The sequence below is a fragment of the Eriocheir sinensis genome, unplaced genomic scaffold (assembly GCF_024679095.1).
Source record: "Eriocheir sinensis breed Jianghai 21 unplaced genomic scaffold, ASM2467909v1 Scaffold1275, whole genome shotgun sequence".
NCBI lineage: Eukaryota > Metazoa > Arthropoda > Malacostraca > Decapoda > Varunidae > Eriocheir > Eriocheir sinensis.
Genome location: NW_026110601.1, coordinates 42,501 through 95,078, shown reverse-complemented (window position 1 = coordinate 95,078; position 52,578 = coordinate 42,501). Strand labels below are relative to the sequence as shown.

General features: G+C 42.2%; 1 protein-coding gene across 1 annotated transcript; it reads right to left on the bottom strand.

Annotated features, from left to right (window-relative positions):
* Positions 1 to 22,604: 22,604 nt before the first annotated feature.
* Positions 22,605 to 42,271, bottom strand: LOC126989728 (uncharacterized; the record flags this gene model as incomplete). Its single annotated transcript, XM_050848341.1, has 3 exons — positions 42,137 to 42,271; positions 27,117 to 27,330; positions 22,605 to 22,801 (listed from the first exon to the last, which is right to left on the bottom strand). Coding segments are annotated over exons 1-3 (546 nt in total), but the record flags the coding sequence as incomplete, so codon positions are not given.
* Between the last annotated feature and the right edge of the window lie 10,307 nt (positions 42,272 to 52,578).

Below are 52,578 nucleotides of genomic sequence, written 5' to 3'. Positions count from 1 at the left end.
CAAGTTTTTTACCTTCATCCTCACTTGTTTATTAATGTGTCTCACAACCCTTCCGTTGGTTATAGAGATCAAGGCCATACGTGCAACCAAGCAACCTCAGCCTCCCCTAAGATTGTCTGGGAAAGAAAACGACACACAAAGTCCTTTTCCTTCACTCATACTAGTTTGATGTAGTGGTTCATAGTCATTACGTTGTTTTAAGAAGTCAAGGTCACAGTCACAAGTAAAAGACTTCAGCCATTAAGCTTGTTGGGTAAAGGAAACGACACACTAAGTTAGTTTCCTTCTCTTTCTTTCGCACTCTGGTTTTATTAATGAAGGCAGTGTCTCATAACCCTCGCGTTGGTTTAGGAAGTCAAGGTCACTCTCAGCCAAGCGACCTCAGCCTCCACTCAAGCTTGTCGGGGCAAGAAAACGACACACCAAGTTCTTTTCCTTTACTTCCACAGGTTTAATAATGAGGAGTTAGTGGCTCATAATCGTCACGTTTGCTTGAGAAGTCAAGGTCACACTCACACATCCAAGCAACCTCAGACTTGTCGGGGGAAGAAAATGTCACACCAAGTTCGTTTCCCTCACTCCCACTGGAGAGGTCAGTGTCTCGTAGCCAAACTAGAAGCACCATTTTTTTTGTTTCTTTTACGCCTGTTACAAAAGTTGTCAGTCTTTCTCTTTGCTCTGCTCTACACTTGTGACTATCCGTTGGAACCATGAAGAAAAGGAATCAAAGAGAACGAAAAGAAAGGGAAAGAAAGGCTTATTTTATATTATGAAGGAAGGGAAGGTAAAAAGGAGGATGAGAAGGGAAGGAATGTAAATTGACGGAAGGAGTGTGACGGGAAGGAGTAGGACGGGGACGAGGAAATAAACGAGGAATGGTGGAGAAGGAAACCGAGGTGTTGGGTGGGGGACGAGGGGGGGAGGAGGGATTAAAAAAAAAAAAAAAAGGTTGATGTCCGACCTCGTACAGTGATCTTGCTGATTGTCTCTGCTCGTCTCAATATGATTTGCTTTGTAACGTCTTTTCCTTACTCAGTATAACTTATTGATCATCCATGTTTTGGTTTATAATGACGCGTAGTACTGTTTTGAAGATAAAAAAACGTATGTTGGGTCCTGGTGTTCGAGCAGCCCCGCCTGTCGCTCAGGGATCCCGAATGGGGTTCGAAGTGACTCGACAGGTGCTGTTCACTCTCAAGGGAGACTGAATTATGTAATTTATTGATTTTCATTAAGTTTAAGATAGGTAAGTTCCGACTCACTGGGGCAGGTGTGTGTACAGTGGTGGGTAATATGACTTGTTGGTAAAGCTTCACGCCTCGCAATAGCGTCTGGTCAACCACTCAGCCTAGCCTCGCCCCGCCGCCCGCCACGCACCCGTCGCGTCTGCGTACACCGTCACGGCGACGTTGAGCTGTCTCGCTGATTTTCTCAAAACTCTGCCTCTAATGACAACCTCATCATCTTTTCTCATTCATACTTTTATTCAATGTTTGATAATGTCTCCACATATACCGTTCTTTATTATGTTTATGCATTGACCGGGAAGGGAGAGGTGGCATAATAATTTGTTTAGTCAAGTTAACCAGTACAAGCGAGCGTTTTCTATCACTAAGCCTCGCGTCACCCCGCCTCGTTGATTTTCCTCCGCCTTCCAGTGACCAGTCAATCAGTCAAGTGTGTCCGTGTTAGTCTGTGGCGAGTAATCCGGCGAAAATGGAGCGGCGAGTGTCGGCGGCGTGAGGTAAGCCAGCCAGTTAAGTGTCATGAGAGCCATCAGCGTCACGAGCTGCTTGGCGGCGTGCAGTGTGTGTTTGTGATTTATTTGTCCACCGTGTAAAGATATTTATAACACAACTGACGGTGATGGCATGCTGGGCGGAGGCTGTGCCTGGCGCGAGGTAAACAGACAAGATGGAGAACACTGCCTCTTCTGGCGCTTCTGCAGTCGTAGCACATGCTTCATTATGTGCAATGCAGCAGCACAATCTTCTAAAACCTCAATATCCTTCCGATTCATGGTAAAGTGGCTGGAGAGATCCTGGCGTGGTGTTTGTTGTTGTTGAAGCGCGGCGTCAACACAACAGTTCAGGGTCAGTACAGTGTGATGCACAACATTGTTGTTTGGTGATTTCACCAGCGAAAACAAGCAACACGTTGGGAGAAATGTGCCCTGTGTGACGCCGCCTTAACGGTAATTCGCATACTATCCCCACAAACAAGTTTTCCGACACGACTCGAATCCTCTCGAGACACCTCGCAAACCTGAACTGATTCGGTGAATCGAACTGTTTTTCCATCATTATCTTTTTCCTCCTCTTTATTTCTTTATATTATTCTCTTTCTTCCCCTTTTCTTTTCCCAACCGTTTGTTTTACCTTCTTAATTTAATTTCTTACTTATATTCCTTCATTTTTTCCTTATATCTTGATTTCATTTTCTTTCTTTCCTTTTTTCAATACTTTTTTTTGCTCTATGTCTATCCTTTTCCCCTTTTCTTTTCCCTTTATACTGTTGTTCCACCTTCATTCTTTTTCCCTTTCTCTTCCTTTACGTGTCCTTTCCGCTCCTTTCCTAATCGTATTCACTCCCTCCTCCCTCCTTTTTCCTACTTCTCCTCCTTTATTCCTCCTCCTCTTTCCTTTTCACTTCTAGTTTCTTTCTAATCCTTTTATTTCTCTTCATTTCTTCTCAGCCTACCTTTACTCCTTCCGTATACACCGCATCGTTAATTTTCCTTTTCTTTTATTCCTCCTTTTTCCCCTTTCTCCTCTCCCTTTTTCTCTTTCCTTATCACTCCTTCCTACTTCGTCTGTTTCGTCCATCCTCCCTTCAGTATTTTTCATTTTCTCTTTTCCCTCCTTTTTTATATAATCAACTTTTCCCTTTTCTATCGTCTTTTCTCTTTCGTCTCTTTTTCCTCCTCATTCTTTCTTTCTCCTCTTTTCTCCCTCTCATTGCACTAAATCGTTTGCACCACTTCCGTTATTTGCTAAGCTCAATTCCCCTTCCCTCATTTATCGTAACCCTCCCCTTCCCATGCGCCTCCCCCCTTTCCTCCCCTCTCTCCATTTCCTCTTCCCAAAACAATCCACTATCTCCCCCCCCCCCCCTCCTCCCCCCCAGCCTCTCTCTTCGTCCACAAAGCTAAGAACCGTAGGAAAATAAGGCAACAAAAAGAGGAAGGAAACGTATTGGAGAGAGAGAGAGAGAGAGAGAGAGAGAGAGAGAGAGAGAGAGAGATGTATCGCTTTTCATCAGACTGAATGTTTTATGACTTGCTGATGTTGTTGATGTATTTTGGTGTCGTCTGTTTGCTGTTGTTTTTATTTCGTTATCGTTAATTTTTCTTTCCTTTTAATTTTCTCTTATTTCTCTTCATTTCCATTATCTCTTCCTGTGTTCGTTCTTCCTCTCATTTTTTTCTTCCATCCTCTGTATATCACTTCCTTTCTGTTTTCCATTTCTTTCTATCCACCTTCATTCCCTCCTTCCTTATTTCATCTTATTTCGTTCCCACTACAAATATTTTCTTCCTTCGCTTTCTTTCCTTATTATAATTGTTTGTTTCCCTTCATTCACTCATTCTCATCATTCCTTGTATTCACCCATCCATTCATCCTTTCTTTCCTACCATCTTCCTTTTTACTATCCTTTCCTTCCTTCATTTTTTTCCTCCTTCCTTCCTTCCTTCTTTCCTTCCTTCCTTCTTTTCTTCAATGACTATGTTACTACTACTACTACTACTATTACTACTACTACTACTACTACTACTACTAATAATAATAATAATAATAATAATAATCATAATAATGATAATAATATTAGTAATAATGACGGTAAAAATGCTGAAAATATAGATAATAATAATAATCTCTAAACTCCGGTGATTGCCATGGGCTCATTGGCATCATTCTTTTCCTAATTAATTAGGGAGCCATGCTGAAAATGCGCCCGAGCGAGAGAGAGAGAGAGAGAGAGAGAGACCAAATAATACCTAAAAAAATTCATTCCTCTATTTAGTTTTCATATATTCGCATTTTTATTGCCCTGACCCGAAATTCTAATATGTAAAAAAATATGATGTAATTGAATCTCCTGTACCATTTGTTTTCCGGCCCAAGACTACCGTGTGTGTGTGTGTGTGTGTGTGTGTGTGTGTGTGTGTGTGTGTGTAGCACAGCTCTCTCTCTCTCTCTCTCTCTCTCTCTCTCTCTCTCTCTCTCTCTCTCTCTCTCTCTCTCTCTCTCTCTCTCTCTCTATATATATATATATATATATATATATATATATATATATATAAATATATATATATATATATATATATATATATATATATATATATATATATATATATATATATATATATATATATATATATATATATATATATATATATATATATATATATATATATATTTTTTTTTTTTTACAGCAAAGGGAGACAGCTCAAGGGCACAAAAAGTAAACATTAATAAAAAAAAAGCCCGCTACTCGCTGCTCCTAAAAGAATCCAAAGAGGTGGCCGAAAGATAAGTCAGTTTCGGGAGGAGGTGTCCTGATACCCTCCTCTTGAAGAGTTCAAGTCGTAGGCAGGAGGAAATACAGATGAAGGAAGATTGTTCAGAGTTTACCAGCATGAGGGATGAAAGAGTGAAGATGCTGGTTAACTCTGCATAAGGAGTTTTGGACAGTATAGGGATGAGCATAAGTAGAAAGTCGAGTGCAGCGGGGCCGCGGGAGGGGAGGCATGCAGTTAGCAAGTTCAGAAGAGCAGTCAGCGTGGAAATATCGATAGAAGATAGAAAGAGGCAACATTGCGGCGGAATTTAAGAGGTAGAAGACTATCAGTATGAGGAGGAGAGCTGATGAGACGAAGAGCCTTTGCCTCCACTCTGTCCAGAAGAGCTGTGTGGTGGAGCCCCCCACATGAGATGCATACTCCATACGAGGGCGGACAAGGCCCCTGTATATGGACAGCAACTGTGCAGGGGAGAAGAACTGGCGGAGACGGTACAGAACGCCCAGCCTCGAGGAAGCTGATTTAGTAAGAGATGAGATATGAAGTTTCAGTTGAGATTTTGAGTTAAGGATAGACCGAGGATGTTTAGTGTTGAGGAAGGTGATAGCTGGGTGTTGTCAAAGAATAGGGGATAGTTGTTTGGAAGATTGTGTCGAGTGGATAGGTGGAGAAACTGTGTTTTTGAGGCGTTGAAGGACACCAGGTTCTTCTTGCCCCAATCGGAAATAATAGTAAGGTCTGAGGCTAAGCGTTCAGCAGCCTCCAGCCTTGAGTCGTTAAGTTCCTGAAGGGTGGGTCTTCTATTAAAAAAAGTTGAATAATGCAGAGTGGAATCATCGGCGTAGGAATGGATAGGACAGTTCGTTTTGGAGAGAAGATCATCAATGAACAACAGAAAAAGAGTGGGAGATAGGACACAACCCTGTGGGACACCACTGTTAATAGATTTAGGGGAAGAACAGTGACCGTCTACCACGGCAGAAAAAGAACGGTCAGAAAGGAAACTGGAGATAAAGGTACAGAGAGAAGGATAGAAACCGTAGGAGGGTAGTTTAGAAAGCAAAGATTTGTGCCAGACCCTATCAAAAGCTTTTGATATGTCCAGCGCAATAGCAAAAGTTTCAGCGAAACGGCTAAGAGAGGATGACCAAGAGTCAGTTAAGAAGGCTAGGAGATCACCAGTAGAACGCCCCTTGCGGAACCCATACTGGCGATCAGATAGAAGGTCAGAAGTGGAAAGGTGCTTTTGAATCTTACGGTTAAGGATTGATTCAAAGCTTTAGATGAACAAGAAAGTAAAGCAATAGGACGGTAGTTTGAGGGATTGGAGCGGTCACCCTTCTTAGGTACAGGCTGTGTGAAGGCATACTTCCAGCAAGAAGGAAAGGTAGATGTTGACAGGCAGAGGCGAAAGAGTTTGACCAGGCAGGGTGACAGCACGGAGGCACAGTTTTAAGGACAATAGGAGGCACTCCATCAGGTCCATAAGCCTTCTGAGGATTGAGGCCAGAGGGCATAGAAAACATCATTTGAAGAATCTTTATAACAGGCATAAAGGAGTCAGAGGGGGATGAGTAGGAGGAATATGCCCAGAATCGTCCAGAGTGGAGTTTTAGAAAAAGTTTGAGAGAAGAGTTCAGCCTTAGAGATAGATGAGACGGCAGTGTTGCCGTCAGGACTGAGAGTTGAGGGAAAGATGAAGAAGTGAAGTTGGAGGAGATGTTTTGGCTAGATGCCAGAAGTCACGGGAAGAGTTAGAGAAAGCAAGGTTTTGACATTTTCTATTAATGAAACAATTTTTGGTTAGTCGGAGAATAGATTTGGCACGATTTCGGGCAGAAATGTAAAGTTCATAATTAGCATTAGTTTGAAGGCTCTGGAATCTTTTGTGAGCTACCTCTCTATCATTGACAGCACGAGAACAAGCGTGATTAAACCAAGGCTTTTTAGCGTAACGTATATATATATATATATATATAGTGTAACGAGGAATGTATGCCTCCATTCCAGAGACAATCACCTCTGTGATGCGCTGAGCACACACAGAGGGGTCTCTATCCTGGAAGCAATAATCATTCCACGGGAAATCGGAAAAGTACATCCTCAGGTCGTCCCACCGAGCTGAAGTAAAATGCCAGAAGCATCGCCTCTTCGGTGGGTCCAGAGGATGTACAGGAGCGATAGGGCAGGATGCAGAAATAAGATTGCGATCGGAGGAGCCCAACGGAGAGAACAGTTTGACAGAATAAGCAGAAGGGTTTGAGGTAAGGAAGAGGTCTAGAATGTTGGGCCGATCTCCAAGACGGTCAGGAATACGTGTAGGGTGCTGGACCAACTGCTCTAGGTCGTTGAGGATAGCAAAGTTGTGAAAGTTCACCAGGATGGTCAGTGAAAGAGGATGAAAGCCAAAGCTGGTGGTGAACATTGAAATCTCCTAGGATGGAGATTTCAGCGAAGGGAGAGTGGGTCAAGATGTGCTCCACTTTAGAATTCAAATAGTCAAAGAATTTTACATAGTTGGTAGAGTTAGGTGAGAGGTAAACAGCACAGATGTATTTAGTAATAGAATGACAGTGAAGTCTTAACCAGATGGTGGAAAATTCAGAAGAGTCAAGGTCGTGGGCACGAGAGCAAGTGATGTCGTTGCGCACGTAGGCACAACATCCAGCTTTGGATTGAAATTTAGGATAGAGATAGTAGGAGGGGGAACAGAGTAGAGATTGCTGTCAGTAGCCTCAAGAAACCTGTGTTTTCAGTAGGGAAGAAAGAGTGGGGTTTAGGAGGAGAGATGATGTTCCACAGAATGAAAATTAGAGCGAAGACCGCAGATGTTGCAGAAATTGTGAGAAGAAGAGGTTGAGGTTATCAAGACACCTCTCGGGTCCAGCAGCCAGAAGGGAGTCCTCCCTGGGGGAATTTGTAGTAGGTGAGGGCCATGAATTTTGATTTTGGAAAAGGTGTATATGTTAATGGTGGATAAAGAGAGGATCTGTCTTGCTGAACGTTTTGTTTAGATGATAGTAGCATATAATAAGCTATTAACAATAATAATAACACAATAAAAAAATAATAATCATAATGATAATTACAATCCTATTCCTAAATAATAATAATAATAGCAGTGGCAATAATAATAGTAATAATAGTAATAACAATAAATATGATAATAATATTAATAAAAAAATAAAGATGATGATGATGATAATAAATAATAATAATAATATCAAAAATCACTTTGAAATCAAAACAATAGCATTAGTAATAGTATTAAAAGGGTAACAGTAGTAATTATTCTAAGAAGTCATAAATTGACAGAAAATATACATTTAGGAGTGAAAAACATACCAGTAGTAAATAACTGGAGCGTAATACGAATAAATACAATCAAGATTAGTGGTAAAGTAGTAGGTTACATTTATGTATAGAAGTAATGGTAATGGTAGTAGTATATTACTAGTAGGAGGTTAACAATATAAAAGTAGGATAACAGCAATGGTAACAACAACAATAAGTAAAGTGGTAAATAAAATTAGTACCTCAAATATCAATAATGATAATAATAACAACGATAATAATAATAATAGTAGTAATCATAATGATATTGATAATAATAGCAATAATAATATTAGTACAGATAAACTACTACTAATAAGAATGAGTAATAATGTATATCTCGTTGATAACACTTACAATGAAAATACTTGCAATAATGTTAATAATAGGTTTAATAATCATATTAGTGAAGATGATAATAGTAATAATAATAATAATAATAATAATAATAATAATAATAATAATAATAATAATAATAATAATAATAATAATAATAATAATAATATTGATAATAATTATAATGATGATAATAATAATAACAATGATACTAAATAATTTAGGATGAATGTTTGGTAGTTCTTAGTTGCACTACTATTAGTTATTACTGCTTTAATATTAATGGCCTGTAGCTGTGTAGCGGTCGTGGATGTTTTAACAATGGTTACAGTTTTAAATTGTACTAGCAGTTATAGTTTTCAATTATAAATGGAGAAAGAAGTAGTAGTAGTAGTAGTAGTAGTAGTAGTAGTAGTAGTAGTAGTAGTAGTAGTAGTAGCAGTAGTAGTAGTAGTAGTAGGAGTAGGAGTGGAGGTTATAGTAGACATAGTAATAGTAGTAGTGGTAGTAGAATAAGTTTTTTTTGTTGCTACTGGCAGTGTTGGTGTAAGTGGTGGTCAGAGAGTACTTATTGATATTGTAGTTGTTGTGGTAGTTGTGGCTGAAGTAGTAGCAGCAGTCGAAGTGGTAGCAGCCGTAGGTTGATTGTAGTCTAGTCGGAGGAGGCGATTTCCAAGTACGCGTCCAGCATCACGGGTACTTCTCAAGGAAAGCCACCAAGGTTTGTTCGTCGACAATTGTGTGCCGTACTGTGGAGTTTTTGAGTTTTATGGTGATCTTTCCATCCTTTGTATGGCACTGTTGGAATTTTTGTCTGTGGACTTTCCTCACTGCTAGCACCTTTTTCAGGATGTTGTATCTTTTTGGGGTCAAGCTCTCGTTGATGTAGAGATTCGGTTTTAGGTTTATGCAGGCCCCCACAAGATCATATTTCAGGGACCTGTTCACCAATTTGACGATGATGGGCCTGTTTCTGTTTTGTTGAACGGGCCCGAGCCTGTGTGCCACACTTATGTCTTCTTCTTTGACATTTATTTTCAGCTGGTCTTTGAAGGTGGACACCAAGAGACTTTTGGCGTTTTCAGGTGCCGTTTCTGGGGGAAGTGCGGGACAACTAACAACCACTGTGTCGTTTCGCTCATATTGTTCGATGCCGTCAATGTGTGTTTCAAAGCTGTTTAGTTTGTGTTTCAGGTCATTCACTTCAGTTTCCAGGTTGGAGATTACTGTGTCTCTCTTTACCATTTCTTCTTTTATTATTTCTAATTCTGTTTTGAATTGCTTTGTGATGATCACTTTTAGAATTTTGACCAGCGCCTTTGATTCTTCCGAGAGGCCAATCATCATGTCACCTAGTTCACTGTCCACAAGGTTGGGTTGGGCACCAGCGGCAGATGCTGTAGCGGAACGGCTCGTTGGGGTTTGATTCGGTGTTGTTTGTGAGTTGGCCCGTAGTTGTCTGAGACCTTGAGCCGCTCCTCGTCTGGTATTGGCCATGGTAGTGGAATACACACACACTGCTTATGATGGAGTTGCTGTAGTGTTTCACTGGTGTTGTTTGTGTGTTCACTCAACTGTTTTTTTCTTGTTACTGCTTAGTTTGTTGACCTCACTACAATGACATTCAGGCACTTGGTACTTTGTATATGATGACCTCTGGCAACATTCAGTTAATCACTGCAATAGGCACTGTCTATATCATATTTCTGTGTTCACTATAAAATAGTCTTGTGCTAGATCATTGTTCTGTTCACCCGGTGCAGCTGTCCAGAGCAGCCAACACGGGAATGAAGGAAGCTAGGTAGGAGCGAGGGGTCTCGTTTCGATCAAGGAGGGGAACGAAGAAGACGAAGAAGAGGAAGAGGAAGAAGAAGAGGAAGAAGAGGAAGAAGCAGAGGAAGAAGGGGAAGAATAAGAATAAGAAGAAGAAGAGGAGGGAGAGGAGGAAGAGGAGGAAGAGGAGGAAAAAGAGGAAGAGGAGGAAGAAGAGGAAGAGGAGGAAGAAGAAGAGGAAGAGGAAGAGGAGGAAGAAGAGGAGGAAGAGGAGGATGAAGAGGAAGAGGAAGAAGAAGAGGAAGAGGAGGAAGAGGAGGAAGAAGAGGAGGAGGAGGAAGAAGAAGAAGAAGAGGAAGAAAAAGAAGAGAAAGAGGAAGAGGAAGAGGAAGAAGAAGAAGACGAAGAGGAAGAAGAAGAAGAGGAAGAAGAAGAAGAAGAAGAGGAAGAGGAAAAGGAAGAAGAAGAGGAAGAAGAAGAAGAAGAGGAAGAGGAAGAAGAAAAGGAAGAGGAAGAAGAAGAGGAAGAAAATTAACAGCGAGGTATACATAAATGATGCGTGTGTACGACATTTGTTTTGCGAGTGGAGATGTCTACATTCTTCCTCCACCACCTGAGACAAGCGACATAGGGAGGGAGGGTAGGAGGGAGGAAGGAAGGTAGGGAGGGAGAGAGGGAGGGAGGGAGGGAAGGAGGGAAAGAGAGTTGCCTCCGTTTTTTATACCCTTTTTTACTTTCCACTAGTTTCTTTTCACTCATTATTCACTATTGTTTTACACTATTGATTCTGTACCAGTACTTACTGTTCATGAGCGTTAGCGTTGTTCAGAAAAATGAGTACGATACTAGGTGTTACGAGCGCGAAAATTTGAAAACGTCGGAGCTTATAGGGTTAAGTCAGGAGAATCACTGATTGATAGAGATGAAGAAATGAGCGAGGCGTTAAATAGATATTTCTTAACTGTATTTACCAAAGAAAGATTAGATGATATACCTCAGGGAGAACAGATCTACAGGGGAGAAGATATGGAAGGGTTAACCGACATCAAAATAAGTAGGGAGCTCATGATTAGACAGATATATAGACTTAAAGTCACCAAGGAACCAGGGCCAGATGAACTTTTTCCCAGGGTAATAAAGGAATGTAAAACTGAAATCAGTGGGCAGTTAACATAAGTATTTAGGAAGTCACTAGACACAGGGGTGGTGCCTGTTTCATGGAGGCAGGCACACTTTATTCCAGTATTTAAGAAGAGTGACAAATCTTCTACGGAAAACTATAGGCCGATTAGTTTGACGTCAGTTATCGGTAAAATGATTGAGTCAATAATAGCTGATAGTATTAGGGACCATATTGACAGACATAATCTAATTCACGACTCACAGCATGAGTTTATTAAAGGAAAGTCGTGCCTCATTAATCTTAATCTTTTATCCTTTTAAAATAGAGCATACGAGACAGCTGACAATGCTGAGAACCATGATGTAGTTTATCTTGATTTCAGTAAGGCCTTCGATAAGGTACCTCACCAGAGACTGTTAAATAAAGTCAGGGCTCATGGAATAAGAGGGAAGGTATTTGATTGGATTAAGGCGTGGATTAGCGACAGGAAACAGAGGGTTACCATTAACGATAAAAAATCTGAATGGGGTAATGTTACCAGTGAGGTTACTGCGCTTTTATTCATTATCTACATCAATGACATAGACAATGAAATAACTAGTGACATAGGTAAATTTGCAGATGACACCAAAATAGGATGCACTATTAGGACAGGGAAGGATGCTAGAGCACTGTAGGAGGATCTCAACAAACTGTCAGCTTGGTCTGAGAAATGGCAGATGAGCTTTAGCATCACCAAGTGTAGCGTACTTAGTGTAGGAACACGCAACCCATTACACGGGTATAGTTTAGACTTCACAACAATAGGCAGATCAGAGTGTGAAAGGGATTTGGGAGTGTTAGTGAACTCTGACCTAAAACTAAGGAAGCAATGCATTATTGCGAGGAATAGGGCTAACAGGTTATTAGGCTTTATTAACAGGACGGTAACCAACAGGAGTGAAGAGGTCATCCTCAGACTCTATTTAGCGCTAGTTAGGGCACACTTAGATTATGCTGTCCAGTTTTGGTGCCCACACTACAGAATGGACATCATCTTGCTAGAATCAGTTCAGAGGAGGATGACCAAGATGATTCAGGGGCTGAGGAACCCCCATATCAAAATACGCTGAAACATCTAAACTAACTTTTTTTTTTTTACAACAAAGGAGGCAGCTCAAGGGCACAAAAAAAAGAAAACAATAATAAAAAAAGCCCGCTAATCGCTGCTCCCATAAAAGAATCAGAAGAGGTGGCCAAAAGCAAGGTCAAATTCGGGAGGAGAGGTGTCCTGATACCCTCCTCTTGAAAGAGTTCAAGTCATAGGCAGAAGGAAATACAGATGAAGGAAGATTGTTCCAGAGTTTACCAGCGTGAGGGATGAAAGAGTGAAGATGCTGGTTAACTCTTGCATAAGGGTTTGGACATTATAGGGATGAGCATGAGTAGAAAGTCGTGTGCAGCGGGGCCGCGGGAGGGGGGGAGGCATGCAGTTAGTAAGTTCAGAAGAGCAGTCAGCGTGGAAATATCGATAAAAGATAGAAAGAGAGGCAGCATTCACTAGAAAGACGAAGAGTGCGGGGAGATTTGATATGAGTATTCAAATGGGTCAAGGATTACAACAAAGGAGATATAAATAAAGTACTGAGAATTAGCCAGCTGGATAGAAGACGCAGTAATGGATTTAAATTAGAAAAGTATAGATTTAGGAGAGATATAGGCAAGCATTGGTTTAGTAATAGGGTGGTGGGAGAATGGAATAGACTCAGCAATCACATAGTTAGTGCAGAGACGATAGCTTGTTTTAAGAGTAGACTGGATAGCTACATGGACGAGGATGACAGGTGGCAGTGAGGTGTTGGTGCAGTAAGGGAACAGGGTACTGGAGCGTACGCCCGTACTGAAGGTAAACGAGGATCAAGCCTCTATACCTGTAACCCCTGAAACTACACCTCCCCCATTGTGAGTAGTGTGGGGGGGGATTCTGGAGCTGCCCCGTGTAGGCCACTCGGCCTCTTGCAGTTTCCCTATGTTCTTATGTTCTTATGTTATCTTTTCTAACGGCTTTTTGCTTGACGGGATGGTAGCGAAGGGCAGAGAAGCGGTAGCACGCAGCGGACACGTGTGGCTCCCTGGTTCATGGCCTGCGTGGAGGGGTGGAAACACGGGCCGCCAGGGATGCCAACCGTAGCACTCACGCTATGAACGCAATTATACCTATATATTTACCATTTAATCGACCATTTTATTTGTGATTCTACATCGAAAAATATGTATAGTCACACTAATGCGTGTAAAATGCTTCAGTTACCAAGATTTCCATGTTGAGGTGTTTGCAAAACCCATCAACGCAACCCCTAGGAAGGGAAGGGGCCGGGGTCAACTTATAGTGCCCAACAGAAAGGGGACACCGCGTAAGAGGAAGGTGGTGGGAGAGATGTATGGTATAGCTGTCTGACTCGACTTTGCCCAACAAAGCTGTGCCTATCAACAAGTTTTTGTTTGTAGACATTCGCTTCTGAGCATACGCCGTTAGCGCGAGGGCAGCTCCATACAAAGGGACAGCTTCGTACACAATACCGGTATGTACTCATATTTTTCCCATATTTCCCTTCATCCCTCCCTACCTTCTGTACCTCTTTCCAATCCTCCTCCGTTGCCCCGCCTACATATTGTTATCCTTGCCGCGCCCTAATCCATATTACTCTTCCTACTTTTTTACACACCGTACTGGTGCTCCTCTTCCTCTTCCTCCTCCTCCTCCCACTCATCCTCCTGCTTCTTCTTCGCCCATCACAAAGAAAAGCACATCACATCACAGGAAAACTAGCTCCTTTCTCGTTTAGCTGTTTGCTCAGGCTACATACAGATGGCGCTTTTGTTCCTACCAACCAAGGACGTCTGAGTCGAGTCGAGTTAGTCGTTAGCCTTAGTTGAGCTGTCTGCTGGTGAGGGTCCACTGTCACAAGTGTTTCGTTCTTCACCATCTTTTTTATATATTTTTTTTAACTAAACCAATTGTTCTTGTTATATATTCTTAAACTAAAAAAATCTTACAACCATATGATGGATGAGGAGGTATTAACGAAACGTGGTAGAGAAAATAAATGCTCATAACGGATTCTTTAACGTCTTTGACAATAAAAAGTAAAGATGGCAGCAAGGTGAAATTTTGGCGTTGTGAGCAAAAACACCGATGCAAAGCATGGCTCCATACTAAAGCTGGAAACGTAGTGAGGGAGCTGAACAGCCATTCGCATGATGCTTCTGCAGGTCACGACCAGATATTAATCTTCGGAAGACAGAGCTGGCTACAGCACTTAGTAACATCTGAAATGTGGTTTGCAGATGGTACATTCAGTATTGCTCCCAGTCTCATTTCTCAGATTTATATAATTATGGTAAAAAATAAAAAAACATGGAGTTACTCCTACGGTTTATGTTCTTTTGCCTAACAAGCAACGCACCACATTCGTGAGAATGTTCGAGTTATTGAAAGAAATGGAACCCATCTTGAAATCCAATTCAATCGTCTGTGATTTTGAACAAGCTGCGCACAGTGCTATGAAAGACACATTCTCTGATGCTCATATAAACGGATGTTTTTTTTTTCATTTAGTTCTAAATAGGCAAAAACATCTAGCTATTTTGGGGTTCACAAATTTGTATTAACACTAATCCAGATCTCGCGTTAAAAGTCAAAAGGATTATTGTCATTTCCTTTGTACCTCTGAACGAGATCGATGAATATGTGGATGCTCTAGCGACCGAACTGCCGCAAGAATTTGATGATTTACTAAACTGGTTTGAGGATACATATGTTGGTCGTTCGAAGAGACGAGGAAATGGAAGACGAACTCCTTTATTTCGCCCTGAGATTTGGAACCTCCATCAAAGAACATTACACGGGGAAGACCTCACAAACAATAATGCGGAGGCAGCCCACCGTCGATTGAAATACGAACTTGGCATGCAGCATCCCGCCTGAGTCAGCGCGCGACCTTCCTCAGTCAGCGCGCGACCTTCCTTGGGTTCACACGTGACTTTGCCCCGCTGCTGTGTGGTGCCAACTCGCTCTTTCCTCTGTTTTCCTCTGCTTTCGCGGTGTGAGGCGTTCTGTGCTTCTGTGAACTGCTGCTGTACTGGAGGACTACAAAACCAGGAGGATTACCCTGCCTTCTACTACAGACCGCTAAGTGTTCTGATTAAGTATTTACTTAGTTAGATAGTGATCCACAGTTACTCATAGGACAAGTGTATTAAGCTTCCCACATCTACACTAAATTCAACATTCTTTAACGCCAACCCAGTGCTACACGGTTTTATATTGCTTTTGTGTTTTTTATATTGCTTTTGTGTTTTCTTCTCCTTCTATTATTAGGATACTTTACTGTGCTGTGATAATAGGACTACGTGAATCAGGCGCGCCAAGCTACGTTAATTTCTAAGTCCACACAAAACACTAGATAATCCACTTTCCGCGCAAACCTAGTGAACACAGTTATTATCTTCTTTACATAAGTGATTTCTCAGTATATTAACATTGGCCTATGTTTTGTCTTGGTGGGTAGAAATAACCGCGCCTTTTTACCCGAGACACACCCTTTTACCAGTGTAATTGACCTGACTGCGACCTCACAGCAGCTGTTGGTTTGTTTTCCTAGATACACATTTTTGACCTGACGACCTCACCGCAGCTGCGTACTTTGTTATCGTCTTAACGCGCCTAATTGTTTCCGTCTTGCCTCGCCCATATCTTCACCATGACGTCCCTCAAGCGTTCTTCTGGGTGTGGCCTTCGCATGGCCAAGCAGTACTTTCTTTCCAAGGACGTTTGTAGGTTCTGCGTTAAGACTCAGAAGGATGATCAGAGGATCATAGAGTTAGAGAACAGGGCTACGACTCTCGCCGCCCAGGTACACTTACTGGTTAGTGCAGCAGCAACAAGCCCCGCCTCCTCCTCCTCCCCTTCCTCTTCCTCTTCTTCCTCGTCCTCCTCCCCTCTAGTATTGTCTTCACCCACACAGCAGCCCCTCCCATCCTCCTCCTCCTCCTCCTCGACCATCTCCGATCTCCCCGGTTCCCACCCCTCCTTCTCCTCTTCTTCCTCCTCTCCCCGCCCACCCTCCTCCTCCTCCTCCTCCTCTCCCTCTTTCTCCTCCTTGTCCTCCGCCTCTTCGCTCGTCCCTCCCTCCCACACCTGTCCTTCACCTTCCCCCTCTTCCTCCTCCCTCTCCTCGTCCGTCCCTCCTCCCCACCTCCTCTCCCTTTCACCTACTCCTCCTTCCTCCTCCTCCTCCTCCTCCCCCTCCCTCCTCCTCCTCCGCCTCCAATTCCTCGCCTTCCTCTTCCGTCCCCCCTCTCCCCTCGTCCCGCCCACGTTCCTCCTCCTCCTCCTCCTCTCCCTCTTTCTCCTCCTTGTCTTCCGCCTCCTCGCTCGTCCCTCCCTCCAACACCTGTCCCTTACCTTCCCTTTCCCCTCTTCCTCCTCCCTCTCCTCCGTTCCTCCCTCCACCACCTCACCCTCCCTTTCTCCTTCTTCCTCTTCCTCCTCCTCCTCCCCCTTTCCACCCACCTCTTCCACAATTTCTCCTCGTTCTTCACAGCAGGCCCCTCCCTCCCTTCCTGCTCTCCCTCCCCTTCACCCACCCCTCCTGGCCCCCTTCCGACCGTCGGGTTCTTGTTGTTGGTGATAGTCAGGTTCGTTATGTTGACAGGTATTTTGCTCCAAGGATAAGAACAGGACGAGGGTGCGTTTCCCAGGGGCAGGGGTGGGCCATATATCAGACAGGATTGAGGCGTGTATGGCAAGCGAGGGATCGAACCCCATTGTCTTTCTCAGCTGTGGCGGAAACGACGTTTCTCGTGTGCCAAGCGAGGACCTTCTCAGGCGTTTTAGATAATTGTTAGGCAGGATACGTGACGCTGGTGGGTCGCCAGTAGTGTGTGGCGTCCTGCCAAGGAGGGGCGTTGGCGATGGATGGCTGTCCAGGGCGATAGCAGTGAACAGCAGACTTGCTGAGCTCTGCGAGCGCAATGGGTGGCTGTTCGTCGACAATTGGGACCTCTTCTTTGGCAACGACGCCCTCTACGCCCGTGACGGGATACACTTGACGTTCAAGGATGTTGAGGCTCTCTCAGACTCCCTTGAGCGAGCACTTGGTACCCTGAGGTATTTTTTAGTATAGGCGAGGGGGGGAGGAGCAATGGGAGGAGTAATGGGAGGGGACATCTAGCTCATAATATAACCAGGCAGCTTAAAAGTAATTCTAGAGGAGTAACAGAGGACGGGCTAAGAATCTTCTATACTAACAGCAGGAGCCTCAGAAACAAGATTTTGACATAATAGCGATCACTGAGACATGGATAGACACTGCTAATAGAAATCTTAGATCAGAATTTGAAATAACGGGTTATCAGATGTTTCACAAAGACAGAAGGGACAGAAAGGGAGGTGGAGTTGCGCTATATGTTAAAGACTCACTTAAATGTTTAGTTAACAACTCAGTCAAAACTAACATGGATTCAGAATCAGCTTGGGTGGACGTTTACAAAGGGAAAGAAAAACTAACTCTAGGAGTTATATACAGGCCACCCAACCTTAACAGGCAGGACACGAGTATATTACTACAGGAGATTGGCAGGGCGAGTATGAGTAGAAATGTCTGCGTATTGGGGGACTTTAATTATAGGAATATAGACTGGAAAGATCTAGTGGGTGACCTGGAAGCCAAGGACTTTCTTGAAGTTATACAAGATAATTTCCTTAAGCAGGTAGTTACTGAGCCTACCAGAGGAGATAACATATTAGACTTAGTCCTAACCAATAATGGGAACTTGCTACGTGAGTTGGAGGTGGGCGGAGAGTTAGGAAATAGTGATCACAGAACGGTTCGTTTTAGCTTAGACTGGGCGGTAACCCAGACCAAACCCAGTGTTAGTGCCAGATTTTAGAAGAGCAAACTACGAGGGGCTTCGAAGACATCTTGAAGGGGTAAACTGGGATAATTTAGGGATTCATGAGGGCCAGAACTGCGGATTGGAGAGCCAGGAGAACCAGGTAGAAATGTCTTACAATAATTTAGTTAGAGTAATAGTAGAGGGGCAAGAACAGCATATACCACAGCGAACACTTAAAAAAGAAAACAATGATCCTAAGTGGATGACTCGTGGACTAAAACACGAGATTGGGTTAAAGAAGGGAATTTATCAGAAAATAAAGAATGGTGAAACACATCTCAGGGCTGGTACGTCGAACTATCTAGATTAGTTAAGAAAAACACCAGGATAGCAAAAAAGAACTATGAGATCAAAGTAGCAAATGAGGCGAAAAGTAATCCTAAGGGCTTCTTTCAGATGTATAGAACAAAAACACGGGAGAAAATTGGACCGCTGAAAACAAACACAGGGTAGCTAGTAGAAAATTACGAAAATATGAGCACATTGTTGAACGACTACTTCCTTTCAGTATTCACACAGGAGGATCGAACGACTATACCGGAAAGAGTTCAGGTGTACGAGGGCGGGGATGGCGATAAATTGAGGGATATAATCATTACCAGGCAAGTAGTTCAGGATGAGATAGATAAGCTTAAGAAGAACAAGTCGCCAGGTCCTGACGGGATATTTCCGAGGGTATTAAAGGAGTTAGGTGATATAATCAGTGACCCACTAACCGACATCTTTAAGATGTCGGTAAATACTAACTATGTGCCGAGCCTATGGAAAGTAGCTAATGTGACGCCGATTTTAAAAAGGGGACAGGTCAGTTGCTTCAAACTATCGCCCAATTAGCTTAACATCGGTTACAGGGAAGATGCTGGAGTCCATAATAGCCAGGAACATTCGGGAGCATTTAGAGAAACATAGCTTAATTCACGACTCGCAGCATGGGTTCACAAAAGGTAGGTCATGCCTCACCAATCTCTTGTCCTTCTACAATAAAGTATTTGAGGCGGTTGACAGAGATGAAAATTATGATGTAATCTATCTTGATTTTAGTAAAGCGTTTGACAAAGTTCCTCACCAACGACTGTTGCTTAAATTACAGGCTCACGGAGTAGAGGGTAAAGTTTTGAACTGGGTCAATGCGTGGCTTAGCAATAGGAAGCAAAGAGTGCAAATCAATGGTAAAAGATCTGACTGGGGATGTGTTACGAGTGGGGTCCCAAGGTTCGGTATTAGGTCCACTTTTGTTTATTATTTATATCAATGACTTAGACACAGGAATTAGTAGTGATGTTAGTAAATTTGCAGATGATACCAAGATCGGTAGAGTAATTGAGTCGGATCAGGACGCTAGTATTCTCCAAGGTGAACTCAACATATTATATGACTGGGCGGATAAATGGCAGATGGAGTTCAATGTAGGGAAGTGTAGTATTCTGAGTGTAGGTAGGAACAACCCCTCACATAACTATTGCTTAAATGACACTCTCATAAGTAGGTCTGGGTGCGAGAGGGATTTAGGGGTCTTAGTGAGCTATGATCTCCGTCCAAGGGCACAATGCATTCAAGCTAGAAATCGAGCTAATAGGGTACTGGGATTTATTTCAAGGCGTAAGCAACAGAAGCCCAAGTCTTCCTCAAACTATATTTAGCATTAGTTAGACCTCATCTTGACTATGCGGTTCAGTTCTGGTCACCCTACTATAGAATGGATATCAAAATGTTAGAATCGGTGCAGAGGAGGATGACTAAGATGATTCAGGGGTTGAGAAACTTGCCATACGAGGAAAGACTCAAACAGTTAAACTTGCATTCTCTAGAAAGGCGAAGGGTGCGTGGAGACATGATCGAGGTTTATAAATGGATGAAGGGCTTTAATAAGGGAGACATTCATAAGGTTTTGTTGGTAAGAGAACCGGGAAGGACACGAAGTAACGGGTTTAAACTGGATAAATTCAGATTCAACAGGGACATAGGCAAAAATTGGTTTACTAACAGGGTGGTGGATGAGTGGAATAGGCTTAGCAGTCATGTGGTGAGTGCCAATACAATTGTCACATTCAAAAATAGACTAGATAAATTCATGGACAGCGATATTAGGTGGGGTTAGATACACGGGAGCTTTGGGTCAAAGGAGCTGCCTCGTACAGGCCTACCGGCCTCTTGCAGACTCCTGCGTTCTTATATTCTTATGTTCTTATATGAAAATTAATTGATGGATGCTATCGAACACTTGAGGAGCCTTGCTCATAATTACCAAATTAACTAAACGGTGCGTAACAATTTTTAGTGTTTAAAACTATTTAATGTTTTTAATTTTTAATAAAGTTAGTTTTAAAACTTTCTAAAGCTTGTTTTTAAGTTCTTACTAAAACTTTTAAAAGTTCTGTTTTTAATTTAGCAGTTTTAAGCTTCTTTTTACGTTTTTACTTTGAACAATACTGAATTTAGCCCAATTGCCCCATGACGCCCAAACGGCCGCGCCAAAATGGCTGAGCCCAATTGTCCCATTCCGGTCTATAGCAGGGGTTCGCGAACCCCTGATGGGTTGTGGAGGATTGAGGGGGTGGGGTCGTAAAGCCTTGCTAGAAACGGCTTGGCAAAATATTTTTTTTGCTTATCGTTTCGAAATAGTTTTCTGTTTTAATTTTGTTGGTGCTGTTTATTTCTGCCGGTGTTTTTTTTTGGGGGGGGGGTATTTCGTTGAGGATATACCCCAAGGGAGGAAGGCGGTGCATGCCGCGCAACCACCCAGACGGATGGTAGAGAGATACCCAATTCTTTCAAGGATGAGGCCCAATAACAGGGCTGAGGGTGTCGGAAAGAGCCCACCTTTCCACCCCCGTGGCACCAGGTAGGTCTCGAACCTACGCCCTAGCACCCTGCCGATGCGCAAGGCGGAGACTCTACCACTGGTGTGTTGAGAGGGAACATCGGGGTATCTTTCAGGGACATGTCAGGACCGGTTTTGTTTAAAAATTGATGTGTAATAAAATTATAAAACAAATTGCTGATATCAGGGGCGCGTGGGTTTCAATTTTTTTTCAAAGGGTCGTGAGTGTAAAGACGTTTGGAGACATAGCACTATAGAATGACACACACACACACACAGAGGGGGGTAGAATTGCTGGCGATGACGAGTCCAGCCTGTGATCAGGCCATGGTGAATTGCACACAAAGGGAAGGAGACAGGGAGGAAGAGAAGAACAGAGAGCAAGTGATAAGAAAATACAGATAGAGGCTGTGAGAAGGAAGAGAACAAGGAAAAGGAGTGAGGAAAACATATGGAGAGATTGAGAGGAGAAAATGAAAGGGAAAAGGATACGGTGAGAAGGGAGAGGAAGGTAGAGGATGCGGAATGATCGTGTGTGTGTGTGTGTGTGTGTGTGTGTTAATCTAATGTAAAAGGGTAGGAACAAGAGAGGGAGAGAGGAAGAGTGAATGAGAAGGAAATGGACTGAGGTGTGAGAGAGAGAGAGAGAGAGAGAGAGAGAGAGAGAGAGAGAGGGTTAATAGAAGGAAAGGAAAAGGGTATGAGAAAGGAAGGGGAGGAAAGGAGGGGCATGTAAAGAATGAGGATAGAGAGAGAAAAGGTGTGTGAGTGGGAGGAAAATAAATACATAAATAAAAATGTTGGGGTGAGGGAAAAACAAATAGAAAACTAAGGGAGGGGGAAAAGGAGGAAGGTAGCAGGTGAGAAACCTGGGAGATCTCTCTCTCTCTCTCTCTCTCTCTCTCTCTCTCTCTCTCTCTCTTAATTCACTTTTTCGAAAAAAAATCAGCATATATAGTTATTATTAAGGGCCTCATAGTCGAATATCAACAACAGATGGTATTAGCAAACTTATAACAAAGAAGAATGACATGAAAAGATGCATAAATAATTAAGCTAATAAAATTATGGAATTGGAAGGGAGGCTGCAACAACGTCGAGTAAGATAACAACGTGGCGGGAAGATGGGAGTGAGGCCAAATGGTACTGGCAGCGCTAACAATATCGGAACCTAAGCGGTACTGGTACCCGGTACCGGAACTGTGTACCGGTGCCATTAGTGCCCCTGAAGAACCGGTTCCGCTTCGGTTTAAGTATCGCTCGTGCCGCTAAGGAGCGGGAATCGCTTAGTTTCTTGGACTTGGGCCTCTCCTACTCAAGATCACGCCAATCATACGTTTGCCTATCACTCAACCAGGAGACCTCACCAACAGGCATATACATCGGTGGTGCACGACTGGTTGAGCACGACACTTTACCGCCTGCCTATTGCTGGACGAGTTTTCTCCATGAGAAGGCACGAAACATTTACTTGAGGCATCGCTTCGTAGGCCGTCAAGCCAGTAATCGCAGACCTCGATGGATGGCACTGCCTCGAGTGTCTTAGCGCTTCATTTGGAGTGTTTTTTTCTGTCAGTGACTTTCGTGACTGTTGCTAATATACAACTTCTGGCAGTAAGTAGTGATAGTGTTTCTTGCACAGAAAATAATGCATGGTGCGTTGATCTCTACACAGTACTTAAAAACTATACATACACGCACAGATATCTGAAACACTAGCAAACAGACGCACGATGACGGATGGGCTACATCCCTACCTGGGTCACGGGTGGCAAAGGATCGTGGGCCGCCAAATCGTCGATGGCTGACGTTCCAGCAGCGCCACCGATCACCCAAATCTTCTTGAGAGTGTCAGGGGGCAGCAGTGAGAAGGCAGCTTCCGCAGTGGATAGCAGGTCGACATGTATTACAGCCCACTGAGCACCAACCAGCCGCGTGCAGTGCACCAGGTCATCTAGGGAACATTTAACTATTAACAAAACGTCGCTAGATCACAGCAACGTGATCAATCCAGAAATTTTACTCTAGAAAAAAATGGCTGAATATTTGTTTTCGGACAATGTTTTGCCAACCTTTTGTTTTCATTAAACAAAGCGATATGAATATCTGCAATATGTTATTAATTTCAATAAATAATAAATAGGCATTTCGCGCAGGTTTTGGGGAAAGGAAAGAAAATACTGAGGCCTTTGAATCAACACGCATAAGATTTTCTGAAGATGCCAAACAATAAGGACGTGTGCAAAATTAGTTTGTACTGTAATGGTAAAATAGACAAGAATAATAATAGAAGACATATACGAAACTACTGAGACCAAGGTCAATGTCGTTGATGTAAATGACGAAGAGAACGGGTTCCAGGACAGAGCCTTGGGGGACACCACTAGTGACTAGCATCCACTCAGGGGTCATTTCATTTATTACAACTCTTTGCTTTCTAATGCTTAGCCAGTGCTTGATTCATTCGTGAAGCTTACCCCGATATCTATTTCCTTGATTTTTTTAAGCAACTTGTAGTGTGGAACTTTATCAAACGCCTTCTGGAGGTCCAAATAAATAATATCAAGTGATTTAGAAACATCATAGACTGAAAAATGATCGTTATAGAACGTTAATAGATTCGACAAACAAGATCTGTTGTTACGGGAACCATGTTGCGAGTCCAGGATTAGTGAATTACAATCTGGGTAGTTAACTGCTTTATCTCGAATGATTGTTTCAAATAATTTACCAATAACTGAAGTATCTCTGTTGATATTTCTTTAAGTAATTTTGGATATATTTTATCAGGTCCTGGACTTTTGTTAGTTTTGAGTGACTGCAGCGCTTTGAGAACCTCAGCTGTGCTGATTTCAAAGTCAGGGAGGGAATGACTGGGATTTTCAATAGTGTTAGGAACAGCAGCAGTATTGGTAGAATTACATATAAAAACCGGTAGAATTACTATTAAAAACCGTAGAATCAATATTAACAACCGATATATGTATATATATATATATATATATATATATATATATATATATATATATATATATATATATATATATATATATATATATATATATATATATATATATATATATATATATATATATATATATATATATATATATATATATATATATATATATATATATATATATATATATATATATATATATATATATATATATATATATATATATATATATACATATATATATATATATATATATATATATATATATATATATATATATATATATATATATATATATATATATATATATGCTCATTCCAGAGGGTGGGGAGGCAGTGGCTGGAGTCGTCAAAGTAACGGCCTCGTGTTCAGGAGGACGCAGAGTTCAATCCTGCCTGGTGCCACTAAGCTGGGATTTTCAGCCGCCGAGTGGCTTAAACTACCCACATGCTGTCCAGAAGACCACCTATCAACCCGACTCTAGATTCAAGGATCAAATATGAGCTCTGGGAGGCAGCATGAGCCAATGCAAGATGGCGCCACTATAAACACTCGCCTGCGCCAGAACGGGCTGGGCCGACCATCAGGACCTACCGGAAAGAAGCCTTGGACCGACCATCAGGATCCACCGGAAGAAGCCTACCGGCGCAATAGGCTGCAATGTAAAAAAAAAAAAAAAAAAAATACATTCCTCGTTCTTTCTCTACTCCTCACGCTAAAAAGCCTTGGTTTAATCACGCTTGTTCTCGTGCTGTCAATGATAGAGAGGTAGCTCACAAAAGGTACCAGAGCCTTCAAACTAATGCTAATTATGAACTTTACATTTCTGCCATAAATCGTGCCAAATCTATTATCCGACTAACCAAAAATTCTTTCATTAATAGAAAATGCCAAAACCTTGCTTTCTCTAACTCTTCCCGTGACTTCTGGCATCTAGCCAAAAACATTTCCTCCAGCTTCACTTCTTCATCTTTCCCTCCACTCCTCAGTCCTGACGGCAACACTGCCGTCTCATCTATCTCTAAGGCTGAACTCTTCTCTCAAACTTTTTCTAAAAACTCCAATCTGGATGATTCTGGGCATATTCCTTCTACTCATCCCCCCTCTGACTCCTTTATGCCTGTTATAAAGATTCTTCAAAATGATGTTTTCTATGCCCTCTCTGGCGTCAATCCTCAGAAGGCTTATAGACCTGATGGAGTGCCTCCTAGTGTCCTTAAAAACTGTGCCTCAGTGCTGTCACCCTGCCTGGTGAAACTCTTTCGCCTCTGCCTGTCAACATCTAGCTTTCCTTCCTGCTGGAAGTATGCCTTCATACAGCCTGTGCCTAAGAAGGGTGACCGCTCCAATCCCTCAGACTACCGTCCAATAGCTTTACTTTCTTATCTATCTAAAGCTTTTGAATGAATCCTTAACCGGAAGATTCAAAAGCACCTCCCCACCTCTGAATTTCTATCTGATAAGGGGCGTTCTACTGGTGATCTCCTAGCCTTCTTAACTGACTCTTGGTCATCCTCTCTTAGCCGTTTCCGTGAAACTTTTGCTGTTGCGCTGGACATATCAAAAGCTTTTGATAGGGTCTGGCACAAATCTTTGCTCTCCAAACTACCCTCCTACGGTTTCTATCCTTGTCTCTGTACCTTTATCTCCAGTTTCATTTCTGACCGTTCTATTTCTGCCGTGGTAGACGGTCACTGTTCTTCCCCTAAATCTATTAACAGTCGTGTCCCACAGGGTTCTGTCCTATCTCCCACTCTTTTTCTGTTGTTCATTGATGATCTTCTTTCCAAAACGAACTGTCCTATCCATTCCTACGCCGATGATTCCACTCTGCATTACTCAACTTCTTTTAATAGAAGACCCACCCTACAGGAACTTAACGACTCAAGGCTGGAGGCTGCAGAACGCTTAGCCTCAGTCCTTACTATTATTTCCGATTGGGGCAAGAAGAACCTGGTGTCCTTCAACGCCTCAAAAACACAGTATCTCCACCTATCCACTCGACACAATCTTCCAAACAACTATCCCCTATTCTTTGACAACACCCAGCTATCACCTTCCTCAACACTTAACATCCTCGGTCTATCCTTAACTCAAAATCTCAACTGGAAACTTCATATCTCATCTCTAACTAAATCAGCTTCCTCGAGGCTGGGCGTTCTGTACCGTCTCCGCCAGTTCTTCTCCCCTGCACAGTTGCTGTCCATATACAGGGGCCTTGTCCGCCCTCGTAAGGCTCTTCGTCTCATCAGCTCTCCTCCACATACTGATAGTCTTCTACCTCTTAAATTCCGCCGCAATGTTGCTTCTCCTTCTATCTTCTATCGATATTTCCACGCTGACTGCTCTTCTGAACTTGCTAACTGCATGCCTCCCCCCCTTCCCGCGGCCCCGCTGCACTCGACTTTCTACTCAAGCTCATCCCTATACTGTCCAAACCCCTTATGCAAGAATTAACCAGCATCTTCACTCTTTTATCCCTCACGCTGGTAAACTCTGGAACAATCTTCCATCATCTGTATTTCCTCCTGCCTACGACTTGAACTCTTTCAAGAGGAGGGTATCAGGACACCTCTCCTCCCGTATTTGATCTTACTTTCGGCTACCTCTTTTTTTTTGGGGGGGGAGCAGCGAGTAGCGGGCTTTTTTTTTATTATTGTTTTCTTTTTTGTGTGCCCTTGAGCTGCCTTTATATATATATATATATATATATATATATATATATATATATATATATATATATATATATATATATATATATATATATATATATATATATATATATATATATATATATATATATATATATATATATATATATATATATATATATATATATATATATATATATATATATATATATATATATATATATATATATATATATATATATATATATATATATATATATATATATATATATATATATATATATATATATATTTAATTTATATATATATATATATATATATATATATATAGATATATGGATATAGATATAATCTAGAGTATATTATATTGGCAGGCGATTCTTTCTTAAGCATAGCTTATTGCTTATTTTGCATTTTTTTTTAAGAAATTTTCCTTACATCTTAAAAATGTTTTAAATGGATGTAAGACTTCGCCATAGCTAGTCATGTTGCACTTGATCGCGATTTCGAATCCGTGAGTAGTGTCTCGGACCAAGATATATTTCTCAATGGGACATACGATGGAACTTAAGTTTTTCGAGGTTTATTAAGCAACTCTCGGGCGTGGTTTGCAGCCTCTCTATCGAGACGACAGGGCAGTGACTTGCTTTTATGCATACCTTTCGTGTTTTCATAAGTCGGGGATGGCCGCACAAACGCGGCTCCGCGATGCATGAAAGCGAGAAGCCATAGCGGGTAGTCTATGTCGTTGTGGGAATAGTAGATCATCCGGTCACCTGCGCCCACTCCTGCTGCCGCTAGGCCAGCCGACAATCGCGGTACCAGATCACACATCTCTGAGTAAGTCCTTTGTTGCCTGGTCTCTGCGTCTATCTAGAAACGCAAACATAAAAGAAAAGTAAAATAATTAGACTTAGCAGTGGAACTGCAGTTGTCAAAGCAAGTTACAGCAAATAACGCATCTGTTCTAACGCCAACATTATTTTTTTTTATTTTTTTATTGAGATTGGTGCTGTGTCCAGTCTATGTAAATTTAAAATTACACCTGAAGAAAACGCTTCATATGACAGAGAAACCGAAAATGAAGTTACACACTATCTCAGAACAAACGAGAGCGCGGGCAGACCACACCACCTGTCCGACATAGGCAGACTGAGGGGGAGGGATCTAACATACACCCTCGCATCACTTGACGAAGTTATGAGAACCATAAAAGCATTTAAAAATAACAATCCAGGGGAGACAAATATAAACAAGATCATACTTACTAACCTTCCAGAAGACATAACTTCAGTAGGTTTTCAACCACACTATATCTATGGGTTACTCCCCTGATAAGTTTAAAATAGCAATCATCAAATTAATCCCTAAGGAAAAGACAGATAACACAAACCCAATCAATTAAAGACCTATTTCACTACTGGAAGTAACTGGCAAGGTTCTAGAAAAAATCAACACCAGGTTATTAAGGAAGGTACAGAAATCAAAGAACATCTTAAAATATTTTCACCACGGTTTTAGGAACAACAGAGGTACAGACACAGCACTAACGGCAATCCATGAGGCAGCAGCTCACCACACGGCCCGGAATAATCAATGTTTCCTTGTTTTAAGAGATGTGAGTAAAGCATTTGATAAAGTATGAATAGAAGGACTGCAATTCAAGATAGCCCACTTGGAGCTCCCTGATATCTCTAAGATTGTCATCAACAAATTTGTAATCAACAGAAAAGCTAAAATTAAAGTAAATAACTACACAGGCCCTCCATTTCCACTAACGGTTGGTGTGCCTCAGGGAATCGGGCTCTCACCAACATTGTATACCATATAAACTGATGACCCCTCCGAACCGTCCGTTGACTGCACCACGATCCAATACGCAGACGACATCACCAAGATAATCTGCTATGCAGGCAAATCTAGAACACTGATGGCAAGCAGAACGAAGAATGAAATCGAAAAAATTAATAATTACGAGAGGAAATGGAAAATAAAAACGAGCAAGATCAATTTAAAATAGTACCACTAGCAGTAAAGAAGAAAATAACATAATAGAAGGAACACCGATAGAATACACAGAAAAAGGCAAAGTTCTTGGACTAACAATAAACCGAACAGAAACTGACCAGCACATTATAAAGGAAATAAATAACAAAGCAATGGGAGCATTATCAGAACTATACAAATTCAAAAACGTGCCAACAAAAATCAAGCTACACCTTGTCAAAGTCCTCATACTTCCTACACTACAATACCCACCTATACCATTAATAACAATAAGTGATACAAGCAAAATGAAACTCTAAAAAGTTCTAAACCAGGCCTTACGGTTCGCAAACAACGAAAGATTTCCCTATACTAAAACCACCAAAACTCTGCATGAGGAGGCAAAAATTGAACCCATAAACTACTACTTTTACAAGCCAGCAGAGAAAACATGCACCAAAAATTATATCTCTACGAAGTCTACAGTTCACTGACCTTTTAGATAACTATGAAAGTCACAAAAACCGCACATGGTTCCAAAAGACAAGAAACATTCTTGACAGAAGACCACCACTAAAGAAATACACGTCCTAAAACACATTGAAAAGCACAGAACAAATAAATAAACACAAAAAAGTAACAAAAAGAGGAGAGCGGAAAAAAACTTAACAACTGAATTTATAACTGACCAAGCAAGGCGGACAGCCCGCCAATTTTTCACTTCTTACTTTACTTCGTATAACTTACATAACTTACATTACTCTTAACCCAACTTCTTTCACCCCCCACCCCTATTTTATCTTACATTCAGTTAGTTAGTTAGTTCCTCACTATTCCTCTCTTCATCCTCTCTTAGCCGTTTCAGTGAAACTTTCTCAGTTGTGCTAGACATATCGAAAGCTTTCGATAGAGTCTGGCACAAGTCTTTGCTTTATAAACTGCCATCTTTCGGATTATATCCTTCTCTGTGTTCCTTTATCTCCAGTTTCCTTTTCGGTCGTTCTATCTCTGCTGTGGTAGACAGTCACTGTTCTTCCCCTATACCTATCAACAGTGGTGTTCCACAGCGCTCTGTCCTATCACCCACTCTCTTCCTGTTATTAATCAGTGATCTTTCTATAACAAACTGTCTTATCCACTCATACGCTGACGACTCAGGTCTGCATTATTCAACTTTTTTCAACAGAAGGCCCTCTCAACATGACACATACATGACTCCAGAATGGAGACTGCAGAACGCCTAGCCTCAGACCATGCTATCATTTCCGATTGGGGTAAAAGTAACCTTGTATCCTTCCTTCAATGCCTCAAAAACCCAATTTCTCCACCTATCAACTCGACACAATCTTCCAAATACCTATCCCCTATTCTTCGACAACACTAAGCTGTCATCTTCTTCAACGCTAAATACCCTCGGTCTATCCATAGCTCAAAATTTCACATATCCTCACTTATAAAATCAGCTCCCTCGAGGTTGGGCGTTCTGTATCGTCTCTGCCAGCCAGTTCTTCTCCCCCGCACAGATGCTTTCCATATATATGAGCCTTGTCCGCAATCATGTGGAGTATTCATCTCACGTGTAAGGGGGATCCACTCAAACAGCTCGTCTGGACAGAGTGGAGCCAAAGGCTCTACGTCTCATCAGCTCTCCTCCTCTTAATGACAGACTTCTATCTCTTAAATTCCGCCGCCATGTTGCATCTCTTTCTAACTTCTATCGATATTTTCATGCTGAATGCTCTTCTCAACTTGCTAACTGTATGCCTCCCCCCCTCCCGCGCCCCCGTTGCACGTGACTTTCTATTCATGCTCATCCCTATAATCCCTATAATCCCTATAATGCTCATCCCTTGCACTGGTAAAATCTGGAACCGTCTTCCTTCGTCTGCATTTCCTACTGCCTATGACATAACCTCTTTCAAGAAGAGTGTATCAAGACACTTCTCAATCCGAGATTGACCTCTCTTTTGGCCACTCTATTGTTATCACTATATGGGACCAAGGGTTGGCGGGCTTTTTTTTTTATTTATATCTTTTGTTCTTCTGAGTTACTGTGTATATATATACATATATATATATATATATATATATATATATATATATATATATATATATATATATATATATATATATATATATATATATATATATATATATATATATATATATATATATATATATATATATATATATATATATATATATATATATATATATATATATATATATATATATATATATATATATATACTTACCCTTTTCTGATTTATATAAACTCCTGAATAATAATATCGCAATATGTTTTTTACAGCAGAGGAATCAGTTCAAGGGCATAACAAAAAGATAACAAATGTAAAAAAAAATCCCGCTACTCACTGCTCCTAAAAAGAGTTAGAGGAGTGGCCGAAAGATAGGTCAATTTCGGGAGGAGAGGTGTCCTGATACCCTCCTCATGAAAGAGTTCAAGTCGTAGGCAGGAGGAAATACAGATTTACATAGATTTACATAGAAAATCAGACCACACAGACCCCATGGTCCAGACTTGGTGGTCTGTCCTTAAACCTAAGTGATTTTACATTAATCAGAAGACTCCAAAACGTTGCATTTCTACTCTAGTTGATATTAAGTTGAAAGAAGTGACGGTCGAGCTTATTTTTGAAGGAGTCAATCGTGTTACACTGGACCACTGACGGTGGAAGCTTATTCCATTCTCGCACTACAACGTTGGTGAATAAAAATTTGGTGCAGTCTAAATTTACTTGTCTACATCTGAGTTTTACGCCATTGTTCCTCGTGCGCAAAGTGTCATCGATCATAAACAATGTTGATCTGTCTACATTCGTGAAACCATTAAGTATTTTAAAACATTCGATCAGTTTTCCTCGGAGGCGACGTTTCTCAAGAGCGACCATGTTAAGGGTAGAAAGCCTTTCTTCGTAGGATTTGTTGCGCAAGGAAGGGATCATTTTCGTTGCCCGACGCTGAACACCTTCTAATTTAGCAATATCCTTTGCATGGTGGGGAGACCAAAACTGTACCGCATATTCCAAGTGGGGTCTGACTAAACTGTTGTAGAGCGGGAGTATTACATCTTTATTCTTGAATACAAAGTTTCTTTTAATGAAGCCCAACATTCTGTTCGCTTTATTTGCTGCATCGATGCATTGCTGTGAGAATTTGAGGTTTGACGCGATTTTGACCCCCAAGTCTTTGACGCATTGAACGCTTTGAGTTTAACGCCGCGCATTTCGTAATCGAACTTCTTATTCCTCTTTCCAACTTGAAGGACCTGGCACTTGTCTACGTTAAAGGGCATCTCCCATCTATCCGACCAAGTTGAAATTTTGTGCAAATCCTCTTGGAGGCTTTGCCTCTCTTCGTCAGTGAGAACCGAGTTGCCAATCTTGTGTCGTCTGCAAATTTACTAATGCGGTTATTGAGTCCAACATCCACGTCGTTGATGTAAATAATGAAGAGCACTGGGCCAAGGACTGAGCCCTGAGGACGCCACTAGTGACAGGCGCCCACTCTGAGTTAAATCCGTCAATCACTACTCTTTGTTGTCTGTTGCCCAACCAATTCGCGATCCATTGGTTTACTTGACCGTCAATACCTATTTGCTTTAATTTGTAAAGTAAATTATGATGCGGGACTTTATCAAACGCTTTCTGGAAATCAAGATAGACTACGTCCAGTGATTTGGTTACGTCATAAACAGTGAAGAGGTCGTTATAAAAGGTTAATAGGTTTGATAGGCAGGATCTTTTGTTTCGGAAGCCATGTTGTGAGTCCCCAATCAATGAGTGGCTTTCAAGGTAATTCACAATTTTGTCTCTAATTATGCCCTCAAGTAGCTTACCTACAACCGAAGTTAGACTAATGGGCCTGTAATTACCTGGTACTTTTTTGTCTCCTTTCTTGAAAATCGGTGTCACGTTAGCCTTTTTCCAATCTGAAGGGACGATGCCTTGTCGCAAGGACATATTGAATACGGTTGTGAGGGAGGAGAGTATTTCGCTCTTTGTTTCTTTCAGCAAAGTTGGATATACTTTGTCAGGTCCAGGACTTTTATTTGTTTTAAGTGAATGGAGAGCCTTAAGGACTTCATCGGTTGTTATTTCAAAATTAGGCAATGCATGCTCGAGATTTACAATAGTACTGGTGTTGGTGGTAGCGAGAGGAAGACTGTTAGTATTAAACACCGAGGAAAAGTAATTGTTTAAGAGGTTTGCAATGTGTTGGCTGTCAGTCACTAGTGCACCGTCGCTGTTTGTTAAAGGTCCAATACCACTTTTGATCGCCTTTCTGTTGTTTATGTAACTGAAGAAAGATTTCGGATTATTTTTACAGTTGGCTGCAATATTTTCTTCGTATCTACGCTTTGCCTGACCTACTAGTATTTTTACTCGTCGCCTGGCATCATTATAAAGTCTAATGTTTTCGGGCGTGCTTTGTTCTTTCTTTAACCTGTAAAACAATTTTCTCTCATTGACTGATTGTTTAATTTCGCTATTAAACCACGGTGGGCTTGTATTAGTGTTAATTCGCTTCTCGCACAAGGGGACGAATGTGTTCTGCTGAGTGATTAAGTGATTTTTAAGGCTTAGCCAGGCTTCCTCTACGTTGCCGTCATCAGATAGTTGTATTTCTGTTAGTTTTTGTCGGATTTCTACGAAGTTAGCTCTTTTGAAATTGGGCACCTTTACTTTATTTTCAGTCACTGATGATTGAGCTTTAATGTCGACGCGCACTAATTTATGATCGCAAGAACCGAGGTGTTCTACTACCGTGACACTACTGATTAGGTTATCTTGGTTCGTTATAACAAGGTCGAGTATATTATTTTGTCGAGTTGGCTCAGAAACCATTTGGCTTAGATAATTTTCTTCTAGAAATTCGATCATTCTATGTGACTCGCCTTCTGTACCTGACAGTGTCGCCCAGTCGATATGGGGGAGGTTAAAGTCTCCTAATATCAGTGAGTCGCTGTTATTAAGTGACTGCCTTAAGACGCTGTACATTTCAAGGTCGTCATCGAGTGATTGCCCGGGAGGTCTGTAGGTGACAGATATATTTAAGTTGACTTTTGCAATGTTTACTCGCACGCACAAATGTTCAACGTTACTGTTTCCCGGTGTTTTGTCAGTGGGTTGCAAATAGCTTTTGACATAAAGGGCGACGCCACCGCCTCTACGGTTTACACGATCTTTGTTGAAGAGTCTGTAGCCATCTATGTTGTATTCGGAACTTAAATCAATATTTGTGGTGTCGATAAATGTTTCTGTTATAGCAATTATGTCAAAATTTTCTGTTAAAGCAAGACATCTCAGTTCATCAAATTTGTTTCTTAGGCTACGCGCATTGAAACTAAGGATTTTTAAGTTATCTAGAGGCTTAGTAATAGAGGTGGTGGTACTTGCGGGATCACGGTTACGGGTTTGTCGCGATGCACGGCGTCTATTTACACGGTGGGGTGGAGGACGTGACCGTGACTATTTTTTTGTTCTGATGACACGCAATGCTTCGTTTAGGAGCGTTCCGAGTCTGGCTGCCCCGATGGGAGAAAGGTGCAATCCGTCCCTGTGGAAGAGCTCATTTTGTCCATAGAAATTGTCCCATGCGTTTAGGAACTCCACGTCAAGCTCCCTACAAAGAGTCTGTAAGCTGTTGTTTAGGCTGAAGGCCTTACTGAAAAAGTCGCTCTCCGCCCAAGTCCGTGGTAGAACTCCTGAAATCAAAATGTTATGGTATTTAGTCTTATACTGCTGGATGAGCCACGGTACTTCTCCAGAGTTCCTCAGACCGGGTCGTGGTGACGTCGTTCGTACCTGTGTGAATAACAAACAGTGAATCATTAGTAGCCTGGGGGGAGATCTCCTCAAGAGCAGCAGTTATGTCGTCGATCCCAGCACCAGGATAGCAATAGTTCCGTCTTCGACGAGGAACTCTGCCGCAGAACTCAACGACCTGCTGGCGAATCATGGAGTCACCCACCAGGAAGGTGCTCTCCTGCTCGTCCTCCTCCTCCAGAATGGCAAACCTGTTGAAGCAATGAACAGGATAAATCGCTTGTCTGGCTGGTTTGGCTCCTCCATTCACGACGGTGAAGCCATCATGGGCGGTGCCACTAGCATCCTCCCGTTGCGTGGTGTTGTCCGCTGGTGTCGACGGTACCGCTGAGGGCAAGGGGGCGGTTGGAGAAGGGTTTGGCACCACAGCAACGTTAGCCTGGATGAATTCCTGCAAGGAGGCAACAGTGCGAGAAAGCTCTATTATTTTATTCTGACCTGCTTCCATCTTCTCTTCTTTCTCCTGCAGTCTGGTCTCGAGATGCTGCCTGGTGAGAGAAAGCTCTATTATTTTATTCTGGCCTTCTTCCATCTTCTCTTCCTGCTCCTGCAGTCTTGTCTCGAGATGCTGCCTGGACAGACACAGTCGACAGACAGCAGAACGCCCTGTAAAAAGTGAGCTGAGAAGCTACTGTTACAAGTACTGCACTCTTAGGCGCCATCTTAGCTGAAATGAAAGAGATAAAACACAGAGTGAAGGGGATTAGGAAAGGGGTGAGGTGTGAGGTAGTTTAGTAATGGAGGAAAAGTGAGAGAGAGGAGGAGTAGGAAGGGATGTGAGGTGAGTAAAGAGGGGAAAGAGGTGTGTGAGATCAAGGAGGGTTAGGAAATAGGTGAGGTGGGAGAGGAGGAGTAGGAAGGGATGTGAGGTGAGTAAGAGGGGAAAGGAGGCGGTGAGTGAGGTGTGTGAGATCAAGGAGGGTTAGGAAATAGGTGAGGTGGGAGAGAGGAGGAGTAGGAAGAGATGGAGGTGAGTAAAGAGGGGGAAAGAGAGGCGGTGAGTGAGGTGTGTGAGATCAAGTAGGGTTAGGAAATAGGTGAGGTGGGAGAGAGGAGGAGAAGGAAGGGATGTGAGGTGAGTAAAGAGGGGGAAAGGGAGGCGGTGAGTGAGGTGTGTGCGATCAGGGAGGGTTAGGAAATAGGTGAGAGGAGTGAGAGGAGTTTGGGAAAGGAGGTAAGTGGGAGAGGAGGAGTAGGAAGGGATGTGTGGTGTGTGAGGTGTGTGAGAACAAGAAAGGTGAAGAAAGAGGGGTGGTTTGGTGGGAGAAGGGATGGGTAAATCGGAGGTTAGGTAAGGTGAGTGAGGGGGGGAGGGCTTAGAAATATGTGGAGGTGAGGGAGGAGTAGGAAGGGCTAATCCTCTAGGGGATGAGGAGGAGCAAAGGGATGTGAGGTGAGCGAGGGTGGGGGGCTTAGGTGAGGTGAGGGAAAGGGGTGTAGGAAGTGTTAATCCTCTAGGGATTTAAAGAGGGTGTAATGAGGAGGAGCAGATTGAATCCTCAGGGAATTCAAAGGTGGGTTGTCGACATCCAAATCACGCGTGAGACACTCTGGAACACAAAGTCACACTCGGGACACACGAAACACTCAGAAACCCAAGCACAAGCACGACTAAACACCCTCAAGTCACTCGCAAAAAACACCGGAAGTACAACAGCACACTCAAAACACTCTGAAACCCACGCAGAGCACTATAAACATCCAAATCACACGTAAAAGCACTGAAAACACACACACTCGAAACGCAGAACACTCGAAAACAGCCAAATCACACGCAGAAACACCGGAAACAAAACAGTACACTCAAAACGCTCTGAAACCCACGCAGTACACTTAGAAGCAGCCAAATCACACGCAAAAACACCGGAAACACAACACACTTGAATCACTCTGAAACCCACGCAGAACACCCGGAAACAGCCAGATCACACGCAAAAACACCGGAAACACAACACACTTGAATCACTTTGAAACCCACGCAGAACACCCGGAAACAGCCAGATCACACGCAAAAACACCGGAAACACAACACACTTGAATCACTCTGAAACCCACGCAGAACACCCGGAAACAGCCAGATCACACGCAAAAACAGCGGAAACACAACACACTTGAATCACTCTGAAACCCACGCAGAACACCCGGAAACAGCCAGATCACACGCAAAAACACCGGAAACACAACACACTTGAATCACTCTGAAACCCACGCAGAACACCCGGACACAGCCAGATCACACGCACAAACACCGGAAACACAACACACTTGCAGCACTCGGACACCCACTCAGAACACCTGAGACAGCCAGATCACACGCAAAACACTGAAACACAAATCACAGAGGCAACCACAGGCAGAAACCACAAGCGAACACACACCAAACACGTGTCGGGAAATCACAGGCAACACACAAGGTCCACAAGCGAGAACACACAAACGCCCAAGAGCACGACGAAAACACAGGGCAAGCGATGTTGTGGGGCGCAGCGGGGTGAGGTCACGACCTTCTCTCAGCAGAGGTCGGGTGTGAATGAAGGAAGATTGTTCCAGAGTTTACCAGCGTGAGGGATGAAAGAGTGAAGATGCTGGTTAACTCTTGCGTAAGGGATTTGGTCAGTAAATGGATGAGCTTGAGTAGAAAGTCGTGTGTTGCGAGGCCGCGGGAGGGGGGGAGGCATGCAGTTAGCAAGTTCAGAAGAGCAGTCAGCATGAAAGTATCGATAGAAGATAGAAAGAGAAGCAATATGGCGGCGAAATTTAAGAGATAGAAGACTATCAGTATGAGGAGGAGAGCTAACGAGATGAAGAGCCTTTGACTCCACTCTGTCCAAGCTGTGTGAGTGGAACCCTCCACACGTGAGATGCTTACTTCATACGAGGGCGGACAAGGCCCCTGTAAATGGATATTAACTTTGCGGAGGAGAAGAACTGGCGGAGACGGTACAGAACGCCCAGCCTCGAGGAAGCTGATCTAGTAAGAGAAGAGATATAAAGTTTCCAGTTAAGATTTTGAGTTAAGGATAGACCGAGGATGTTTATTGTTGAAGAAGTTGACACCTGAGTGTTTTCAAAGAATAGGGGATAGTTGTTTGGAAGATTGTGTCGAGTGGATAGGTGGATAAACTGTGTTTTTGAGGCGTTGAAGGACACCAGGTTCCTCCTGCCCCAATCGGAAATAATAGTAAGGGCTGATGCTAAGCGTTCTGTTGCCTCCAGCCTTGAATCGTTCAGTTCCTGTTGGGTGGGTCTTCTATTAAAAGAAGTTGAGTAATGCAGAGTGGAGTCATCGGCGTAAGAATGGATAGGACAGTTCGTTTTGGAAAGAAGATCATCAATGAACAACAGAAAAAGAGTGGGAGATAGGACAGAGCCCTGTGGGACACCACTGTTAATAGGTTTGGGGGAAGAACAGTGACCGTCTACCACAGCAGAAATAAAACGGTCAGAAAGGAAACTGGAGATAAAGATACAGAGAGAAGGATATAAACCGTAGGAGGGTAGTTTGAAAAGCAAAGATATGTGCCAGACCCCATCAAAGGCTTTTGATATGTCCAGCGCAATAGCAAAGGTTTCACCGAAACGGCTAAGAGAGGATGTCCAAGAGTCAGTTAAGAAGGCTAGGAGATCACCAGTAGAACGCTCCTTGCGGATAGATAGAAGGTCAGAAGTGGAAAGGTGCTTTTAAATCTTCCGGTTAAGGATTGATTCAAAATATTTAGATAGACATGAAAGCAAAGCTATAGGACGGTAGTTTGAGGGATTGGAACGGTCACCCTTCTTAGGCACAGGCTGTATGAAGGCATACTTCCAGCAGGAAGGAAAGGTAGATGTTGACAGGCAGAGGCAAAATAATTTGACCAGGCAGGGTGTCAGCACGGAAGCACAGTTTTTAAGGACAATAGAAGGCACTCCATCCGGTCCATAAGCCTTCTGAGAGATAAGGCCAGAGAGGGCATAGAAAACATCATTAGGAAGAATCGCTATTATAGGCACAAAGAAGTCAGAGCGGAGATGAGTAGGAGGAATATGCCCAGAATCGTCCAGGGTGGAGTTCTTACAGATAGTTTGAGCGAAGAGTTCAGCATTAGAGACAGATGAGACGGCAGTGCTGCCGTCAAGATTAAGGAGTGGAGGGAAAGAGGAAGAAGTGAAATTGGAGGAGATATTTTTGGCTATATGCCAGAAGTCACGAGAAGAATTAGAGAAAGCAAGGTTTTGGCATTTTCAATTAATGAAGGAGTTTTTGGTTAGTCGGAGAATAGATTTGGCACGATTCCGGGCAGAAATGTAAATTTCATGATTAGCGGGAGTTTGAAGGCTCTGGTACCTTTTGTGAGCTGCCTCTCTGTCTTTGATAGCATGATAACAAGCGTGATTAAACCAAGGTTTTTAGCATGAGGAGTAGAGAAAGTACGTGGAATGTATGCCTCCATTACAGAGACAATCACTTCTGTGATGCGGTGGGCACACACAGAGGGGTCTATATCTTGGAAGCAGTAATCATTCCACGGGAAATCGGAAAAGTACATCCCCAAGTCGTCCCACCGAGCTGAAGCAAAATGCTAGAAGCATCGCCTCTGCGGTGGGTCCAGAGAGTGTACAGAAGCGATAGGACAGGATACAGAAATAAGTTTGTGATCGGAGGAGCCCAACGGAGAGAACAGTTTGACAGAGTAAGCAGAAGGGTTAGAGGTAAGGAAGAGATCTAGTATGTTGGGCCGGTCTCCAAGACGGTCGGGAATACGTGTAGGGTGCTGAACCAACTGCTCTAGGTCATTGAGGACAGTAAAGTTGTAGGCTTGTTCACCAGGCTGGTCTGTGAAAGAGGATGAAAGCCAAAGCTGGTGGTGAACATTGAAATCTCCCAAGATGGAGATTTCAGCGAAGGGAGAGTGGGTCCAGATGTGCTCCGCTTTAGAGTTCAAGTAGTCACAGAATTTTACATAGTTAGTAAAGTTAGGTGAGAGATAAACAGCACAGATGTATTTAGTAGTAGAATGACAATGAAGTCTCAGCCAGATGGTGGAAAATTCAGAAGAGTCAAGGTCGTGGGCACGAGAGCAAGTGATGTCGTTGCGCACGTAGACCCAACAGCCAGCAGTGGATTAAAATTTAGGACAGAGATAGTAGGAGGGAATAGAGTAGAGGTTGCTGTCAGTAGCCTCAAGAACCTGTGTTTCGGTGAGGAAGAGAAGGTGAGGTTTAGAGTAGGAGAGATGGTGTTCCACAGAATGAAAATTAGAACGAAGAACGCGAATGTTGCAGAAATTTATGAGAAAAAGGCTCGATGAGTCATTAAGACACCTCTCAGGTCGGCAGCCAGAAGGGGAGTCCTCCCTGGGGGAATTTGTGGTCATCCCCCCAGGCGGGAACTCCGAGGCATGGTTATTAAACGCCATTTTGAATTTTGGGAAAAGGTGTGTGTGTTGTGTGAATGTAGTGTGGTGTGGATAGAAGAAGATCTGTCTTTAGAGAGCATGCTGAACTACTCTCTGGTGTTGGTGAGACAATAGGGAAACAGTTAGTGGGGTAATGGGAAGGGTCTTTGGAGGGCTTCAACACCCTCCTCACTTCCCATATATACCTCATCGGGAGTGGCTTGCGCCCGTTCGGTAGGTGTCTTCCTACCTACTCCTACTAAATTAAATGTAATTATAATTAAAGACTTCGACACCAGACATACACAATTCGGCAACAGTAACAACAACACATACTGGAAAAAAGTTTGTTGCAATTCATCACTCAAGGAACGTTACTTAATTTAGGCCCACATTTCCCCACATTTATAAGTCATGGTGCAGCAACTAATCCCGATAGAATTCTCTGTAATCATTACCTAAATTATCTCTGATCCAGGAAACATTACAGTCTCGGACCATGTACCTGTTAATAACCTACACAGAGCAGATTGGGAACTTTTTCAACATACACTAGACGCCAAAATAAACCTAAATAACCTGAATAATTGTAACACACATTTCATTGAAGAAGAGGTAAAAAAAAATGTATGAGAACAACACAGAAGCTATGTTCAAATCAGTACCTAAAACTTCTTATAGATACCTATACCAGTTAAACACTAATCAAGATATTCAGGACTTGGAAAGATAAATTTTAACAATAAGATATGAATTAAGAGATAAATGCAAAGAAGCACATAAGAGAATGTGGGAAGATAAGATAAATAATCTAATAGATAATACTAAAGACAGTAAGACTTTTTGGAGTGAGCTAAAACTACTGAAAGGTAAAAATGTTATACATACTAACAATATGAAAGATGAGCCGGGAAACAAATTTTATTCAGTTAAAAAACATGTAACCTAATGGAACAAACCTGGAAAGATATATTCAGAATCACTGAAGAGGAGGAGGCAAATTTTGACAGAGCCCACTCTGAACATATAAATAACTATGTAAATATTCACTCAGAAAGAAATAGCCCATATACCACCTCTACCTTAAACAGACTAAATGGAGATAATTTTCACACTAGAGCAATAGATAAAGATGGAATTGTAAGATACCTCAAAATATCAAAAAAGAAAGCACCAGGGGCTTCCAAAATAGATAAAATCATAATCGGGAATTGCAAAGACAAACCCACAGACCAACTTGTTAACACCTATAACGCATGTTACTCCGCGGGTTATTTTCCATCAGCCTTTAAACAAGCAATCATTAAATTCATACCTGAAGAAAATATCACCATTAAACCCTTCAAATTAGAGATCTATCTCTTTGCTATGTAGATGTCCCCGGTAAAGTATTTGAAGAAGTCATTCACGGAAGACAACACTTTTTTGGCCGAGAACAGTGTTATTAAAAGCAGACAACATGGGTTTAGATCACAGAAGGGAACGACTACCGCAATAACAACTACTTATGAATCAATAGCAAATGCTTTAGCGGGAAAGCAACAAGTATTCGTGGTGTTCAAAGATGTTGCCAAGGCGTTTGACAAAGTTTGGCATAATGGATTAAAATATAAACTTGTACACCTAGGCCTTCCATCGATTACCGAAAAAAATCTGTGCAACTTTCTTGACAACAGAACTGCAAAAATAGTCGTACGGGAAAAATCTAGTGATAAACTACGTCTTTTAAGTGGAGTGCCCCAAGGCAGCGTAATCTCACCAACACTATATTCGCTGTACACAAATCATCTACCATCAGCAGGCCCAGGCTCCTTGGATATCATGTATGGAGACGACATCACGTAAGTCATAACTACATCCAGTAAATCTAAAAATATGATGAAACTGAAGGTTGAGAGAGAAAAAGATAGAATTAACAGATATGAAAAGAAATGGGAAATAAAAAACAGCGAGGAAAAATTCAAGATTATCCCTATAGCACAGCTAAAAACTAGAGGAGGCCATTAATAGAGCCCATCGGTGCAGCAGGCGAAACGTTAAAAAAAGATTTACTTTGGAGCATTGACATTATATAAGACGATGAAAAGACTTGATTTCAGTAATGAAATTATATGTTATATTTTCACCTGAGTAAAACTTGGAGAGATAGCTGAATGTAATCTATGTAGTATTGTCCATGCTAGCATGACGGAAAAAATATATTATACGTGTGATGTAAGTTACCTTGTTTCCTGGACATCAGCCTGTAAATATCTGGTTGAATAATAAGTACTCATACATACTGTGTACACCAATAACAAACTTTTTTTTCTCTTAAAACCGTTGCGATGAAACTATGAACATATAAATAAATCAGAATTTTGAAGTTGCAACTCTGTTTCTATTTTCAGTTACATTACACAATAACACTGCAGGCTATTCCGGTGCTGAATTTAAACATTGTAAAAAAGAATTAAGACATCTCACCAACGCAACAGCATCGCCATGCCTGACCATCTCCTCCAGCATAAAGACTTCAAAATTCTTGTTTGGTATTTCTGGCAGCGGGTGAGGGCCCTGCCAGCGCAGAACACGTGGCTCATTGTCCTCGGCACCACTCATCTCTGAAAAAGTGTGTTAGAACAATATTTGATCAATGATTTTCCTTAACCCTTTATCTCCTAAGATGACCAAATGGTTACTAAAAATAAGCCCATTTTTTCTCCACGCTGGCAACAGCACCTTTACAGGAAACAGGCTCAAACAGGTTTCAACGTGAGTGTGAGACACCCCTCTTACATATAATGCGGTGAACTCAGTTTCGGATCTGCAGTCATAGGGTGTGGACGCTTTTGAAGACAACTATATTCATTTTGGTTTGGGTTACAATGTCTGCTGCAAAAAGGTGAGCCTTGAAAATAGTGATTGCCTTTTTCAAATGCAATTCTTTTCTGGCATATTATAAGGATATATATGAGTGATTTAGTACCAAAGTGCCACTTGAAATTTTTCATTATTGTTGTAGATATTGAACTTGTCATTTTTGGATACCATATGGTTACCTTAGGAGTACGTGTGCACAGTTATTGTTGTTCATGAGTCTGTGTGATTTCAGTTACATCATTATTGATATATGTTTTTTTTTTTTTATGTTTCAGAAAAAAAATTCTGACTGTCAATGAAGCCTTAGATCTTTTAGAAGAGTTGGATGATGTCAAAGACTTGTACATCGAGCCCCCAGATGTAAGCAACCTGACTGATGAAGAGTCTGGTCCCGAGGATGAAGGCACCGTCTTTCACCCAGAAAGCCTATCCGGAAACCAATTATTAGCCCCTGCTGAATTCCGAGCTTCTCGTCGTGAAGAAGATGAAGAAGAAGAGGAAGATGAAGAATCTCTTGTAGAACAGAATGAAACAAGAAAGAAACCTACAAGGAAGAAGCGTAAAGTGTCAGAGACTTCTGCAAAGATAAAGTGGGGGAAGAATAAGGGAACAGCGGCTCAAGCAGGTTTTTTCCCTGAAGTAAATTGCAGTAAGTATAGAGACTTTAACTTTGTAGAACTTTTTGAGCTCTTCTTTGACGAAGAAATCCTTGCACACATGAAAGAACAAGTCACAAAATACTGTTTGATGAAAAATTGGCCTGATATATGTGTATCCATAAATGAACTAAAGGTTTTTCTGGCCATTTTGATAGTTTCTGGCTACAACTCATTGCCTAGCCAATCTATGTATTGGTCATATGACCCTGATCTACACAACAAAGCTATATGTGATGCAATGCGTCGGGACAGATTTGATTCCATCAAGAAATGCCTTCATTTCAACGCCAGTACCGATCAAGACAAAAATGATAAATACACCAAACTACGCCCTCTGATCACTCATCTCCAAGAGAAATTTATGGAACACTTCATCCCTTCACAGTGTATATCACATGATGAGGCAATGGTGAAATATTTTGGGAAACATGGGTGTAAACAGTCCATTCGCAACAAACCTATTCGTTTTGGCTATAAAATATGGTGCCAAAACACTACCTCTGGCTACCTGCATGCCTTTGATCCATACCAAGGCAAGACTTACAAAGGGGATGAAAACATGGAAAGTGACCTTGGAAAAGCTGCCTCTACTGTTATGCATCTCATTGGGGGGTACAGTGATAGTGCAAAAGTTCTGCCATACCATTTCTTTTTTGACAACTTTTTCACTACTGTTCCACTGTTAGTAGAGTTAGCCAAGAGAGGCTATGATGGAACAGGAACCATTAAAAGTAATAGGTTAGATAAAACCTGCCCTCTACCCAGTGTTGCTCAAATAGATAAGAAAGAAAGGGGAGCTGTTTCATCGGTGTCAGGAAAAGTACATTCAAAGGAAATAAAAGTAACAAGATGGAAAGATAATGCAGTCGTAACTGTATGTTCTACACTCCATGGTGAAAATCCTACAGGAAAAGCGAAAAGGTGGTCAAAGAAAGACAATAAGCATGTACAAATAGATATTCCTAAAGCTGTTCAGGTTTACAACAGCAACATGGGTGGGACGGATAGGATGGATCAGAATATCAATGCGTATCGCATTGGTATTCGAGGAAAAAAGTGGTGGTGGTGTCTTTTCACATGGATGGTAGATGCTGCTATTCACAATGCTTGGCAAATAGCTCGAAGCAGAGGAACAAACATTGACCAGTTGATGTTTAGGCGAGAGGTAGCCATGGCCTACTTATTCATGTATAAAGTAGAGCCAAAAGCCCCCGGGAGAAGGAAGCTTTTTGTACCTGGTGTTGAAGAAATGAGATATGACAACTTGGGACACTTTGTACAACCACTTCAGGGTCATGCAAGAAGGAAGTGCATGGGTGAGAACTGTAAATCTGTAGTGCGTACAGAGTGTTGCAAATGTGATGTCGGATTATGTATTCCATGTTTTGCTTCTTACCACAAGCGTAAATAAGATACACATGTGAATGTATGTTAGTTTCAGTAGTTCCAACAATTTGGAATGTCATTTTCGTAGAAGAGACAATTTTCGTTTATGTTATCTTTAAGTATACGTCAGAAAATGGTTTGTTTTTTGTTGCCAATAAAGCAGTGTTTACGGAATATGGAGTTTTTTGTATCCATTTTCTCCTTAGGTAACCATATGGTCACCATATATATCTCAGCATTCGGTATATTATTTTCACTTTAGGGGCCATTCTGATCATTTTTACATTCAATAGAATAATACTATGGAGGTTAAAACTAAATTTGAAAAAATATATTTTTCAGGTGTTTGTATTTGCCATTCAAAGGCAAACATTTTTTTGAACGGAATGTGAGTTTGAAAAATATTGTATCTCCGGTTTTATCATTTTTTAGCTACCGCAATAGAGGTTTTTTCCCAAGGAAAAAAAGTGAGGAAAAAAGGCCCGCTAATCGGTACTCTTACAAAAGAGAAAAGAAGCAACGAACACCCACATCACTATCCTCCTTATACAGATGTCGATAACATCAGTATAACTCATTATGCTGACTGCTATGCTGTTGAAATATATCTACAGACGTGTTATTTTGACGGAGAAATCATCAGTTGCATTTTTACGAGAAAACAATCTTCTGTACACACCACAAGAAGCAGACCCTTGCCATCGATGTGGTAGTGTCTTGGAAGAAAAACGAAAGCGTGCCACAGGTGAGAAATACCGGCCTGTACCTCGCTGTCCTCGAATGGGGTTTGCTTCGCAGCCTGTTCAGCAAGGAAACCCATTATTTCATTATACTGACATTAACAACAAATTGTTTTACATTCTGAATTTGTGCGACATTTTAGAACTGACGTTCTTGTTTGCACTGCAAATACCCATGAATACAGCAGTGACTCTAACAGGAAATTAGTATTTATACCGTCCCAGTATGGGACAGTAAGGTAGAAATAAAACCTGTGCCGTTGACTCGATCTTGATAATATATTCGGTCAAACTATTTGGTAAATAAACACACACTTGAAAATCACGAATACATAAAACTTACGCAATTGAATTAAAGCAATAAATCATCATTGAATCATAATCGTACATCGAAATATGACAGTACATCCGAATAATTGTACCAAAATATCTCACTCAGAGGGACACACGATGCAACTTACGTTTTTCGGGGTCTATTGCGCTACTCTCCGTCGTGGTTTGCAGCCTTGCTATCGAGACGAAAGGTCAAGACGGTGAACCTCAGCGCGTCACAGCAGTCCTCCATCTGCTCGCCTCCTCTCATAGACCTAGACTTCCCTTATCACTAAAAACTGATTCATCAAAATGACGGTCTGCACGTGTGGGTTTTATCTGTGCACCGCCAGTCGACCCTGATGACCGTAGACGCAGCCGACCACCGTCGGTCAACCAAAGATATCGGGGATGCTCCCGGTCGACCGGCGGTGTCGAAAAATATCGCCGGCTGACCGGCGGTAGACCGGCGGTCAACCACCGACAACCGACGGCAGACCAGCGGTCAACCACCGACAACCGACGGCAGACCAGCGGCAGACCGGCGTTAGACCGGCGGTAGACCGCGAGTGAACACCTGTGTCTGACCTGGGGATTAGCAAGGGAGGAAGGAGGAATAAGAGGAGGAACAGGTAGGAGCGAGGGATGAAGAGAGAGGGAAAGGAGAGAGAGAGAGAGAGAGAGAGAGAGAGAGAGAGAGAGAGAGAGACCCACAGCTATAGTAGACCTTTGAAGATCAACTCATGGCAGAGGACCAGATTACACCATCAATAAATAATTCGCGGGAGCGAAACAAAATCAACTTGTTCACAGAGGAAGGAGTTGGTTGAGTGGCACAAGGAGCAAGTGTTCTGAATGGCGGAGTGGCTGGTTTATAAATGACTGGATGGCTGGATTATAAATGGCTGATGACTGAATGACTGGTTAGCTGATTTATATAGATGGGTTAATGAATGAATGGCTGAATGGCTGGATCAAGGTATGACTAACTGGATAACTCGATAACTAAATTGCTGGATGACAGGATGACTGGATAAATGAATGTCTGGATGACTGGATGAATAAATGTATGGATGATAGGGTGGCAGGATAACTATATGGCTTGATGACTTGATGAATTAATAGTATATGAATGACAACATAGAAGACTATTGATAATAATAAGGAGCATACGTCTGGTGTTGGGATGTTCTTATATTTCTATAACCGTCTATTTTCCATTAGACATACAAGCGTCAATAAACTTTGGTCACTGTCCACGTCCAATTTCAGGAGTTCAATTTCACGCTCACGAGAGCTGAGGAAAGCCATGGCGATGTCAAACTCAAGAATGATCAAAAATATCTGGACGGGCGTTTATATACCCTTCCAACTGGGTGTAGCAACGAGTGTTTGCTCGTCGATGTGCTGCAGGTCTGCCGCCGGTATGCCGGCGGTCTACCGCCGGCTGACCTGCTGCAGTCGCCGGTCGGAGAAATCGAAAATCGTATATGGTCGCCGGTTTACCGCCGGTCTGCCTGGTGTAGACCGGCGGTAAGCCACCGATCCCGGGATTATTGCCTATTTTGTCGGCGGTCAGGCCCCGATCGGCTTATCGGGAGTGATCGGGGACGATTGAGACCGGGACCGGGAATGTGTGAGAATGATGAGGGACTGTCGCCATGTGACGACAGTCTTCTCCTAATGAAGAACGTTCGTGACAACTTTCGGCTCAGAAATATTGGCTAAAACTGATACCATCAACAAATTTATATTTTTATTTTGCAATCACAAGCACAATAACAGCTTCTGGGCATGGTAACGTTTCGCTGGCACAAACTTGGGAGCCGCACTGTACGCACGCACTCCTTTTGCCTCGATCTATCTTGTGTTGAATGACAACTAGGGTTGCCACCCTGAGGTCAGAAAAATGTGGAATGCAACATCTCACTCTCCAATACGGAATGGGTCCATATTTAAAGGAACTGGTGGCAACCCTAAAATTTCTCGAGCATGCAATGAGTGACAACCGCAGCACGCTGCTGGTGGAAGCGAGAGGGAGGGGGGAGGGACGTTACGTCGCTGTAAATTTTCCTATATCTATTTTTAATGATAATAAGCTGATTAGGGTGGGGACAGCCACCTGCCCCATCTTTTCTTATGTCAATAAACTGTTCAAATCAAATCTAATCTCTCTCTCTCTCTCTCTCTCTCTCTCTCTCTCTCTCTCTCTCTCTCTCTCTCTCTCTCTCTCTCTCTCTCTCCTCAACGACGCAGTACGTGTCATCCGAGCAAAAAACGAGTCACAGCCACATCCCTCCACCCCGCCCGTGTAAATAGACGCCGTGCATCGCAACAAACCCGTAACCGTGATCCCGCAAGTACCACCACCTCTATTACCAAGCCTCTAGATAACTTTAAAATCCTTAGTTTCAATGCGCGTAGCCTAAGAAACAAATTTGATGAACTGAGATGTCCTGCTCTAACAGAAAATTTTGACATAATTGCTATAACCGAAACATTTATCGACACCACATATATTGATTTAAGTTCCGAATACAACATAGATGGATACAGACTCTTCAACAAAGATCGTGTAAACCGCAGAGGCGGTGGCGTCGCCCTTTATGTCAAAAGCTATTTGCAACCCACTGACAAAACACCGGGAAACAGTAACGTTGAACATTTGTGCGTGCAAGTAAACATTGCAAAAGTCAATTTAAATATATCTGTCACCTACAGACCTCCCGGGCAATCACTCGATAACGACCTTGAAATGTACAGCGTCTTAAGGCAGTCACTTAATAACAACGACTCACTGATATTAGGAGACTGTAACCTCCCCCATATCGACTGGGCGACAGTGTCAGGTACAGAAGGCGAGTCACATAGAATTATCGAATTTCTAGAAGAAAATTATCTAAACCAAATGGTTTCTGAGCCAACTCGACAAAATAATATACTCGACCTTGTTATAATGACCCAAGATAACCTAGTCAGTAGTGTCACGGTAGGAGAACACCTCGGTTCTTGCGATCATAAATTAGTGCGCGTCGACATTAGAGCTCAATCATCAGTGACTGAAAATAAAGTAAAGGTGCCCAATTTCAAAAGAGCTAACTTCGTAGAAATCCGACAAAAACTAACATAAATACAACTATCAGACGACGGCAACGTAGATGAAGCCTGGCTAAACCTTAAAAATCACTCACTCACTCAGCAGAACACATTCGTCCCCTTGTGCGAGAAGCGAATTAACACTAATAAAAGCCCACCGTGGTTTAATAGCGAAATTAAACAATCAGTCAATGAGAGAAAATTGTTTTACAGGTTAAAAAAAGAACAAAGCACGCCCAAAAACATTAGACTTTATAATGATGCCAGGCGACGAGTAAAAAGACTAGTAGGTCAGGCAAAGCGTAGATATGAAGAAAATACTGCAGCCAACTGTAAAAATAATCCGAAATCTTTCTTCAGTTACATAAACAACAGAAAGGCGATCAAAAGTGGTATTGGACCTTTAACAAACAGCGACGGTGCACTAGTGACTGACAGCCAACACATTGCAAACTCTTAAACAATTACTTTTCCTCGGTGTTTAATACTAACAGTCTTCCTCTCGCTACCACCAACACCAGTACTATTGTAAATCTCGAGTATGCATTGCCTAATTTTGAAATAACAATCGATGAAGTCCTTAAAGCTCTCCATTCACTTAAAACAAATAAAAGTCCCGGACCCGACAAAGTATATCCTATACTGCTTAAAGAAACATAGAGCGAAATACTCTCCTCCCTCACTACTGTATTCAATATGTCCTTGCGACAAAAAAATACCAGGTAACTACCGACCCAATAGTCTAACTTCAATAATTGTAGGTAAGCTACTCGAGAGCATAATTAGAGACAAAACTGTGAGTTACCTCGAAATCCACTCAGTAATTGGGGATTCACAACATGGCTTCCGTAACAAAAGATCCTGCTTTTCAAACCTACTGACTTTTTATAAAGATCTCTTCTTAATTTATGACGTAACCAAATCAATGGACGTAGTCTATCTTGATTTCCAGAAAGCGTTTGATAAAGTCCCACATCATAAATTACTTTACAAATAAAGCAAATAGGTATTGACGGTCAAGTACACCAATGGATCGCGAATTGGTTGAGCAACCGACAACAAAGAGTTGTGATTGACGGATTTAATTCAGAGTGGGCGCCGGTCACTAGTGGCGTCCCTCAGGGCTCGGTTCTTGGCCCAGTGCTCTTCATTATTTACATCAACGACGTGGATGTTGGACTCAATAATCGCATTAGTAAATTTGCAGACGACACAAAGATTGGCAACTCGGTTCTCACTGACGAAGACAGGCAAAGCCTCCAAGAGGATTTGCACAAAATTTCAGCTTGGTCGGATAAATGGGAGATGCCCTTTAACGTAGACAAGTGCCAGGTCCTTCAAGTTGGAACAAAAAATAAGAAGTTCGATTACGAAATACGCGGCGTTAAACTCATAAGCGTTCAATGCGTTAAAGACCTGGGGATTAAAATCGCGTCAAACCTCAAATTCTCACATCAATGCATCGATGCAGCAAATAAAGCGAACATAATGTTGGGCTTCATTAAAAGAAACTTGTTATTCAAGAATAAAGATGTAATACTTCCGCTCTACAATAGTTTAGTCAGACCCCACTTGGAATATGCGGTACAGTTTTGGTCTCCCCACCATGCAAAGGACATTGCTAAACTAGAAGGAGTTCAGCGTCGAGCAACAAAAATGATCCCTTCCTTGCGCAACAAATCCTACGAAGAAAGGCTTTCCACCCTTAAAATGTTCTCTCTTGAGAAACGTTGCCTCCGAGGAAAACTGATCGAATGTTTTAAAATACTTAATGGTTTCACGAATGTAGACAGAACAAAATTGTATATGATCGATGACACTTTGCGAACGAGGAACAATGGCACAAAACTCAAATGTAGACAAGTAAATTAAGACTGCACCAAATTTTTCTTCACCAACTTTGGAGTGCGAGAGTGGAATAAGCTCCCACCATCAGTAGTCCAGTGTAACACGATTGACTCCTTTAAAAACAAGCTCGACTGTCACTTCCTTGAACTTAATATTAACTAGAGTAGAAAAGCAACGTTTTGGAGCCATATGATTAATGTAAAATCACTTAGGTTTAAAGACAGACCACCTAGTCTAGACCATGGGGTCTGTGTAACCTCTCTCTGGTCTTCCCACCGATTTCAAATGTTTTCCTCTTATGTAAATCTATGTACGATTATCTCTTACCCGCTATCGTCTGGTTTTCTTTCCTCCTCCTTCTTCCTCCTCCTTCTTTCTCTTTCATCTTCCTCTTTCTTCTTCTTCCTTGTCTTCTTCTTCTTCCTCCTTCCTCCTCCTCCTCCTCCTCACACACACACACGCACACACACACGTGTACACACACACACACACACACACACACACACACACACACATATGCTCCTTTCCTTCCTTCCCTGTCTCATCCTACACTTAATCTCCAAGTATTTTGCCTTCCTTACTCCCTTTCAGAGCGTCATTCCCTTAATCACACACACACATCTATCTGTCTATTTTGTCTCTAATCTACAGTGCAACCATACTCTTCACATTACAACTTGCGTTTGTATTTTTCTTATACGTTTCTAACTTTCCACACAAAATAAGGCTAGTCATGTTGTCGCCCATAAAATTAAAAGGTATAAAAAAGGGTAAAAAATTTATAGTTATGAGTGTTCCAAAATAAATTGCCGGTCGTTAATTAGCTGTATTGAACTAATATACCATTCATAAGTTTGATTACTGCTGCAGCAAAATTCCCATAAACGAGAATCTTCCTATACCCCATGACCCAGAGAGAGTATGTTCAGAGAGAGAGAGATGCCCACTACTGTGAAAAGAGTATTTTAAGGGAGTTTTGGTATTACATGTCACCACCACTACCAGTATCACCACCACAGCATCACCACCATCAAATCTAGATTCATACCACCACCACCACAAAGGTCTATCACCACCAACATTGCTACTATATAAGAGTCACCACTGATGACCACCACCACCACTAGAAGCATCGTCTCTACCATCACCGTCATACATCGTCACACACACACACACACCACCACCACTACCAGCAGCATCACCTACCACCCAGGTCACCACCATCACAGCCTTGTCACCACTTGATGTTGGTGGTGGTGGTGGTGTGGTGACAGATGGCAGTGTGTGTGATGATGGACTGGTGGTGATGGTGGTATTGGTGGTGATGATGATGAATGAGGTGGTGGTGGTGTGGACGACGATGATGAGGTATGAGCTGATGATGGTATGAGATGGTGAGTGGTGGATGGTGATGATGACTGGTGGTGGTGGTGGTTGTGATGATGATGGTAGGTGGTGGTGATGACGTGATGGTGACATAATGGTGGTGGTGACTATGATGATAAGGTGGTGGTGATGATGGTGGGTAGCCAGTGTGGTGGGTGATGATGGTGGTGGTGGGTGGTGGTAAAGAAAGTGGTGTGTGGTGATGAAAATTGGTATGGTTGGTGGTGGTGGTTTTATGATGATGTGGTGGCGTTGGTGGCCAGTGTTAATTTGGTGGGTGGTGGAAGGTGTACGGTGGTGGTGGTGGTGTGGTGGTGGTTGTGATGGTAGAAATGGTGGTGGTGGTGATGATGGTGGTAAAGGTGATGGTGGTGGTGAGGTGATGACAAATAACGATGGTGGTGGTGATTTGGTGGTGGTGGTGATGATGATGGTGGTGGTGATGGTGTGAAAAGAGTGGTGGTGGTAGAAAAGAATGGTTGTGATGGGTGGGTGGTAAAACATGAAAAGAGTGATGATGGTGGTGGTAAGCGAAGGGTGGTGATGATGATGGTGTGGTGGTGATGAGGTGTGGTGGTGATGATGGAGTGGTGGTGATGATGGTGGTGGTGGTGGTTGT